The sequence below is a fragment of the Diabrotica undecimpunctata genome, chromosome 1, assembly GCF_040954645.1.
Source record: "Diabrotica undecimpunctata isolate CICGRU chromosome 1, icDiaUnde3, whole genome shotgun sequence".
In the NCBI taxonomy this organism is placed as follows: domain Eukaryota; kingdom Metazoa; phylum Arthropoda; class Insecta; order Coleoptera; family Chrysomelidae; genus Diabrotica; species Diabrotica undecimpunctata.
In genome coordinates, this window is record NC_092803.1 from 77,995,656 (window position 1) to 78,049,261 (window position 53,606).

The 53,606-nt window shown below is 32.9% G+C and overlaps 4 protein-coding genes across 4 annotated transcripts; 3 read left to right on the forward strand and 1 right to left on the reverse strand.

The window, feature by feature from the left end:
- The first annotated feature begins 7,587 nt into the window (after positions 1 to 7,587).
- Positions 7,588 to 7,950, forward strand: LOC140439361 (drosomycin-like). The gene has a single exon (XM_072529216.1). It carries the CDS (start codon positions 7,662 to 7,664, stop codon positions 7,860 to 7,862), a length of 201 nt encoding a protein of 66 aa, XP_072385317.1. The 5' UTR covers positions 7,588 to 7,661; the 3' UTR covers positions 7,863 to 7,950.
- Positions 7,951 to 14,565: 6,615 nt separating this feature from the next.
- On the forward strand, positions 14,566 to 14,950 carry LOC140439370 (drosomycin-like). The gene has a single exon (XM_072529227.1). The coding sequence runs from the start codon at positions 14,666 to 14,668 to the stop codon at positions 14,864 to 14,866; it is 201 nt and encodes a 66-aa protein (XP_072385328.1). The 5' UTR covers positions 14,566 to 14,665; the 3' UTR covers positions 14,867 to 14,950.
- A 10,535-nt stretch (positions 14,951 to 25,485) lies between these two features.
- On the forward strand, positions 25,486 to 25,853 carry LOC140439376 (drosomycin-like). The gene has a single exon (XM_072529238.1). It carries the CDS (start codon positions 25,566 to 25,568, stop codon positions 25,764 to 25,766), a length of 201 nt encoding a protein of 66 aa, XP_072385339.1. The 5' UTR covers positions 25,486 to 25,565; the 3' UTR covers positions 25,767 to 25,853.
- Positions 25,854 to 34,335: 8,482 nt separating this feature from the next.
- On the reverse strand, positions 34,336 to 34,718 carry LOC140439384 (drosomycin-like). Its single transcript, XM_072529250.1, has one exon. It carries the CDS (start codon positions 34,618 to 34,620, stop codon positions 34,420 to 34,422), a length of 201 nt encoding a protein of 66 aa, XP_072385351.1. The 5' UTR covers positions 34,621 to 34,718; the 3' UTR covers positions 34,336 to 34,419.
- Between the last annotated feature and the right edge of the window lie 18,888 nt (positions 34,719 to 53,606).

Below are 53,606 nucleotides of genomic sequence, written 5' to 3' on the forward strand. Positions count from 1 at the left end.
GACAAAAGTTCAAAATGTAAGAAATCGCATAACTACCTAAAAATTGATGTTGCAGAATATTTAATCAGAACAGGGAACGAAATATGGAGCTAAGTGGTGCCTATCTGAAGACTGAGAACAAGCAAAAGGAAAAGAGAAATCCCAAGTATATGACAATTTTTTTGAGTTTAACGGACCTCAAAACTCGAACATTTATGTTTCCTAGAGTGATTTCGGCGGACTTTTAAAATTATTAACAATTTATTGCTAAAAATGCATCACTTTTAAAGAATTTTTATCTATCTGTAAAAAGTACAGCATTTTGAACGGATTTGAAGGTAATTATCAATAAAAAACGTTTAAGCTTTAAAATGGTAATTTATGAATGTTGATTTACTAATTAATTACTTAGAAAACTGTAAAAAATCTAAGAATTGTACATTTTCAATAAATGTTGTAATACTAAGTATTGTAAAAATCAAACTAGTGTAAAAATGAACCTAGAACCTTGATATTGCATAGAAAGAGCAGTTTTATAGTATTAAAAATGTTATTAAAATTTTAAATTTCCAAGTTATTCATTAATAAATTTCAATATATTTAAATTATTAAATTTGTTTATTCCAAACTTCTTTTTTTGCAATAGAGAGAGAGAGAGAGAGAGAGAGAGAGAGAGAGAGAGAGAGAGAGAGAGAGAGAGAGAGATAGAGATAGAGATAGAGATAGAGATAGAGATAGAGATAGAGAGAGAGAGAGAGAGCTTTCAAAGTTTGAAAAAGATTGCCTTTAAACAGAGTCGACTACAAAGCTTCAAAATGTGGAGCTCAAATTCGTTCAGCTTGGAGTAGTGGAGAGGTTATTTTAAAATCCGCGGTAAAAACTGTATCTCTTGTTCTTATTAATGGATTTTGACGTTTCCTTTTTAATTTTTATATATTCTTATTTTTCATTGCCTGTACCTTTTGTTACTAAATTTAATGTTAAATTAACCATGTAAATTGTTTAAATAATGTTCGACAAATTTTTTTTAATAGATCGCTTACATCTAAATATACAATAAATTAGATACTATAAATAATTGTTAAAATTAAAATTGTTTGTAAAAGTTTAATACGATATTATATAATTACAAATATAAACATTTGTAAATTACATGTGTGTCGTATTTAAAAAAAAAGATAATTTTCCTAATTTCGCGTTGTTTAAATAAATAAGTCATTGTAAATTTAACTGTAAATAATCTATTCTTATATTTTGTCAATAAAAATCGTCCCAAAAAAATCGTAATTTTTTCTATTGATTGTTTAAATAGTTTACAAGATTATTTTAACAATAAATTTATTAGAGGAAAGTACCTAAATTCGGACCCCGGCCCAAAAGCGGACTCTTGGCCTTCCTGGTTTTCTAATGTGCTGCACTCTGTTGGAAATGCCACTAAACATTAATTTATGCTTTCGCCACTATCAAACAATTAAGAACGACCTACTTTTTGATTGATACTAACAGGATATTGGAAGGTAAGTAATAATCTATATATACATTCTTTAATGGGAAGGATTGGGGATCATTTTTGTATCTAAGTTATTTTATTTCGATGTTTATCGAAAAGGTTATTTTAACTATAAATCTGATCGTATGGTTGCTCAAATCGGACCCCATGCTTGTTTTTAAATCAGACCCTGCATTTTTAATGTAGAAATGTCAGTTTCTATCGCTTATACGTTTTCTTTTGGTTTCAGGGGTCGTTTTTGGTCTTTAAGGGGTGGAACTCATCAAGAATTAAAAAAGCTGTAGATGCTATTAGAAGTAAAAAAGTGGGTTGGAAAAAAGAAATAAGCAGTATAATGTACAGAAAACTACGCTGCTGAGATTATCTAACATGAAATATGGTGTTTCAGAGGAAGCAGTGAGTGTTAAAAGGGACAGACGTACAGTTTTAAACAATAGCCTTGAGAGTGCGTGTCAATTATTGTCTTGCCAGAAAATAACAGCATCGAACATCCGTTTAAAAATGACATCGCAGGAAGGAAGTGAATTCGACTTTTTTAAAACGTAGTAGTACAATCCAAAATTGCGAAAGTAATTATCATGAAGGGGAAAAACAAATAGGTGATTTGACTTCAGCAGAAAGACAAGCTCTAATAACTATTGTCCGCTATATGGATGCTGCTGGTTCTTTTGTACCTCTTCTAGTAATTCCTCCTAGCAAAAACATGAACGAGCAATTGAAGAACGGTGCATCGCCGGGAACGATATTTGTGGTGCATTCTTTGGATTGGATACAATTTAATTTTTTCACCCAATGGTTTTAACATTTTATAGACTGGTATCGCCCTACCGAGAAAAAGCCAGCATTATTCATTTTGGATGGCCACTTTAGCCATACACAGAATATTGATGTCATTAATCTAGCTAGAGCAGACCATGTTTCCATAGTGTCACTGCCTCCCCATTGTTCACTACCCAATGTGTCCTCTGCGCTTACGATATATTGGACTTATTTGGGAGAGGCTATGTCAAATGCCAAATATCTCAAATTGTTATCAACGGATTTAAGACGATGGAGATATACCCTCTTAACAGGCATTTGTTCTCAGATGCAGAATATATTGAAGAGGTAAACAAAAAACCAATCATTTTCTCTGTATGAAACCGGTGATAGACAACCGTTGACATCAGACTAACTATCGACATCTTCTGCAGCACAGGCACGCGAATTGTCAACATCTTTGAGTCTGGTACCGTCACTGTTTCTACATCACCAGAAATTAGCGACTCGAACGCGATATATGCACTCTCCCGAAAATAAAAAAAGATGTCCTAAACTATGGAGTGGAAAGCTTGTCAGTCTACAGTCTACAGGCACAACTAATTGAAACCCATAAATGTAAAGAAGATAAAGAAGCACCAACTACGGCCACGAGAAGGCATCAAGAAATAGCGGTTTTTAGCAGAATAGCAGAAAAATAATAGATCGACGCTAGAATTCGAACGGTCAAAATTTAAAAGTCACAAATGTTATTCAATTATTAACAATATTGAATCATCTAATTCAATTTCATTATCTGTTCGAATATTGTATTAAAAAGTTATTAGTAAAACATTTTAAGTTAAATTTTCATATTTATATAGTCGCGGCAGACATTTGAAAGAGTCGATTTATGTAACGAGAGAGGAGTGCGTTATTCAAAATGTCGAAACTTACAGCTGTTATATCGTCTATCCATCTCTTTTTATGTCTTCCCATGCTTCTTTTTGTTTCTCGAGGTCTCCAGAATGTCATTTTATGAGACCATATGTTGATGTCTTGTCTTGCTACATGTGCTACCCATTGCCATCTCAATGTCGCTATTACTTTAGTTCTTCGACGTATTTCGGTGTTAGGAATTTTGTCTCTAAGGCTTATATTTAACATGGCCTTCTCCATGGCCCGTTTAGTTACTCTTAATTATTCTGTCATTTTTCTTGTTATTACCATAGTTTCCAATCCATAAGTTTCAACTGGTAGTAATATGAGTGTCATAGGTTTTTCGTTTTAAGTGTATTGGGATTTTTCTGTCTTTTAAAATGAAGCTCAACTTACCAAAAGCAGCCCATGACAATGGTGCCCTTTTAATTTTCTAGGGTTTGATTGTCCTTTTCGTTTTTAATTGCATGTCCTATATATATATATATATATATATATATATATATATATATATATATATATATATATATATATTGTTCTACCTTTTCTATATTGATGTTATCTATCATGGTGTTTTCTAGGCTGTTGCTTAATATCTTTGTTTTGTCGAGATTTATTTTTAATCCAATTTGATTCGATTTGTGATTTAAATCTTGTAGCATTGATTTTAGTTCATGGATATCTGTACTTATTGGTACTATGCCGTCTGTGAAACGCAAATGTTTAAGATATACTCCATCTATTTTTAATCCCTTTTCGACCCAATTTAGTTTTTTTAAGACATTGCTGTCTTCTTCTTCTGTAGCCCATTTCTCGATACTGTCGAATGCTTTGTGATAATCGACAAATGCCAGATGTAGTGGTATGTTGTAGGTACTCTATTGTTTTTTCAATAACTGTCCGGATTTTTTACAACTGATTGATAGTGCTAAAACCCTTACGAAGCCTGCTTGCTCCACTGGTTGGTATGCATCTAGCTTAGCTGTCAATCTATTTGTTATTATTTGGCCTAGTAGTTTGTAAAGGTGTGACAATAAGCTTATTGGTCGGTAGTGTTCTATATTTGCGGTGTCCCCTTTTTTATGGAGTAGAATGACTTCCGGATTTTTCCATGCTTTTGGTATTTGTCCTTCCAATAGGCATTTATTCAGTAATGCTCTCATTGCCTCTTCTAATGCAGTGCCTCCCATTTTTAGCATCTCTGAAGTAATTTTATCTTCTCCTGGTGTTTTCCCATTTTCATTTGTTTTAGGGCGGCTCTAATTTCTGCTGTTATTATTTCAGGGAGATCCTCTGAGCCCACATTTAAGATATGATTTGTTGGTATACCGGGGTTCGGAATAGTAGAAGTATACAGCTTCTAAAGTTCTCTTTCTTATGCGAGCACAATGTTCCACGGTCGTCTTTTATCTTTATGATTTTATTCCTACCAGTGGATTTACATGTTTTTAGTACTTTCATGTTCTTATTGTTCTCTATGGTTTCAAGAATCTGGTTTGTTCTATAAGCTCTGAGGTCTTTTCAAATGTTTTTCTTAACGCTTCTGTTGAGCGCTTTATAGTCCGGGTTATCTCTGTTCGTTCTTTTTCGTTTCTCTATCTGTTCTAGAGTCTCGGGTTTTAGTTTAGCTTCTTTTTGTTTTCTTATTCTGCAACAAAGTTTCTTAGTGACTGTGTGTATGTCTTTAGTTATTTTCTCAGCTAGTTCATCTATATTCTTGTGCTCAAAGGTATTTGCTACTAGTTTCCGTGCTAATTCCTCTTGGTATTTCTCTTTATTACTGGCTAGGATGTCTGCCGTCGGTAAAGGGTTTGTTGTTAATAGTTTTCGTCTTTCTCTCTTTATGTTAATACGTATATCGGCACGAACTAGTCTATGGTCACTACCGGTGTTAAATTTGTTCAGCACCTCGATGTTTTTACATATTGATCTATCACTGGAAAGGATAAAAACTATTTCATTCTCAACCTGGCCGTCAGGGCTATGCCATGTCCACTTTCTTTGTATTTGTTTTTTATAGAACGTGTTCAGGCAAAACATTTTTTCGGTGCTTATGTAATTAGCAATAGACCGAAAGATATATAGATATAGATTAAATAGACCGAAATTTCTTATGTAGTCTGAGTCGCCTGCTATTTGCCGCCCTATTTTTGCATTAAAATCTCCGGTGATGATAACATAGCGTATTTTTTCTAGGTCTTTAGCTCGCGTTATATCTTTGTAGAGTTGTTCTATTGACTCATCCGCAGTGGAAGTTGGAGCATAGCAGTGTATTATCTGTAAGCTATATCGTTTATTGGTGTTCTATTCTTCGGTTGACCATGAAAGCCACTCCTCCTTGGCGGTATGGTTGGTATGGTTCTGTTCTGAATTATGTTGGTATAAAGTGTGCCCAGATTTTAGGGTGGTCTTTTTCTCTCCTTGAAGTCCCGTTTCACATAAGCTTACAATATCCCATTTAATAGCCCCTAGTTCCTGCTCTAATTCTAAAGATTCTTAGTTATAAACTCTACCCACCTGGGGTACTATATTTCTGAATCTCGATTTATGCATGAATATATTGAAGGGAAAATGGCAATTAAAACGCCAGTCTTGCCCAGCGGGTTGGCGAGTTTAGATTTCAGCCGCCCCTAACCTGGAGTCAGACGCTGTTTGCAACCATCCATTCTGGATCAGACGCTACTTGATTCTATACCAGACCTAAAATAACGCATTGCCACTTCCGTCATCCACAAGACTAAACATATTGGTCATTAATTTTCGACAAGCATATGATACAATAAACAGACATAAATTGATCGACACATTAAAATATTTTGACTCTTCGGATACAATTATACGATTAACTAAATCCCTTCTGAATAAAACCAAAAGTAAAGTTATGATAGAAGGTCATGTCTCTAACAGCTTTAATATTACTAGAGGCCTTTGACAAGGTGGCCTCTGTCTACTGTATTTTTTAATCTAATACGGGAAAGAATTCTAAGGGAAAGCCATATACACACTAAAAGCTCAATCTATGGATCTGGAGACCTGGATCTTAAGCAAAACCATAGAAATGAAGCTAGATATATAAGAGCGAAAGAAACTTAGAAGAATATAAACTCACAGACTTTGCCTGTGAGAAGTAAACAACAAATGCTTTGTTGATACGCTAGCAGGTGGCGTCAGGAGAAAACATAATAATTTATTAAATTATTTTAATATAATATAATTTTTTTAAATATAAATAATAAGTGAATAATAAAATTACTTTCTTTAATTTTAAAAATATTTAAATTTTTAAAATACAGAAAACATAAATATGTAATGAAGCTTTGCGATAGTCTACTGTACCGCCTGTTGTACCACCCTTTTTTGAACTTGTCAGGTTTTCGAATATGAAATATAACTTTTCCCTGGGCAATAGCTAAAAATTATTTAAATTGTTTATAAGTAAAAAATTGTAACGTTTTTGCAATCAAATTGTGGAATATTGAAAATGGTCTTTTCTAACTTTTTCTTTTTAATTCTTTTGATAGAATAACTCTTTCCCTTGCTTATGCTACCTGTAGAATCATTGTAAGTTAATTTTTTTCTGACTCATGTTATTGCAAAACAAGTTATTTTGGATAAACAAATTGGATAACTTTTAAATTAAGTTATGAATTATGTACCGAACTTACTGTAAGAAACATGTGGTTTTGGTTATCGAGGTTCATAAAAACGAGGTTCACTATTTTAAAAATAACCTTTTTTGAAAACTATTTCCCGAGTGGAAATCGAAATGCCAAACAACAATTATAAAATGAAATTTTCATTACAATCAATCGTGTCTTAATCCCTTATAAACATAATATTTTCTTTTTTGTGTCGTCGTTTTTGACGATTTTTTATTACAAATTAATAAATATAATTAGGACATATTCCTTACATTTATTTTAAGATTCTGTTTTAGGTTGTTTTTCCTTTGCTTTTGAATTTTTCTGTTGTACAGATTAACAGACAAATGAATTAGTGTATTGGACAGAATATCTTCATCTATATTATAAGTATTACTGAAAGAGAATAATATTCTTTAAAATGTATCATGAAAAAAATCGTAAAGTTGTCATTAGGATTTATTATTTATTCCTTGTTAGCGAGAAAACATTTTTGTTATACATATTAGCAAATTGTTATGTAATACCAAAGATACATTTTTTCATGATCGTCGACATAACTCATCGAACTTAGTAGTTTTTCTCAAGAACGTATATGGAAATTCTATTGGATATTATTCTCAGAAATTTAATATAATTCAAAACAAAGATTGCGAATGCTCCATACATACAAATATATACATACAAATTTTTCTAATTGGAAAAACCGTAATGGTGGTATTTTTATGTAATCAACTAGATTTATTAATATATATAAGAGCTTTTTGAACAGAATCAGCACAGTAGTCAAACCAACGACAAATATAGAACTATATTCAACGTACATCGCTGAACTACAAAAGAAAATTTTCAAAATGAAAGGTTATTTCATCTTCGCCGTTTTGTTGATTCTCACCATCGGTACCGAACTTGCTTTCGGTGACTGTCTTTCCGGAAGATATAAAGGCCCATGTGCAGTATGGGACAACGAAACCTGCCGCAGAGTATGTAAGGAAGAAGGACGAGTAAGTGGGCATTGCAGCGCTAGCCTGAAGTGTTGGTGTGAAGGGTGCTAGCTGTTTGACAAATATTTTTTAATTTCTTAATTTTTATGTTATTACGTGTTAATTTTGTGATGGTTAATATATACGTTCAGATTAAAAATGTTTTTTCTTGATATTCCAATAATTTATATGACCTTAAAAAGGTAAAACCTTAAAGTAAAAAAAACTATAACTATTTTTCAGAATACGTTTTTGATATCCAAATTCATCTGCAAAATAATTTGAAAATCATTATACTTATAATACTCTCTACTTTATAATAATATATTCTACAATATTCTCATCTCATTTTAAAATACAATCGTTAATGCTAAGATAAAAGAAAGAAATAAGGTTAATTACTCAAATTTTGTTTATTCAATTAAGATGACCGCTTTTGATATTTAAAATTTGCACCTCATCATCGGGTCATATTCAATATATTTAACAGCTAAAACAATACAAAATTGGAATAAGCCACAATTAAAGGTTAAAATACGTTTATTGACGTTTCAATTTCCACTTTTATAATTTTAATACCAATATAAAATTGGTATTAAAATCATGCCGAGTTGTAGATTTTATAAGTAAATCTGATGGGTAAATGCAAGTATACTTATATAACTCAATAGGTCTATGTTGTTTAGCATTATCATTTAAATTTAATGCTAAATAACATATACTTGATTAGATATTATTTTAAACTTCTTTTTCTTCTTTTTATGTAAACATGACTTTGTCTATTTTTCAATGTGCCTCCAGTAAGTGATTGTTCCATCGTTTTCGTGGTGTTTGTACTGATCGTCTTCCTATTGGTGACCGTCCTTTGCCGTCTTTACCACCCTATTTGTTGTCATTCGGCTTGTATGATTGTTCTATTCTACTCTTCTATTTATTACCCAGTGCTTGACGGTCTCCACCCTGCATCTACGTCGTACATCTGTACTTCTAGGATTGTCCCATAGTGTTTTACCATTATTTTTTTAAGTGTTTTAATCTTTGCTGTTTTTAAAATCCTTCTTATCCTCTGCCGGGTCGTGTTTCTACCGCGTATGTCATTATTGGTCTTATGACTGTTTTGCAAATTCTGCCTTTCATTTCTTTCCCACTATCTCTAAGGAAGAAGAAGAATTTATTCACAAGAACTTAGATGAACCCTACCAGATGTCACATCCTATAGAAAATATCAAAATTAACGAAATTAAAGAGATGGTTAAATATCTCAATACTAAAAAAGCTCCAGGGTATGATTTAATATCGGGAAAATTCTGCAAAAATTTACCCGAAGAAGGATTTCGGCTGGTTATATACACATTTAACGCTATACTAAAGTTAGGCTATTTTCCGTTTCAATGGAAAATGGCACAAATTATTCTTATACTGAAACCTAATAAAGATCCACACGAACTATCATCCTATCGTCCAATCAGTTTGCTTCCCATTCTCTCTAAGATATTTGAGAGGATACTCCTTCAAAGAATGAATTCTATAATCGACAGACAAAAGTTAATACCTGATTATTAGTTTGGATTTGAGCAGGTACCTAGAGTTGCCAAAGTAGTAAGAGAGGCAATTGAAAAGAAAGAATACTGCACTGCAGCCTTTTTGGATGTCCCACAAGCATTTGATAAAGTATGGCATGAGGGGCTGCTATCTAAAATAAAAACTGACTTTCCTCATTCTCTTTATGTACTTCTGAGATCCTATCTTACCAATCGATATTTTCAGGTAAGATACAATGAAGCAGTATTAAACATATATCCAATTATATCGGGAGTACCTCAGGGGAGTATATTGGGACCAACCTTATACTTACTCTATACGGCAAATATTCCCACAAGAGTAAACAGCACAATTGCTACCTATGCAGATGATACTGTGATAATGGCTTCTAGCTCGGTTCCTATTAGAACCTGTCAAAATTTACAAATTCATTTAAATGAACTAGAGAAATGGTTAAAACTGAGGCGAGATAAAGTAAATAGCAAATCAGCACATATAACATTTACTTTACGAAAAGAGAGTATATCATTTGTGCGCATAAACAATACCATAATACCCAAAAAAAAGTGATGTTAAATACTTGGGAGTACATTTTGACAGCCGACTTAATTGGGGAAAGCACATCTGGACAAAGCGACTGCAACTAGGATTAATATACAGGAAAATGTATTGGTTCATGAACCAAAAATCCAAATTTAGTCTACATAACAAATTATTACTATATAAATGTATTCTAAAGCCAGTTTGGACCTAGCTACAGTATACAGATATGGGATACAGCATCTAATTCTCATATACTGAAACTTCAACGTTTCAAATCTAAAGTTTTGAGACATATTACTAATGTACCATGGTATGTGCCCAATTATGTTATACATCGAGACCTTCAGATCCAAAATATTAAAGACACCGTTGTCTCACTCAGTGGCACTTACAAGAATAGACTACTTAACCATCCAAATGCGCTTGCCCAAGACCTACTTAAGCGACAGAGGAGAGGAAGACTAAAACGCCGTAATCCCTTAGACCTTTCTATACCTTTACATACATAAACGTATACTCTATCATTTTATAGCTACAACTTATACTATATGTACCTATAACTTATAATTGTGTGTGTATTTTAACTATTGCTATTTTTTTAATATGTTAGTAAATGTCTTTGTAAAGTGTTATTTATATTTCTAATATTTATATATATTAGAAATTTATCTTAAAGGATTTTTGTCACTGGACGGATCTCCCCTGTGTTAATTACGTGATAAACTTATTGATTATTGTTTGTATTGTACAAACAGATTACAATAAATAAAGGATGTAAAAAAAATCTTTCCCGATATTTTAATTTCTCCATATTGTTTGATTTAGGCAACGTGCGACTCTGTTTGCGCTATTAAGTCTGCTAGCATAGTTTTTATAGCATAAACTACATCGTCCTCTTGTTTCAGTTTCCTGAAGAATATGTGGTGAATGAGGAATAACTTCTACATTTATTTTCTTTACCAGTGATTGTACCAAATCTTCACGAAACTGTGTGATGCTAATACGATTTCCTGTAATATGTTGATAAATACATTGACTGTTTACTACTACCGTGTTTGTAAGCAGTTCGAGTAAAACTTTTCGGTACCACTTGACACCCTTGCGAATCGTTGAAGCATAAGCGGCCTTTTGGTCGGATACATCTACATATGATTTTATTGAATTATATTCGACAATACTGGAAGGTTTTTTGACTATACCTCTTTTGGTTACAACATCTATCATTTCCGGAACAGATTTCGTGGTCAAAAATAACACCTCTCTCTTATCTCTCCATTTTCCAACAATAACCTTTGAACTACTCTGAAGTACTTTCATTCCACCTTTTTGTAATTTGCTTTTAACAATTTGTTGAGGATTTAACTTTCTCTTTCCTCGCAGTGTCCCAATTACAAATGTTTTGTTTTTATTTAGCTCGTGAGCCAATGTAACACTGGTGTAATAGTTATTTATGGCAAGAGTTCGTCCATGATTTAACAATTTTGCCATCAACTCCATAACCACATCCATAGATACACTCTTGTTGATAGGTACAGTCCCTTTTCCACCGTACACCTTTACATTATAAGTGTAACCATTCGGAATACATACTTTGAATAGTTTTATTCCGTACTTATGTCTTTTGCCAGGTATGTACTGTCGAAATCCTAATCTACCACGGAAAGGCACCATAGTCTCGTCTATGCAAAGTTTCTCACCTGGAATATATACTTTTTGAAATTGTTTGTTTAGAATTTCAAGTGCTGGACTAATTTTATATAGCTTATCATTTTCAGGAGCAGCTTCGTTATTGGCAACATGTAAGAAATGCATCAGACTGTCAAATCTGTTACGACTAATACCACAACTAGCAGAAATTTCTTTTCTATAACACCTATTTGTACTATAATAATCTCGAAACCTTGGTTTTTTATTTAGTCCCATCCATATTATCAGGCCAAAAAATACTTTCATTTCCTCTCGTGTCGTAGGAATCCATTTAGAAATCATACCATTCTTTGATATGATATGATAACAGCAAATAGAAGTCAATAGGTAATTTATCTTTCATATGATCAACATTTCTAAAATTCATAATTTCGTCATCAAATTTAAATTGATTTAACTTATTACTATCAGTATCTCCCCAAATTATTGTATTTTCTGACAAATCTAATGCGGATTCTTCAATTTCAATTTCGGAATTAATGTTTTCATCATTTTGTGACTGATTCCCGTCAGTTTGAGAATTAGTTTTGTTACTTACTTGTTGCACTCTCCCTGTAGATGTAGATGGTATATTTTCAGTTATTTTAATTTTTTTCGAAAACTGGTCATACATGCCGGATGTTTTTCTTTTAAAAGTGTTCTTATTAGCAACATTTGCAGTTCCCAGATAACTATCTTCACTAGTGCCATCACTGGATTGGTCAAAATTGTAATCGTTCAACGAATTTTCCGACTCACTGTCACTTTCAAAAAAATCGCTCTCCTCTAAAATTCGTCTAAGTTCATCTTCACTTAACTTTTGTTTATTTTTCCACGATTTACTCATTTTGCGTACTACAATAACTTTTATTTTGCAAGCTAACAGCGCGTGTAAATGATACAATGATAGGCTAAGTATCATAACCTGTATTTACTCAAAAAATAGCGGGGGTAACAAACCATCGTCCACAGGCATTCTAGAGAATCCGTATGCCACGCCTATAGTCTATATCTGCGGTTATAAGAGGTACACACCGAAATGAACAAGGATAAGTTTTGTGCTCATCTGTGGGACACATGGGTTGAACGGAAATCTTACTGTGCCCACGGGTGGTGCACATGGGAGCTAAAGTGTTACCGTAGCTAGCTAGATAATATATGATATCTAGATATTTAAAACCCCATAACTTGTTTTAGTAAATGACCTTTCAGCTCCAATTTATATCTTAGTAAATTTGCTATTAGAACCATGCATTTTGGCTTTTTTGGGGAAATTACCATGTTAAATTTTCTGGCGGTTTATTGCAGCATACGTTCTAAATCGAGAGGCAACGAAATGATTTGAAATATACTGATGGCCAAAATAAATGCAAACATATTTATTTATGGAAGTATATATTATATAATTTTTATTATTTGACAACATTATAAACAAATTTGCAATGTCATTTTCCTCAAAAAATTAATAATAAGTGGCTCCTCCTTGATTTTTTATACACTCAGTTACTCTGAGGGGCATTCTTCGAATAAATCTATATCATATTGCAGAATAATTATCCAGATTCTTCTTATGGCATCCCACAGGTCATCTAAGTTTGCTGGAGGACGCGGCAATCGATTTAGATTTCGACCTACCATATCCCAGACATGTTCGGTGAGTGACAAATCAGCTGATCTTGATGGCCACTACAAAGTTTCTAAACCAGATTTTTGTATAAACTCCATGGCTACACGGGCAATATGAGGTATTACGTTATCCTGTTAAAAGATCGCATTTGGAATGGATTATATGTAGGGATGTTAAACAGGTTGCACTACTTCATCAATATATCGTTGAGCTATCATAATGCCGTAAATAAGAACTAGAAGTGATTTGCTTAAGAAACATATAGAACTTCATATCATAATGCTTGGTTGTCTTGCTGTATAACGTTTAACAACCAAGTCAATATTTCGTCTCTCACTTCCAAAACGTCTTCCTCGTGGCCCATTAGAATTACCCAAACAAAACCTACATTCTTCACTGAAGCAAACAAAATTCCATTGGCCATTCCAGTTTTTCTCAGCTCTGCACCAATCTATGCGTCGAACCTTATGTTGTGGTGTCTAAGGTAACACCAAAAGCGGACAGTAAGCTCTCAGTCCTATTTCAAGTAATCTTTAATTAACTGTTCTTCTAGAGACTACCCTTCCTGTAGCTGCAAATAAATCATCTCGTACTTTATGTATATAGTCCTGTATATTTCTCAGAGCAAGAAGTCTAAGATGGTTCAATTCACGGCCTTTTAATATTCTAGTACGTCCAAATCCTCCACGATGCCAATCAGTCTCGTCATTACCAGCTTCTCCAAACTCTTAACACCGTTGATGCATTAGATTTAATTATCAATTAAATTTCACGTGAACTAAAATCGAACTTTTTCATTTTTTCGAAGTTGCATAAATGGCAAAATTGCCGACGTACGCAAACTTTTGACATTTTAATTTTTCGGTTAAATAAAAAACAATCAAAAGTAATTAAAAATTACAAATAAACTAAATTTAAATAACCAAAAATAGACTTTCTTGTACACTATGTACAATAAGCCAATTATCTGCAATACGACCGGCTCATAACAGACGGCTTCTAAAAAAAAAGATGCTACAGAAAATAGCTTCAGAACCTACATTTTCAGTTACTTATTATGTCAAGTTTTCCTAAAATGTCTAATTAAAACTCACAAAGAATCACGCTATATAGTTATTCATTTCTAATAATTTGCATTGGAGAAAACGTTTACAATAACATAAACATAATACACGCAACAAGTTTTGACCTTCAACTTTCATCGAACTTTACATAAGTTATAGTGAAAGACCAGGGTAATCCCTTTACCGACCGTTCGCAGAAATAAACCAAAACAACAATTTTGCGAAACCTGCTACTTATAAATTATATTTTATTGGAAAACCCGTAAACACTCCTTCTTTATGTAATTAACTAGATTTATTAATATAAATAAGAGCTTCCAAAACAGAGTCAGCACAAGAGTCCAACCAACGATAAAAAGAACTACATTTATATTCAACGTAGACCACAGATCTGCAAAATAAAAAATTTCAACATGAAAGGTTATTTCATCTTTGCCGTTTTGTTGATCCTTACCATCGGTACCGAACTTGCTTTCGGTGACTGTCTTTCCGGAAGATATGGAGGCCCATGTGCAGTATGGGACAACGAAACCTGCCGCAGAGTATGTAAGGAAGAAGGACGAGTAAGTGGGCATTGCAGCGCTAGTCTGAAGTGTTGGTGTGAGGGGTGTTAGCCTTTCACAGCCATTATACAATTTAGTTAATTTTATTATTATCACTATGTTATATTAGCAAATAGTAAAATATATATATATTTTTTAAAATACTTGAATTTTATTTTTACGATACTAAACTATCATTAGAGTCTTCAAAAAAGTAAACAGATAGGTTGAATTTACCAAAATTTGATTTTATTGATTTATTTATTTCCAATTATATTACACCTATTCATATCATATTGTTTATATATAGTTTTTTATCATCTACTTTAGTGGGTCCTGGAGGTATAAGGTAAAGATGGATATTAAAAGCTAACTAGGAACAAAAATATAAGAAAATTTGAGTTGTTAGCCAAGCGCCCAATTAAATGCCATATGTCCGTAATAACGTCACTATAGCTTTATTTATTAATATCTGTAATTGCAATTTCTTGCCAATAGACCAGTAAAATTGAAGTTGGATTCTCAATTGTTTTCTGTCGAGGTGCAAACTTCTTTTTTCTGACGAATAATTGTCATTTAGTATTATTACTGAACACGTATTTCGCCTTAAGGCGAAGATGACATGGATTGATTTAGTCTCGTTAACTCCAATTTTCCATATTCTTAATCATTTTTGGATTTTATTTAAGATTTAAGATAGTTTATAGGTGAGACAGCCAATGGATTTTTATGGGAGGAAAATAATGCAGTATTATCTGCGAAAGTCTCTATTATTGTGGTTCTTGTGGTTGGTAGATCTGTAAAGATAGTGAAAACATTCTGATTCATCGGTAAGATATCGGTAAGATAGTTTCGAAACAAATTCATTTTATTCTGATTCATATTTAACTGAAGAATATCTATCACATAAGTAGCATTTTAAGAATTCATAGAATGTATAAAAAGTTTTTTAGTTTGTAGAGTAGTCCTTTGGACCAGCCTTTATCGAAGGCCTTCTTAGAGTGCCGTCTCCCTACGGAGGTTGGCAATCATAATGGCTATTTTTATTTTTGAACTTGCTGCTTTAAACAAATCAATCGATCTGCATTGATACCAATCACGTAGATTCTTGAACCATGAGTTCTGCCTTCGGCCAACAGATCTTCTTCCTTGAGTCTTTCCCTGTATTATAAGTCTCAAAATTTCATATTTTGGTCCTCTCATCACGTGGCCTAGGTATTCCAGTTTTTTGGTTTGTATAGCGGTGATTAGTTCTGTTTCTTTATCAACCCTCTCTAGTACTTCTTTATTTGAAATTCTATCATTCCATGATATTTTTAATACTCTGCGGTATAATCAGAGTTCAAAAGCCTCGATTCTTTTTAAATTGCATTTTTTTAATGTCCATGTCTCAGCTCCATATAATAATATTGAAAATATATAAAAATTTAGATTTTTGCACGTTAGGAGTGGCTTCATTCGTATAAATGCTGATCTGGCAATCTCTATTCGCCTGTTTATTTCTGCAGTATGACCATTGGTTTCATTGATCAAAGTTCCCAAGTACTGATATTTTTCTCCTTGTTCTATCACGTTACCATTGATTGTCAATAGGTGATGGTATATTTTGTGGTCTCTTTGTAATTAGCATGTATATTATAGAAATTCCCATCTCAGCACTATTCATACTTAAGCTTTCGATAAAATGTTGTAGATCTTCTATACTCGTGGCTATGATCACAGTGTCGTCTGCATATCGTAAGTAGTTAAATAATTTTCCGTTAACGGTAACTCCCGCTTTGATATTATTGAGCGTGTTTTGGAAAATTTCTTCAGAATATAAGTTAAACAAAAGTAGCGATAAAACTTTGCGTGGACAATAAAACAGTCTGAAATCAAAAAATTAAACTACTTTGAGATGTGGTGCTACAGAAGAATCCACAGAATATCGTGGACTGAAAAAGTAACTAATATAGAGGTGTTAAAAAGAATGAAGAAAGAATGTAAAGTCATAAAAACTGTTAAAATTAGAAAGATTCAATATCTGGGTCATATAATGAGGGGCGAGAAGTACGTATTACTTAGGTTAATTATGCAAGGGAAGATACAAGGGAAGAGAAACCCAGGACGACGCAAAATATCCTGGCTAAGAAATTTGAGAGAGTGGTTCGGTTGCAGCTCATTAGAATTATTCAGAAGCGCGGCCAATCAAATTAAAATAGCGATGATGATTTCCAACCTCCGATAGGAGAAGGAACCTGAAGAAGAAGCGATAAAACATATTCCTATCTAACTTCTCTACAGATTTTCATTTCTTCTGAGTGTTTCCCGATAATTTGAACTATGGCACTTTGGTTCCAATATAATTTTTGCACTATATTTATGATTTTACTACCAATGCGCTAGTTCATAAGTATTGATATTAGTTTTTCATGCCTTACTTTATAGAAAGCTTTTTCGTAATTAACAATCGAAGGCCTGGCTTGTATAAAAAAAGGCTGCTTGAGCAATATCGTTTATTTTGAAGGTCATTACTGATTTAATTGACTAACCATGGGCTTGTTTTACGGTTTCACGTTCTTGTCTAAACCCAAAATGGAATCATGGAATACGGTTTTTGCTGTATATCTATAACTAGCTTAATAAGTTTTAATATTATTTTTTTCCTGTTGTAGGTACGGTGTTGTTATTGTGTTGAAAATTTGTAATATTGCCGTTATTAATTTTTTGCCAATTTTTGCCTCCTGTTCTTTACAACAAAAATTACAATTGAAAAATTACTTTAATTGATGGAGGACAAAACCAAGCAATATACTTAAAAATACCATTAAAACATATTTAGAGGTTGAATCGGAGATAATTTGACCTACAAAAACTAACGTCTTATGAAGAGCAAATTCAAATTGATAACATCCACAAGTAACAAGAACACTGTTGTTTACAGAAGAAAAAACTGCATAGAAAGAAAAGCTTGGCAACAAAACAAAACAGTGAGAAATAAAAATAAATTTTATTAAACAGCATATGAACTAAAAAAATTTTTGGAATAAAAAATCAGTCTATACAAATGTAATAAGAAGAATTTACGTGAACAGAAGTAACCGACAACCCATTACAAAAAGCAACGAGAAAACTAAAAAGTTCAAGTTACAATACCACTACTAAGGAAAATTTAACGAGGAATATTAAGGTATATTAAATTATTAATTAGTATCTCAGAAAGGAATGATGCCTTCGGTCACTATCTCTCACAAATCTATCAACTAAAATTTGTAATCAACACCTGAAGAATTGAAGAGTACATGGTGTACTATGTGTGTGTGTGTGCGTGTGTGTGTGTGTGTGTGCGTGTGTGTGTGCGTGTGTGTGTGTGTGTGTGTGTGTGTGTGTGTGTGTGTGGAGAGAAAGAGAGAGAGAGAGAGAGAGAGAGATGGCGTTAGACAAATAATCTTTTTTCCACAGAAAATTGTTATAAGGATGTTTAAATTTTTATCTTAGAATATAACGTTGATTAGAATATTATATATAAATTTGTCAGAATTTTCTTCTTCTTCTTTGGGTTTTTGCCTGTCAAATTTCTTTCGCCGCTTTCGTATTCTCCATTATCTGAAGATGACCCCATCAACTGAGTTGCCTTCTTTCTAGATATTCTAATGTGGACTTTATTTGTAAATCTTCTCTTATTTGAGTGTTCCGTAGTCTATCTCTTTTGGTAACTCTTCGAAATCGTCTCGGATATTTCATTTCATCATCATCATCATTTTGGCTTTACAACCCTGTGTGGGTCCTAGCCTCCCCAAGAATTTTTCTCCAGTCGTCCCTATCCATCGCCTTCCTCCGCCAAGCACGTATTTCCATATTTCTCATATCTTGGTCTATGTTATCTAGGAATCTTGTTTTGGGTCTTCCTCTTCTTCTTTGACCAATAGGTCTATCAAGGAGCGTTTTTCTAGCTGGGTCGGTTTGCTCCATCCGCATTACATGGCCTACCCTCCTCAGACGTCCTATCTTTATGTGTTTTACGATATCTGGTTCCTGGTATATCCTATAGAGTTCGAAGTTGTATCGTCTTCTCCAGACACCATTTTCATTTACCGCTCCATAGATGCGCCTTAGTATTTTTCTTTCGAAACATCCTAACATGTTTTCATTGCTTTTTGTTAAAGTCCAGGTTTCTGAACCATATGTTAGGACTGGGCGTATTATTGTTTTGTAGAGTTTTACTTTTGTACTTCTTGATATAACTGTAGATTTAAAAAGGAGATTAAGCCCAAAATAGCATCTATTAGCCGTGCAAATTCTGCGGTTTATCTCTGAGGTAGTGTCATTTTCAGTATTGACGAGCGTTCCCAGGTATACAAATTCGTTAACTGCTTCGATGACGTCATTTTCTATAACAAGTGGCCGTAGTGTTTGTGGTTGCTTACCTATTTTCATGTATTTTGTTTTGTTGGTGTTTATTATTAAACCCATTTTTGTAGCCGCTTCCTTTAATGCTACGTACGCCTCTCGTGCTGCGTTTTCCGTTCTCCCAACAATATTGATATCATCAGCATATGCTAAGATTTGCACAGATTTGTTATATATTGAACCGGTAGTTGTGATTTGTGACGTACGTATTACTTTTTCCAGAGCTAGATTGAATAGTATACAGGAGAGTGGGTCTCCCTGACGTAGCCCGTTATTTGTTTTAAAAGGTTCAGAGAGTTCCCCCTGGATTCGTACTTTGCATTCAACTTTTTCAAGGGTTAGTTTGGTTAAACTTACCAACTGATTTGGTACTCCTAGGTCTATCATTGCTCTAAACAATTCTCTTCTATTTACAGAGTCGTAGGCTGCCTTGTAGTCTATAAATATGTGGTGCGTGTCTACACCGTATTCCAGTGTTTTCTCTAGAATTTGTCTTAGGGTTGAAATCTGATGAATTGTTGATTTACCACCTCTGAAACCAGCCTGGTATTGTCCTAATATTCGCTCTGCATATGGTGCCATACGATGGCATAGTATATTGGAGAATATTTTATACGCTGCATTTAGGAGTGTAATTCCTCGATAGTTAGAGCATTCAAAGATATCACCCTTTTTGTGTATGGTGCAAAGTATTCCAATATTCCAATCATTGGGAAGGGACTTCTGTATCCATATTTCTTTTATAAGCTGCTGTAGGGCTATTATGATATCGTGGCCACCTTCTTTATATAATTCCGCTGGGAGATTATCTATTCCGGGTGATTTGTTTCTGGCTAGTTTGTTTACAGCGTCTTTAACTTCCAGGATCGTTGGTGGATCCTCCTCCCTCTCGTCTGCTCCGCTTACCTCGCAGCTTTCGTCTTCCGGGTTTTCTTCTTCCTCTATATTAAGTATCTGGTTAAAATATTCCGTCCATCGGTTTAGTACGTCTGTTCTTGTTGTTAAGAGATCGCCATTTAAACTTCTACATTGATTTGTGTTTGCCTTAAATTCTTTTCTGTTGATGTTAACTTTCTTATAGAATGTTCTGAATTCTTTCTCTCTGTTGAGGTTTTCTATATATTGAAGTTCCTTTTTTAAGTGGTTTCGTTTCTTCATTCTGTGTATTTTCTTTTCTTCTCTTCTCTTTGTCTGGTAATTCTCTATACTTGTTCTAGTTCGGCGGGTAAGCATTTTTGCATAGGCTTCATTTTTTTTCTGTGTTGCGTCTTTGCATTCATCGTCAAACCAGTGATTTTTTCGGGTACAAGTTTCTGTTCCTATTTCATCTTGTGCTGCTGACTCAATATCTTCCCTTATCCTGTTCCAGAATGAGTCTATACCTCTCTGGTCTTCTTCGCCTAGACTTTGATTCCTTAACCTATTGGTAACATTTTCCCAGTACTGTTTTGCAACAGTTGCATCTCTCAGCTTCTGTACATTCCATTTATTTCTATTTATTTCTTTTTCTTTGTTGGAGTTTGAAATTCTAGCCCTTAGTGTTGAGATCACTAAACAATGGTGTGAGTCTATGTTTGCGCCTCTATAACTTCTGCAGTTTATTATGTCCGTTCCGTGTCTTGAATCTATTAAGATGTGATCAATCTGACTAGTTGTTCTTAAATCAGGGGAGGTCCAGGTTACCTTGTGTATATTCTTGTGTTCAAAATAGGTGCTAGCGACGGTCATGTTCAGTGCTGCTGCTAAGTTTATCAGTCGTAATCCATTATCGCTACTGATGTTGTGTAGGCTATGCCTTCCTATAGTCGGCATAAAAACATGCTCTCGTCCTATTCTTGCATTCATGTCACCAAGCACTATTTTAATGTCATTTTTGGGGCATCTTCTGTAGGCTTGTTCTAGGTCTTCGAAAAACTGTTCTTTAATGTCTTCTAGTTTGTCGTCGGTCGGGGCATGTGCATTAATTAAGCTGTAATTAGAGAATTTACCTTTTAAGCGTAAATAGCACATTCTTTGACTGTAGGCTTTAAAATCAATAACTAGGCCTTTTGTTCTTTGGTTTACTATAAATCCCACTCCATCTATGTGTTGATTTTCATTGCAGCTGTAATATATGGAGTGGGTTCTCTTGTCAAGAATGCCTGTTCCCGTCCATCGCATTTCCTGCAGTGCCAAAACATCTACTCTGTACATGTTCACTATGTCTAGTAGAGATGCGAGTGCTCCAGCTCGGTACAGGGTTCGGGTGTCCCATGTTTCATTTCTACTGCCTGTATTTTACTCTTTTGTCGTTCTATTAGTACCTCCCGACACCCATCCAAAAGTTCTTACTGGCATATATATTGACGTTAACATATTAATTTTTGTTTTTCTTGTAATTTCAATCTTTTTTATGAATTTATTGTTCATTGAATAGTATAGGTTCATCGTTTTTTGAATTCTATTATTAATATCTGTTTCCTGTCTTCCGTTGTCTTCTAATTCTACTCCTAAGTATTGGAAGGTTCAGGCTTGTTCTATATTTACTTCTTCTATATGTATATTTTATTTTTTCTTTATTTTCTCCTATCACGATAAATTTTGCTTTATTTTTAATAATTGTCATCCATATTTTTTTAGCACTTCATTCCATATTTCTATATTTCTTTGTAGTTGTTTCTCATTTTCGGCCAATATGACGACATCGTCGGCAAATACTTCTGAAATGTCTATAACCCACATCCACTTTATTCACTTTCACGTTACAGTTCTTAATTATCTCATACATTTATATTATAAATAGTGTTGGACTTAATCCTCCTCCTTGTCTCAGACCCTTGTTTGTAGTAAATGGTTTTGATGTTCTATTTTGACTGATGACGTAGTTGATATTTTTGTTTTGTTTATGTTCTTGATTACCCTTATCATTTTGTTACTAATATCTCTCTTTTCTAATATTTCCCATAGTTTTTGTCTTGGTACCGTGTTTCAAAGCCTTTGTAAGGTCTATATACACCAGATACATCTTTTTTCTTGTTACTGATTTTTTTTTATATTATTTGTTTGATGGTAAATATATCATCATGGGTGCTTCTGCCTTTTCTGAATCGGCTTTGTGATTCTTCAAGTGTGCTCTCAATGTTTTCGGTTTTTTTTTTTAATAATTTTTCGTATATTTTCATGGCAGTACTTAAGAGTGTTCCTTTATAGTTGTTGCAATTCATTCTATCACCCTTTTTATAAATCAGTACTATCTGAGCCTTCTGTCAGTCAATTGGTATCTGTTCCTCTCTTTGTGTGGCTTTAAATATCTTTAGTAATAACTGCTACGTTTTGTCCCATTTTTTTTATCATTTTACTTATTATTCTGTCATACCTCAGTGCCTTCCCGTTTTTTATTTCTGCAATAGCTTCTTGCAGCTCATTTATGGTTATTAGATCTACATTATCATCTTGTATTCTTTGGTTCAACAAGTTGTTTTCTTCTTATAGCAGTGTGTTTGTAGCCTCTCTTGGAAATATTCTCTCCATCTGTTCATTATTTAATTTTCTTCTGTGAGAAGTTCGTCAGTTTAATTCTTTAGGTTTTTATGCATTTTTCATGGTGTATCAAATAAACATTAATAAACGGAGCAGCTGTTCAGTGAAGTTAGCTATATTATAATAAGGCAAATTAATCCTAAAAAAAGTCCCTCGTTGCGATCTGATAACTAACTGGATACTTCAAAAATTGGCAAAAAATTAATAACGGCAATATTACAAATTTTCAACACAATAACAACACCGTACCTACAACAGGAAAAAAATAATATTAAAACTTATTAAGCTAGTTATAGATATACAGCAAAAACCGTATTCCATGATTCCATTTTGGGTTTAGACAAGAACGTGAAACCGTAAAACAAGCCCATGGTTAGTCAATTAAATCAGTAATGACCTTCAAAATAAACGATATTGCTCAAGCAGCCTTTTTTTATACAAGCCAGGCCTTCGATTGTTAATTACGAAAAAGCTTTCTATAAAGTAAGGCATGAAAAACTAATATCAATACTTATGAACTAGCGCATTGGCAGTAAAATCATAAATATAGTGCAAAAATTATATTGGAACCAAAGTGCCATAGTTCAAATTATCGGGAAACACTCAGAAGAAATGAAGATCTGTAGAGAAGTTAGATAGGAATATGTTTTATCGCTTCTTCTTCAGGTTCCTTCTCCTATCGGAGGTTGGAAATCATCATCGCTATTTTAATTTGATTGGCCGCGCTTCTGAATAATTCTAATGAGCTGCAACCGAACCACTCTCTCAAATTTCTTAGCCAGGATATTTTGCGTCGTCCTGGGTTTCTCTTCCCTTGTATCTTCCCTTTCATAATTAACCTAAGTAATACGTACTTCTCGCCCCTCATTATATGACCCAGATATTGAATCTTTCTAATTTTAACAGTTTTTATGACTTTACATTCTTTCTTCATTCTTTTTAACACCTCTATATTAGTTACTTTTTCAGTCCACGATATTTTGTGGATTCTCCTGTAGCACCACATCTCAAAGTAGTTTAATTTTTTGATTTCAGACTGTTTTATTGTCCACGCAAAGTTTTATCGCTACTTTTGTTTAACTTATATTCTGAAAAATTTTTCCAAAACACGCTCAATAATATCAAAGCGGGAGTTACCGTTAACGGAAAATTATTTAACTACTTACGATATGCAGACGACACTGTGATCATAGCCACGAGTATAGAAGATCTACAACATTTTATCGAAAGCTTAAGTATGAATAGTGCTGAGATGGGAATTACTATAATATACATGCTAATTACGAAGAGACCACAAAATATACCATCACCTATTGACAATCAATGGTAACGTGATAGAACAAGCAGAAAAATATCAGTACTTGGGAACTTTGATCAATGAAACCAATGGTCATACTGCAGAAATAAACAGGCGAATAGAGATTGCCAGATCAGCATTTATACGAATGAAGCCACTCCTAACGTGCAAAAATCTAAATTTTTATATATTTTCAATATTATTATATGGAGCTGAGACTTGGACATTAAAAAAATGCAATTTAAAAAGAATCGAGGCTTTTGAACTCTGATTATACCGCAGAGTATTAAAAATATCATGGAATGATAGAATTTCAAATAAAGAAGTACTGGAGAGGGTTAGTAAAGAAACAGAACTAATCACCGCTATACAAACCAAAAACTGGAATACCTAGGCCACGTGATGAGGGGACCAAAATATGAAATTTTGAGACTTATAATACAGGGAAAGACTCAAGGAAGAAGATCTGTTGGCCGAAGGCAGAACTCATGGTTCAAGAATCTACGTGATTGGTATCAATGCAGATCGATTGATTTGTTTAAAGCAGCAAGTTCAAAAATAAAAATAGCCATTATGATTGCCAACCTCCGTAGGGAGACGGCACTCTAAGAAGGCCTTCGATAAAAGCTGGCCCAAATGACTACTCTACAAACTAAAAAAACTTTTTATACATTCTATGAATTCTTAAAATGCTTTTTATGTGATAGATATTCTTCAGTTAAATATAAATCAGAATGTTTTCTGTCATCAAATCATCAATTTTACTGACTACTGACAGTTAGCTTCTTGGTCTGTAGTTCTATGGAAAAATGCTTTTTTTTCTGGTTTATGCATTGTGATCACATGGGCTTCCTTCTGTCGATTAGTCAGATAAACGACTGCTTTCACTCAGACATTTTTAAAGCCCAGTTGGCGCTTTGCATGCAGTGATTTACTAATATTAAAATTTTAAAAAACCTTTAATATTTTTTAAGTCAATTAAGGATCTCTTTTTGACGAAAAATGATTAGGCTTGCTTTAATAAATATGCACGTCGTAAATTATTGATTAAACAAAAACTTATCGTTGATTTCTTCTGTTTATTATAGCGTATTTGGTGCTATATACAAGTTAACTCTAATATATTGTTATTTACCATCAACCTCAATAATCTGGCAAAGTATAAAAATGGCTAATTTATGAATAAAAAAACATTAATTTTACAAATGTAACAGTGTGCATAAAATTATTAATTTCTAATTATTATTGCAGACGAAAATATTTATAATTACCAATTTTTTTGATAAAATTTGCACGCAACAAATTTTGACCTTCAACTTTCTCTAGAGTGAATAACCACGAGAATCCCTTCGGAGAAATCAACCAAAACAAAAAATTGCATTAGTTATTTCACATAAATTGTATTTTTATTGGAAAATCCGCAAATACTCGTATTATTATATAATAAACCTTATTTATTAGTATAAATAAGAGTTTCCAATATAGCGTCAGCACAATTGTCCAACCAACGACAAAACAAAAACTATTCAACGTAGACCGCAGATTTGCAAAATAAAAAAATTCAAAATGAAAGGTTACTTCATCTTCGCCATTTTGTTGATCCTCACAATCGGTACCGAATTGACTTTGGGTGATTGCCTTTCCGGAAGATATGGAGGGCCTTGTGCAGTATGGGACAACGAAACCTGCCGCAGAGTGTGCAAGGAAGAAGGACGAGTAAGTGGGCATTGCAGTGCTAGTCTGAAATGTTGGTGTGAGGGATGTTAGCCTTTCACAGCCATTATACAATTTTATTTTATAATATTACCATGTTAGGTTAGTAACTGTTAAAATATATTTTTTTTTGTTTTAAAATACTTGACTTTTACTTTTACTCCACGAATCTGCCATAAGAATCTTAGGCAAAAAAAGCGTGTATGGGACGAGTAGGTAGCAAAGAGCATAAACAATAGAACGGTTACTATTTTTTAACGTAGTGGTAATTATAATTACAGCTATTCGCATTGCTTTGTTTTGATGTAAGTATGTTTTATGGTTATATTGAGTATGGTGGATATTAAAATCAGAGTAAGTGCAAAAATAGAAGAAATAATAAGTTGGATTACGAAAGCTACTCCTAATATAATTTGAACAAATATGGACGGTGTTTTTGGGGATTTAAAAATTGAAATACTTAAACAATGCTGGGAAATAATTTTTAAAGTAAAAAGAACTGGTGGTTTTCAAACGAAGCCTAACAAAAATAAAACTTGCAAAGGAAAAATCATCAGTGGTTGGCTGTATACAGTAGTTTAAAAAAACAACACAACAATTATGAAACTTCTAATGTAATTGATATAATAATTTATAAAATCATGGGAATATTCTATAGGATTACAAAATTGTTCCAAACGTTTTCGGTCCTTTGAGATATTAGTGATTCGCAAGAAGCCATTTACAAAACGATATAAAAATCTTTGATTTACATTTAAAATGTTAAAGAAATCTAAAATTAAACGACATAATGTCGATGATAAAGGATTTTTGACTAAAAGTAATCATACCCTTGATCAAAAATGGCTACCACGTCTGGGTCAACTCAAAGTTACCAACTAACTTCAGTTTGACCCAGATGTAGTAAAAAATTTTCTTATTTTAATTTCATCTGCAGTCTGTAAATTAATATTTTATCTTTAAAAAAGTATATCTGGTTTTTCATGTCCAATATTTACTTCTGTCTCAAATTTACACTATGGATTATCCTTTATCCGACAGATCACACATGTTTAAATTTTTTCTTTGGTTTTTTCCATACTTATAATCAATCAATATTGCCTTTTTATTTCTCATTAAAAAAAATACAATACAATATTCTCTTTTACCGACATTTAATCTCCTTGGCACATGCCACCAAGAGGGTTGGCAAGCAAATCTTATTCTCTAATATTCAAAAAGTTATACTAAGGTTGATTCTATCTAACAAGGTTATTAAAATTAATAAATAATTAATGAAATTAATATTCATATAATTATTATACTTAGTAATAACTTAAATGTCCATATTCTGCTGAGTAAGACTTCGCACTAGACTAAACAATAATAACAATGTATAACAGTAAGGTATCACATGCATTTGAAATGAGTGAATTTATTCCTTAGAGAGAGTGAAAGCTATTTCGCTTAAATCTGGATAATAATATTAACAATAATAATAAAAAGGTACAAGCACAAGATAGATAAAAAGATATATAGCTATACGCAAACAGATTATTAATGCTAATTTATAATATTTTCTCCTATTGAACTAACACTATGTCAATCGATTTAGTAATTAAATAGGCTCACTAACCCATACCCATAACAACTAAGTTCATTTCTACCAAACCACTTAGACCTAATCTGTCTCAATACCGAACATTTTTCCAAAAATTGTATCGCATCTTCCCTTTCCTTCGTGTTACACATTGAGCAAAACCTTCTTTCCCAAAAATTTTCCATTTCGATGCGATTCGAGCGCCCTATTCTCAGCTTGACACTGTATCTCCTTTTTCTTTTTTTTTTTTTTCATACTCTCAATCGCCCTAGGCCAGCTATCTCTGCATTCCCATTCATACCTAACCTCAATACCAAATTTTTCTCCCATGCTTATCCAGTCTTTAAACCAGGCATACCTTGCTCTCATCATTTCTTTCAAAAGAAATTTTAGCAACCTAACTTTTGAATATCCTTGAATTTTTTCAATATATTTTTTTATGTAAGTGCATTGTATATAGGCTGACTCTAGCAATACCTGTCTCCAAATCTAACATAAAGTTAGGACAATACCTTGGGTAAAAAAACATTTTTTTTTGTCTCAATATTTACTTCTGTCTCAAACTTACACTATCGTTCATCCGACAGATCAAACGTGTTTTTGTTTGACTATTGTTTGCTGTTTAAAATTATCTTGCTACTATTGAGTAATTGATGGATTTGGCGATTACTTGATGAAAATTCGTATTCAATAACATAACGTAAAAGAAAAGATTGGTTTAAATTTTTTGTGCATTTGGGATCTGTGCCGATTTTGCCAGCCACATTTCTAAAAATGAACGCCTAGCTAAACCTACCCTACCATACACCAATACTAATTTAATATATTTAATCAATAATCAAGGATACCAACCGAACAAGGATAACCTAATCGAACAATCAATGATAGGGAAGCGAAAAAAAAGTCGTTCAGGGTGACTAACCTCAGAAAAGGGGTATTATTACCTGCGAAAAAAACAGAGATAACTTAAAGCTAGACCTAAGCTAAAGTTGCAATTTACAAGACATATCAAAACTTAGAAGAATCCTAAAAATTGACGGTTTTTTCCGAGCTAAACTCTAATTTCACTATTTGGGAGAGTGAGTCATCGTTTGAAGGCGTAGAAGTGGGGAAAGACGTATGAAAATCCAGTGGCGTTCACTCACTTTTATTTCAACGTTAATTATATTATATTGTTTAAATATTATTGTTCAAAATAGGCCACAATATATTTATCTGGTTTTTACTGAAGTTTCAATCTCTATATCCAAAGACCGTTTTCAAAGATATAAATTATAGTTATATTTATTTTATTTGTTTATTATTATATATTTATATATTCTTATATTATTTTCTTTTTTTTTTCTTAACTTTAAAAACGGTCTCTGTAATAGAGATCGAAACGTCAGTAAAATAAACATGTAAATAGATGTATTGTGGCTTATTTCCAACATTCTCCCTAAAAATACAAAATGCCACAAGCAAAAAGCCACAAAAAAATATAAATATTGCTATCATTTGTATATTTGAAAACGATCTCTTTATATAGAGATCGAAACGTCAGTAAATTAAACCTATGAATAAATATTTTGTGACTTATTCCCTACTGTCTCCTAAAAATACAAATTTTGCAGAAAGCTTACTGATGCCACCCGGTTGCCGCGGAAGTTACGCTAAAACGTCTTTTGACGTGACCCGCTCTTAAAGAGTTACACAATGAAATGTTTTTAAAACAAATTTTAAGACAGTTTCCACACCACCCAAGAGGTATGTCTTGTGGCGCGTTACTTTTTTTTAAATGGGTGTTCGCCAAGAGCCATATTTTCCCGTTAAATAAAATAAACAAAACACTTAAACAGTATAAAACAAAACAAAATAAAATCCTATAAAACAAAATAAAGTTCTATAAAAACAAAATAAAAATAATTTTGAATGTAACAAAACATTGTTCTATTCTAACACAAACACTATACACACTTACTATGTTCTTCTCGTTTTTTTTTGTTTTTGGTTTTTTTATGCTGATGTTCCTAATAAACTATTAGAAAATATTATTCGCTGTCTAAATCTGAAGATGCAGTGCTGCTATCGCTGTCATTATCTTCACCTGGTGTAATTATAATTGGCTCTAGTAAAACTTCGACATGAGTGTCAAGTTTCCCACATACGATATTCTTCTTTAATTATGTGGCCTATACATTTAGCCCATTTCTCTGGAGTTACATGGAGGATTGCTTGAATCAAAAGTTCCTTAACTTCGTTTAATTTGAACGTTTTGTTATTGCGTGCTACTTCTCCTTTCACTTGCGCCCAGATAAGTTCAATGGGATTAAGTTCGCAATGATAAGGTGGTAGACGCAGAACTTTAACACCATAATCTTTTGCAGTTTCATCCACAACATATTTAAGATATTCACTTTTCCTTAACCGTGCAATGTCAAGTAGTTGAATTTTGAGCATTGATTCTTCGTATGCAATCCCCTTTTCTGTAAGCCATTCTTGAATTCTCCCTTTCCGCCATGCCGTCGTCGGTAATTGTTCTAGTCTGCGGCTATGATATGGCGCATTGTCCATAACAACCACAGACCCAGATTCTAATTTTATTAAGATTCTCTTAAACCAGCGCTCAAATACTTCAGAAGTCATTTCTTCATGATAATCACCTGTTTTTTTCGACTCAAATTGAAGCAAATAGAAAAAAATGAAATTATTCTGTGGAGAAGAAAATATTTAAAAGAAATACGAAAAATTCGCAGCACTGGATGCAAAATATTTTATTTGGATGAAACCTGGATTAACGAAGGTCATACAGTTGGAAAAGTTTGGCAAGATTTAAATGTAAAAAGTAAACGCGAAGCATTTATAGAAGGCTGGTCTACAGGATTAAAGGTTCCATCAGGAAAGCGACGGCGTTTAATCATCACCCATATAGGAAGTAATACAGGGTTCCTTGATGATGGTTTGCTTCAATTTGAGTCGAAAAAAACAGGTGATTATCATGAAGAAATGACTTCTAAAGTATTTGAGCGCTGGTGTAAGAGAATCTTACCAAAATTGGAATCTGGATCTGTGGTTGTTATGGACAATGCGCCATATCATAGCCGCAGACTAGAACAATTACCGACGACAGCATGGCGGAAAGGGAGAATTTAAGAATGGCTTACAGAAAAGGGGATTGCATACGAAGAATCAATGCTCAAAATTCAACTACTTGACATTGCACGGTTAAGGAAAAGTGAATATCTTAAATATGTTGTGGATGAAACTGCAAAAGATTATGGTGTTAAAGTTCTGCGTCTACCACCTTATCATTGCGAACTTAATCCCATTGAACTTATCTGGGCGCAAGTGAAAGGAGAAGTAGCACGCAATAACAAAACGTTCAAATTAAACGAAGTTAAGGAACTTTTGATTCAAGCAATCCTCCATGTAACTCCAGAGAAATGGGCTAAATGTATAGGCCACATAATTAAAGAAGAATATCGTATGTGGGAACTTGACACTCATGTCGAAGTTTTACTAGAGCCAATTATAATTACACCAGGTGAAGATAATGACAGCGATAGCAGCACTGCATCTTCAGATTTAGACAGCGAATGATATTTTCTAATAGTTTATTAGGAACATCAGCATAAAAAAACCAAAAACAAAAAAAAACGAGAAGAACATAGTAAGTGTGTATAGTGTTTGTGTTAGAATAGAACAATGTTTTGTTACATCCAAAATTATTTTTATTTTGTTTTTATAGAATTTTATTTTGTTTTATAGGATTTTATTTTGTTTTGTTTTATACTGTTTAAGTGTTTTGTGTATTTTATTTAATGGGAAAATATGGCTCTTGGCGAACACCCATTTAAAAAAAAGTAACGCGTCACAATACATACCTCTTGGGTGGTGTGGAAACTATCTTAAAATTTGTTTTAAAAACATTTCATTGTGTAACTCTTTAAGGGCGGGTCACGTCAAAAGACGTTTTAGCGTAACTTCCGCGGCAACCGGGTGGCATCAGTAAGCTTTCTGCAAAATTTGTATTTTTAGGAGACAGTAGGGAATAAGTCACAAAATATTTATTCATAGGTTTAATTTACTGACGTTTCGATCTCTATATAAAGAGATCGTTTTCAAATATACAAATGATAGCAATATTTATTTTTTTTTTGTGGCTTTTTGCTTGTGGCATTTTGTATTTTTAGGGAGAATGTTGGAAATAAGCCACAATACATCTATTTACATGTTTATTTTACTGACGTTTCGATCTCTATTACAGAGACCGTTTTTAAAGTTAAAAAAAAAGAAAATAATATAAGAATATATAAATATATAATAATAAACAAATAAAATAAATATAACTATAATTTATATCTTTGAAAACGGTCTTTGGATATAGAGATTGAAACTTCAGTAAAAACCAGATAAATATATTGTGGCCTATTTTGAACAATAATATTTAAACAATATAATATAATTAACGTTGAAATAAAAGTGAGTGAACGCCACTGGATTTTCATACGTCTTTCCCCACTTCTACGCCTTCAAACGATGACTCACTCTCCCAAATAGTGAAATTAGAGTTTAGCTCGGAAAAAACCGACAATTTTTAGGATTCTTCCAAGTTTTGATATGTCTTGTAAATTGCAACTTTAGCTTAGGTCTAGCTTTAAGTTATCTCTGTTTTTTTCGCAGGTAATAATACCCCTTTTCTGAGGTTAGTCACCCTGAACGACTTTTTTTTTCGCTTCCCTATCATTGATTGTTCGATTAGGTTATCCTTGTTCGGTTGGTATCCTTGATTATTGATTAAATATATTAAATTAGTATTGGTGTATGGTAGGGTAGGTTTAGCTAGGCGTTCATTTTTAGAAATGTGGCTGGCAAAATCGACACAGATCCCAAATGCACAAAAAATTTAAACCAATCTTTTCTTTTACGTTATGTTATTGAATACTAATTTTCATCAAGTAATCGCCAAATCCATCAATTACTCAATAGTAGCAAGATAATTTTAAACAGCAAACAATAGTCAAACAAAAACACGTTTGATCTGTCGGATGAACGATAGTGTAAGTTTGAGACAGAAGTAAATATTGAGACAAAAAAAAATGTTTTTTTACCCAAGGTATTGTCCTAACTTTATGTTAGATTTGGAGACAGGTATTGCTAGAGTCAGCCTATATACAATGCACTTACATAAAAAAATATATTGAAAAAATTCAAGGATATTCAAAAGTTAGGTTGCTAAAATTTCTTTTGAAAGAAATGATGAGAGTAAGGTATGCCTGGTTTAAAGACTGGATAAGCATGGGAGAAAAATTTGGTATTGAGGTTAGGTATGAATGGGAATGCAGAGATAGCTGGCCTAGGGCGATTGAGAGTATGAAAAAAAAAAAAAAGAAAAAGGAGATACAGTGTCAAGCTGAGAATAGGGCGCTCGAATCGCATCGAAATGGAAAATTTTTGGGAAAGAAGGTTTTGCTCAATGTGTAACACGAAGGAAAGGGAAGATGCGATACAATTTTTGGAAAAATGTTCGGTATTGAGACAGATTAGGTCTAAGTGGTTTGGTAGAAATGAACTTAGTTGTTATGGGTATGGGTTAGTGAGCCTATTTAATTACTAAATCGATTGACATAGTGTTAGTTCAATAGGAGAAAATATTATAAATTAGCATTAATAATCTGTTTGCGTATAGCTATATATCTTTTTATCTATCTTGTGCTTGTACCTTTTTATTATTATTGTTAATATTATTATCCAGATTTAAGCGAAATAGCTTTCACTCTCTCTAAGGAATAAATTCACTCATTTCAAATGCATGTGATACCTTACTGTTATACATTGTTATTATTGTTTAGTCTAGTGCGAAGTCTTACTCAGCAGAATATGGACATTTAAGTTATTACTAAGTATAATAATTATATGAATATTAATTTCATTAATTATTTATTAATTTTAATAACCTTGTTAGATAGAATCAACCTTAGTATAACTTTTTGAATATTAGAGAATAAGATTTGCTTGCCAACCCTCTTGGTGGCATGTGCCAAGGAGATTAAATGTCGGTAAAAGAGAATATTGTATTGTATTTTTTTTAATGAGAAATAAAAAGGCAATATTGATTGATTATAAGTATGGAAAAAACCAAAGAAAAAATTTAAACATGTGTGATCTATCGGATAAAGGATAATCCATAGTGTAAATTTGAGACAGAAGTAAATATTGGACATGAAAAACCAGATATACTTTTTTAAAGATAAAATATTAATTTACAGACTGCAGATGAAATTAAAATAAGAAAATTTTTTACTACATCTGGGTCAAACTGAAGTTAGTTGGTAACTTTGAGTTGACCCAGACGTGGTAGCCATTTTTGATCAAGGGTATGATCACTTTTAGTCAAAAATCCTTAATCATCGACATTATGTCGTTTAATTTTAGATTTCTTTAACATTTTAAATGTAAATCAAAGATTTTTATATCGTTTTGTAAATGGCTTCTTGCGAATCACTAATATCTCAAAGGACCGAAAACGTTTGGAACAATTTTGTAATCCTATAGAATATTCCCATGATTTTATAAATTATTATATCAATTACATTAGAAGTTTCATAATTGTTGTGTTGTTTTTTTAAACTACTGTATACAGCCAACCACTGATAATTTTTCCTTTGCAAGTTTTATTTTTGTTAGGCTTCGTTTGAAAACCACCAGTTCTTTTTACTTTAAAAATTATTTCCCAGCATTTGTTTAAGTATTTCAATTTTTAAATCCCCAAAAACACCGTCCATATTTGTTTAAACTATATTAGGAGTAGCTTTCGTGATCCAACTTAATATTTCTTCTATTTTTGCATTTACTCTGATTTTAATATCCACCATACTCAATATAACCATAAAACATACTTACATCAAAACAAAGCAATGCGAATAGCTGTAATTATAATTACCACTACGTTAAAAATTAGTATAATTCTATTGTTTATGCTCTTTCTTACCTATTCGTCCCATACACGCTTTTTTGCCTAAGATTCTTATGGCAGATTCGTGACGTAAAAGTAAAATTCAAGTATTTTAAAACAAAAAATATATTTTAACAGTTACTAACCTAACATGGTAATATTATAAAATTAAATTGTATAATGGCTGTGAAAGGCTAACACCCCTCACACCAACATTTCAGACTAGCACTGCAATGCCCACTTACTCGTCCTTCTTCCTTGCACACTCTGCGGCAGGTTTCGTTGTCCCATACTGCACAAGGCCCTCCATATCTTCCGGAAAGGCAATCACCCAAAGTCAATTCGGTACCGATTGTGAGGATCAACAAAATGGCGAAGATGAAGTAACCTTTCATTTTGAATTTTTTTATTTTGCAAATCTGCGGTCTACGTTGAATAGTTTTTGTTTTGTCGTTGGTTGGACAATTGTGCTGACTCTATTTTGGAAACTCTTATTTATACTAATAAATAAGGTTTATTATATAATAATACGAGTATTTGCGGATTTTCCAATAAAAATATAATTTATATGAAATAGCTAACGCAATTTTTTGTTTTGGTTGATTTCTCCGAAGGGATTCCCGTGGTTATTCACTATAGAAGTTGTATCAAGTTGAGAAAGTTGAAGGTCAAAATTTGTTGCGTGCAAATTTTATCAAAAAAATTGGTAATTATAAATATTTTCGTCTGCAATAATAATTAGAAATTAATAATTTTATGCACACTGTTACATTTGTAAAACTAAAATGTTTTTTTATTCAGAAATTAGCCATTTTTATAATTTGCCAGATTATTGAGGTTGATGGTAAATAACAATATATTATTAGAGTTAACTTGTAGATAGCACCAAATACGCTATAATGAACAGAAGAAATCAACGATAAGTTTTTGGTTAATCAATAATTAACGACGTACATATTTATTAAAGCAACCCTAATCATTTTTCGTAAAAAAGAGATCCTTAATTGACTTAAAAAATATTAAAAGTTTTTAAAAATTTTAATATCAGTAAATCATTGCATGCAAAGCGCCAACTGGCCTCTAAAAATCTCTGAGTAAAAGCAGTCGTTTATCTGACTAATCTGACAGAAGAAAGCCCATGTGATCACAATCCATAAACCAGGAAAAAACAGCATTTTTCCATAGAACTACAGACCAATAAGCTAACTGTCAGCAGTCAGTAAAATTGATGAAAGACTCACACTCTTTAGACACGAAGAAGAAACAGAAATAATACAGGTGCTACCAAAAGCAAAATTTGGATTTAGAGCCAGATACTCAAGCAAACACTAAGTACAGTCGGAAAAATGAGAGATTACCCATAAACGATCATATCAATCACTTATTTTGTATTTGCTGTCTTTTTCTATAACAAACATTTGGCTCACAAAATGCATCGCAGTAAGCTTCGCCGATAGACAGTACACCGCAGCAACCTATTTAGATGTAAGCGAAACATTCGACAGAGTCTGGTACAAAGGACTAATCTACAAAATTATGAACTATGAATACAGCAATGCCAAGGCAGAGCTGCTCTCGCCGTTCCACGCCAACCGAAATTTCAGGGTTTGTATAAGAACAAGTCATATCCCTATTTGAAGTTCGGGAGGTAGGAATACTACAGGAAAACGTTCTGTTTCCGTTGCTGTATAACATATAAATAGATAATGCCTCCAGAACACTAGGCATCATGACCAGTCTTTATGAAGATGACACGTCAATACTAACAGACAGCAATAAACGCACTATAAGAATGGTGCATGCAGTAGAAAATTACAATAAATCCTGAGAAGACCCCAGCAGTGAAGTTAAAGATAACGTAGCCTACCAGTGAAATAAATAGAGATGTGAATAGTTAAAGTAAAAGTAGCTTCCTCCGTGGTTATTGTTAGTTGTTGCCCTCGAACCATCACGGTCTTCTAACTCTGTTGAGATCCTTTTTCAAGTTTTTAACTGGCTGCAACGTACTAAAGACGACCAGTAGTCAGAAATACGTATATACCGTTGCCTTCCATTGATATACCTATTTTGTTTTATTTTCCTCTTTTGCGAGACATGCCATTACATTTTACTTTTATTATTCACTCGCATTACTCACCATTTGTTTTAAACGTTTGATCGTTTGGCATGCCTTTCCTCTGGTAGCTGTAGCTATCTCCGTGGTTATTGTTAGTAGTTGCCCTGAAAACCATCAGGGTCTTCTAACTCTAACGCCACAAATTGATCGCATTGCTCCTCTAGTGGTCCTTTTCCAAGTTAACTGGCTGCAACGTACTGAAGACGACCAAAAGTCGTTAAAAGTTGACGGTTCTTGTATTTGTACAGAACACGATACGATAAGTGTTAAGCCTGAAACGACAAAAAAAAGAAGACCACGGGGTTACAGCGCCTCACGCTGTCCTGTAATTAACGAAAATATGCCAAATGGGAGTTTCATTTCCCAAGACTCTCACGTGACAAGTATTAGTATGATAGTAGCTTCCTATGAGCACATCATCGTGCTGTGACGGGGGTTATGGAGGAGTAGCTGGAGAACATTCGGTCTTGGATGATTCGTTCTTGATCTACTTGAACAATCCTCCTCACCTCAATTAGAATTATATGCCCAAATGTTCCTACAGATATGCAAGTCTCATTCAGTCAAAGCTACCTGCTTTTTATTGTGATTTTATGAGATGTTGCTCGCGTGTAAAGTTCATTTTATAGTTAGATGGATTGTATTTCTTTGATATAATACTACAACTAATTAAAAATCATTTGTAATCTATTCATTCATAGTTCATTCAAGCATATTTGTTTATTATAACGTAACGAAGGTACTTATAGTACTTATAAACTTTATACTTATACTTATAAGTACCTTATATGTACTTATAGTATATTTATACAATAAAAAAGTATTTGAATCAAAAATAAAGATCACAACATACAGAACATTCAGTACTTAATTTTCATATTCAGATTACAAGAGATCTAAAGTTTTTTTCCAATACTCCATCACATGTATCGCTCATCGTTCAGGGTGAGGTCTTTAAGTGGGTAGCCTTCTGGCCAGGTACTGGTTATCCGATACCTTCCAGCAGGCACATCTCTTTTTATATTTAAAACTTCCTATGTATGAAATATCTCTTTATTGAGTGCTGCCAAATCTTCGACGATCATCGATATTGTTTTTAATTTGCTCTGTATAGTTCTTGAACCTTTTACGGGACTGGAGTCTTGATGGCTGCTTTGATTGACCGAACAATAGACGTTGTCTGCTTCTTCCTTTATGCCTCCGATATGAATTGTCTCCTAATAGGAGATATTGAAATAAATTCTCCTATTAGTCGACTTGTGATATGATAAAGAATTACTATTTAAATGGGAATAAGTCACAATTAAAGGTTAAAGTTAAATTGTGGCTTATTCCCATTTAAATAGTAATTACTTTAACATGCCACAAGAAAATAGCTTCAGAACAATATTATAAAGACTGGGCAAAATCATCGACCGGTAGTGACGGTTTCTTTATACACAAAAGAATAGCCAATAACATCTTTTCGGTAAATTAAATCTCAACGAGACTTATTAAATATAAGATTATTGTATTATTAAATATAAAATTAAGCTCCAGGTACACTAAAATGTAACAAGGTTTACACCCTACACTTCTTAATCAATGTGGAGATTTCAACGCTAAATTAGGAATCAGGAAAAACTCATTCGAAACAACACTCAGAAACTTTGGCAGTAATGGAAGAACGAATAATGGCAAATAGCTATTAAACTTTCTTTTAGAAAATAATCTTTACTTATTAAATAGATAAAAAAAGCACAGGAGATGGATATGGGGAAACTCAGACGGAAGAACAAAACTTTAGTCGATTTTTTTATTATGAACAACCTAAGAAACAGAAATGAACAGAAATGTTTAAAGACGTAAATGTAATAGATCAATTTGATACCAGCGGTACAGCAGGTTAGTAAGGGCTAATCTAAAAATATCGATTAACAAAGAATACTCCAAATAATAAATATTACAAAGAAATATTTTACAAAATAAATCAATATTGTTCTAAATGTATAGGCTTTCTCGGTCGTCGGGATTTACAGACCTTGCTTCGGAATTGTTAGTTTTTGACGTTTTATCAGGAGCTGAGCATTATAAAAAGTTATGCTTGAGAGGATGTAGGTAGATTTGACCTTAACTAGTTGCTGCCGAAACGTCAGGAACAAAGAGTTCAGAACACGGACCATAAACCTCGATAATAATGTACGTTTTATCATTTTGTCGCCAATTTATTGCAAAAAATTGGCATAATTCGGGATTCATAAACCGTGTTTGGCAATTATTGGTTTTTGTCGTTTCATCTACAACTGAGCATTATACAAAGTGGGGCGTGAGGGCATGTAGACTTGACCTTAACCAGTTATAGACGAAACTGCAAGAACACATAATTCCGACCACTGATCACAAACACCACTAACAATGTACGTTTTATTATTTTGCCGCTAATTGATTGCAAAATATTGGCATAATACATTTATTGTTTTCTCCTTTTTTTTACAGGCCACCAGTATAGTTTTATAACAATTCCAAAAGAGAGTTGCCTGCTGATAAAACTGTTTTAACCTTATTTTACTTTTACTCTCTTTTACTTCTTCCATCAACTTCATACTCAGCGATCTTCAGATTGGGTGATTATCATTTCGGAGTTAAACATACCGTAACTATCGTATACCCTGCTCTCTCATTTTAATATCAATTGCTGCCACTCCTAGACTTTACCTTATTTATTCACCTTTTAATGTTATTCTCTTTTGTCACCCACTTTCTTTCCTGCAACTTGCATTCGTTGTTTCACTTTTTTTTTAATTTTCCAATATTCAGTGCCCTAAATTCTGGGTCTGTTGATTTTTTGTTTCCGATATTACCATAGCTATTACTTTTTACAATCATTTCACTATTCTAAAATAAAATCTTATTGGTACAAGAAATTGCATCTTCAATTTCACTTTCTGCACTGTTTATTTTACTTCCGTTGTATTTCCCTTTCACATTTCATTTTTAAACCAGCGTACATTAAACATTGAGGAATGTCTTCTTGGAATTTCTCTTGCATCTGATCCAATACGAATTAGAATAGATAATAGATAATAGGACCATCTAAATGTGTTGCCAAAACGTTCCACATACTATAAAAGTAATTAAATAAAAGAAAGGATTCGAATCATGTTAATGGCTCTAAATTACAACCAATTCCTGAAAACTACGAGATTATTGAATTTACCCCGCATGAGACAAAAATAGCAAAATTTACATTTACATTTCATTCAAAAGGTATCAAAATACTTTGTGGTATGTCTTTTAGAAATACTAAACTCTTTATTATTAAAAATGTTTGGAAATATCAGCTGGTTAACAATTTGCATAAATGTTAACCAAAATACACGAACCTATTTTGGTAAAATATATCATTTTGTTTTGGCACCTTCAAGATGCTAGTGGCCTCTGACCACACACCCATGTGTTATTGTGGAAAAACGTAATTAGTTTGACATTATGATAATACAATATTTTTATTTCAGAAACAAACATTATATTTCCTTAACTTTACTTGGTTTTACATAAGACCTTGGTAATTCCTTACTTGAGTATTCGCAAAAATTTAGAACAAAAAATTTTTTGCCTTGGTTTATATTTTATCCTTGATAGGAAAAACCATACGTATACACATTTATATAATAATAACTAATTACAAAGAGATGACTAATTATAATAGTAGTAAATAATTATATACAATGTGGAACAGTGAAAATTTTACGAAAATAAATAAATTAGGTATATACATTGTTGTAGTTCAAAATTAATTTAAAAATAAAATATTTTTTCTCATGCAAAAGATCACGGGATTATAAATTTTCAATGCCCTGTATATGAAATTTTTGTAAATGTAATAATTTAGTTTTAAGAAGTGCGTTCATAGAAAATTGGATTTTTATGGTGATTTACATTCTAAGAATAAATATTGATAATCGGTAGAAAGTTAGGTAAAGATTGTTTAGAAAAGTATAACTCATTAGACCTGAAAATTTAACAATGGGTCATGGAACTGTGCGGTATTGAATAGACAATGCATCGGGTTTATCAGAGATAATGGTTTTTTTTTCAGATAACAATAGTTAGAGAGTTTGAATGTTTATTTAGAGATAAGAATCACTGCTTAAGTGAAAGGTAAATTTTCTAATTTGACTGTCTCCTAGAAATTTGCAAAACCCAAGCTGTGTACGATAACGTGGATTTTTAATAGTAAATATAATATACACCGGTATATAGACGCCACGCTCTTCCGGTAGGGATCTATGGAGAAGTATCACCGAGCCGCAAGCCCTTATCTCTTGCCGTACTGCTCCACCATAGGCCGATCAGACACCAGTATATTCTAGTCTAAGCCGCAGATTCGTTTTAGAATTTTAAACTGCTGCGTTAGCCTTTTTTATTTTTCTGTACACCGAGCCGGGGCTTGTACCCACATTCACTGAACCATTCGACAGTGAAGCGAATGAGAATCGGCCGCCTTGCCCGTTTGGCTATCTGACCAACTTTTTAATAGTAAATAAAGTAGAGAATTTTGGAAAATGAGAGGAAGGATGAATGGTGTTTTTGATTGGCGGTAAAAAACGTGGGAGGAGAATAGGAGTCGATGTGGACTTTGAACGAGAAGGTTTGGAGCATTGTGTTTTTACAATCGAGATCAAGACGTCCAGTTAAAAGTTATGTTACAAAGTGTGTTTGGTGGTGTAGTTATTTTTGGTGATAGCAGACTCGAGGAAGTTGAAAAGAACCAAGTAGAGAATTCCAAACTCCTTGTGTTTGAAATGTTTCCAGTTTCTGTAAAGAACAGAATTATTATATAAAATTAGCACAAGGCACCAAGTTGAGGAAACAAATCCTTGGGCCTAAAGATTGCTGTTTTTAATTTTGAAAGAGTTGGAGATTTGATTGGTGGAGAGAATCTGAAATTTTTAAACATAGCTGTTGTTGAAGAGTTGCACCTGGAACGTAAGAAGCCTTTATCAGCCTGGAGCCACTGCTCTGCTCATACAAGAAATGAATAATGCCAAAGCAGATATCATTGCTTTACAGGAAATGAGGTGGATTAGTTCAGGCATCCTGGAAAAAAATAACTGCAATATTTACTACAGTGGACATCCTACCCGACACGAATTTGGTACCGGATTTATTGTAAGCAGCAAGGTCAAACATAGTGTAATCGATTTCAAAGCTATTGATCATAGGATATGTCGAATATGACTTAAAGGGAAGTTCGCTAATATAAGCATTATTAGCATCCATGCTCCAACGGAAGAAAAAGAGGATAATGAAAAAGACATGTTCTATGAGGCACTAGACCGAGAGTACGATCAGTGCCCAAAAAATGACATCAAAATAATAGCAGGAGACTTTAATGCCAAAGTCGGAAGAGAGAATATATTTTCGCCCACCATCGGAAAAGAGAGCCTACACGTAGAATCTAATGATAACGGTCTCAGAATCATAAACTTTGCGATGTCTAAGAACATGGTTATAGCTGGGACAAGATTTCCCCATAAAGATATACATAAGGGAACTTGGAAATCTCCTGATAATGAAACGATTAACCAAATAGATCATATAATCATCGATGCAAGACACTGCTCTAACTTATTAGATGTTAGGTCTTTTAGAGGAGCAAACATAGATAGTGATCATTATCTAGTTAAAACACGATTTAAGGAGAGAATATCCAATTTAAAAAAGGAGATGGGAAGAAGGAGAGAAAAAATCGACATTAATAAACTAAAAGATCCCGACATTGCAAATGTATACAAACAGCAAATAGAAGACCAAATAAGGACAAAAAACTTAGAAGAAGAAGAAGATATTAACCAACTATGGGCAAATATACGAGATATTGTGTTACAGAAATCCGTTGAAATATTGGGCAAAACCAAATCAGAAAAAAGAAATCATTGGTTTGATCATGAGTGCGAAATGACCACAAATAGAAAGAACGCAGCATATCAAAAAACCATTGACGCAGGTTGTACACGGAGAAAAAAAGAAGAGTATAGACGTCTTAGAAGAGAGGAAAAACGTATCCATCGACGTAAGAAGAGGGAATACGAACAGAACACTCTCAGTGAGATACAAAGTTTATTCGATAAAAATGAAACGAGGAAATACTACAAATCCTTAAATATTAGCCGTCGAGAATTTAAACCACGATTAAAAATTTGTAAAGACACTAACGGTGAAATTCTACATGATAAAAACTCAGTTCTTAACAGATGGGCACAACATTTCAACGAACATCTAAATATAAACGATATTGAAGGAGAGTACAATATAGAAAATGAACAAGATATACAACGTCAACTACACAGTGAAGACCCAACAAGAAGAGAAGTGTCAGATGCGATCCTAAAACTCAAAGACAATAAAGCCCCAGGAATCGATGACATCTGTTCGGAAATGTATAAAAAAGGTGGTGATCAACTTTTTGCAGCAATCCATAAACTAATAGTACTTATATGGCAGAATGAACGGGTACCAGAAGAGTGGCTGAAGGGAATAATATGTCCATTGCATAAAAAGGGGGATCAACTGGAGTGTAAGAACTATAGAGGCATTACTCTGTTAGCATCTGCGTATAAGATCTTCGGCAATGTATTATCTGAAAGACTTAAACATTTTACAAAGGATATTGTTGGTCAATATCAATGCGGATTTACTGCTGGAAAGTCAACTACACATCAAATTCAAGCACATAGGCAGATTCTAGAAAAGTCACTAGAATATAACATAGAAACACACCATCTCTTCGTTGACTTCAAAGCAGCCTATGACAGTGTGAAAAGAACTGCATTATATAATGCAATGATAGACTTTGGGATCCCACCTAAGTTAGTTAAGTTGACCCACCTAACAATGCAAAACGTAAGCTCATGCGTTAGAATTGAAGGAGAAAACTCTACGTTCTTTGACATTAATAATGGTCTAAGACAGGGGGACGCGTTGGCGTGTCTGCTCTTTAATATTGCCTTGGAAAAGGCAATCAGACAATTAAATATTAAATGAATGGAACTATTTTTAATAGATCGACGCAAATTCTCGCATTCGCTGACGATATAGTTATAGTGGGCAGAAGTATGAGAGACATGGTGCAGTGTTTTACAAGGCTTGCGGACGCAGCAAGTGAATTAGGACTTGTGGTAAACGAGGAAAAAACCAAATATATGTTGGTTTCTAAAAACCCTCGAAATATCCAAGAAATAATTCAAATTAACAACCATACCTTTGAGCAAGTCAAAGAATTTACATATCTTGGATCGCTAGTAAACGCAACAAACACGACAAGCGACGAAATAAAAAGACGCATAGCAATAGCAAACAGAACTGTTCACGGCCTCCGGAGACATTTAAAAAATAAAAATATAAAACGTGCACTAAAGCTTAATATATACAGGACCTTAATAAGACCAGTTTTGATATATGGGGCTGAAACGTGGATCTTATCTCAAAATGATAAAAGACTTCTTGGTATTTTTGAGAGAAAAATTCTTAGAAAGATTTTTGGGGCCGTAAATGAAAATGGGCTATGGCGTCGAAGATACAACTTTGAACTGTATCAGTTATACACCGATCCAGATATTGTGAAGTTTGTTAAAGTGCAGAGACTTAGATGGGCTGGACACATTGCTAGGATGTCAGATCACGAATACACGAAGAGATTAACATTTTCACAACCAGAGGGCACAAGAAGCAGAGGACGACCACGAATGAGATGGATTGATGATGTGGAAGAAGACCTACAGATTCTAGGGGTTAGAAGATGGAGGGAAGTTGCCAGGAATCGACAGGAGTGGCGACTTCTTTGTGAGCAGGCCAAGATCCACAACGGATTGTCGAGCCACTTATGATGATGATGATGTTGAAGAGTTGGGACCGGTGGTTGATAACACAGTCAAGGAGAATTATTGCCGTTTGTTGGAAAACGTAGCAGAGCACTAAAGGTTGGTCAACTTATTTGTGACATGAGAATGTTTGTTATAGTGCATACCATATTTATTTTGCCATGAATGTCATATTAATTTGTTAGTATTGGATCATAAATAATTACCCACAAATTTCTAGAATTATAAATTAATCGGTTTAAAAATAAATTTCATCCATCAGAATAAGATCATTTTAAAAGTAAAGTAAATAGATTTGGTTCAAAAGAAGATAAAAAATTGAAAATTTCTTTTTATTGGAGATTGGATAAGAAAGCTATACACGATAAAAGATTTTTTTTTTTTGGTATAATAAATATATGGTACTTATTTTATGTTTTATAATATTTGTGTTTTCTTATATTTATTTCCTTTGTTTATCCTGGATAAAGCACGCAACTAGGAAATGCTGGAAGCCACGAAATAAAGGTAATTAATATGACAAATTAGCCCTGAGAAATTAATTGCATAATTTTATTTAATTTTGATAAAAAATTAATTACAAAAAAAAACATTAAAATCATTTTATTATTTTAATTTTTTGTTTAAAACATTAAAATAATAAAACAAAATTTTATTAGTTTAATTTTATGTGCTCTAATTTCGGCCTAACACAAATTTAGCATAACATGGTATCTACAAAAAAGGCCCACAAAATTCACATTTGATTTTTTTTCTAGAATCATGGTCGGAACTAAAAAGCCTAAGCCAATGCAAAGAAAAAAATATTCACAACGGCTACTGGATCGGACCCTAAATGACATGAAAACTGTCATGTCTGCCTATAAAGCATCCAAGATGTACGGTTTACCAAAAAGTACATTGAAAGATAAAAGAATGCAAAAGTGCGCGTACGAAAATATTGGAAGACAACCAGCTATAACTAGCGACGAGGAAAAACTAATCGTAAAATAGATATTGTTTTTGGCACCGTAGCAGTGCTCATTAAAAATCTAAAGTGAGCCAATCCATTTAAGAATTGAATTTCTGGAAACACAAGGTACTAAAATTTTCTAACCCGGCATCCGGAAGTAAGACCTCGTGTATCGCAAAATCTGACAGCTAGCCGTTCCTTCGTTACAGAGGAAACGATAAGAACTTGGTTCAAGAAAGTATATGATTATATCAGTGAAAATAACATCACAATGTGTTCAAAGATCCAAGCCGAATATTCAACTGCGACGAGACAGCCTTTTTAATGGCTCCACAGGACAAACAACTGTTAGTTAAAAGAGGGTTTAAAACTGTATAATAACAGAACTGCTAATGACAAAGAAGAATGTCTGACCGTATTAGCAACAATATCCGCTATTGGAGATATCCCACCACCAATGGTTTTGTTTCTTATAATATATCAAAACATTTAGTTCCAACTATGCCAATAGGTTGGGGCATCGGATAAAATGAAAGTGGATGGATGAATACAGAAACGTTTTATGAGTATGTCGCAAACTATTTTAATGACTGGTTAAACGAAAAAAAAAAAAATTAAGTGACCTGTCGTGTTATTTTTGGATGAACATGTGTTAGCTATATACCTCTGGCACTGAGCGAGTTTGTCATGAAAATGGAATTGTTTTGGTAGCACTGATTCCAAATTCCATACATACCATGCAGCCGCTTGATGTTGCTATATTCCGACCTGTCAAAGCTACATGGTGCAAAATAGTTCATGATATCTGAACCTATTTTCAAAATCAATCTCTCATAAACTCTGCTGAATCCTATTTTGTCACACCTCCAAAATTCCCAACATCATTTAAAAAGGCAATTGATTTTCCCAGAAAAATATCGCAAACGTCCAAAATAAAGGCTACAAAAAAATTGACACCTGTAGTAACGATTGCTGATGACTTCGTGGTGTACCAGAGAAGAGTAGAAGCTAAAAAAATTAAAAGGAAGCAAGGAAAAAACAAAAGCTTGAAGAAAAGAAAGCACCTAACATCACGAAGAAAAATTCAGAATCTAATAGCAAGAAAACAGAAACAATTAAAATTTTGATAGCTGTCAAATTAAACCTAAACATTAAGAATGAAGAAAGACACAGAGGAGAGATAGATGAAGCAAATAAAAAAAAATGAAATTTTAAACAAAAATATTGGTTCTGGTAGAAAAACAGGTGAAAGAACTTAGAAAGTTGAAAGCTAACAATTCTATGTAGTAGAAGAAATAATAGAAGATAAAATCAAAATCAAAGCTATGGAAAAAATAGCATATCATTGAAGATGGCCAGAGACATATTTTTATTTTATTTAGTTTTTCTATGCCTATTCGATATAAAAATTATGTTTTTATGCTTTTTTATACCTACTTCGAAAATATTAAAATACATATTTACAAAAATTGTGTGTATAGTTTAAAACAAAAAAAAAAGATAATTTTTTTGATATACAGGTCGAAATTAAATCACCATTAGGCCGGAATTACCACTAACTTTTTAACATAGGTCGAAATTAAAGTTTTTTGCATTTTAGTGAAAACAATTTTTTTTGTCGAATAAAAAACACATTTTTCATTTTTTTTATTTATTATTTTGATTAAGAAAACATCAAGCTATCAAATATACTTTAAATCCATTTTCTCTATTATTTCGTTTCCTAAATATTTACGTCTAAAAGTCGAATATTTTTTAACTGCGCCGTTATTAGATCGGTTTACCGTACCGTGAAAAATGTACGGCATATCCAAAAATGTTATTATTTCATGCAACTAAATTCAACTCAGTGAATTTCATATTGGCTAGAGAGGCATGGTGCAGTGTTTTACAAGGCTTTCGGACGCAGCAAGTGAATTAGGACTTGTGGTAAACGAGGAAAAAACCAAATATATGTTGGTTTCTAAAAACCCTCGAAATATCCAACAGATAATTCAAATTAACAACCATACCTTTGAGCAAGTCAAAGAATTTACATATCTTGGATCGCTAGTAAACGCAACAAACACGACAAGCGACGAAATAAAAAGACGCATAGCAATAGCAAACAGAACTGTTCACGGTCTCCAGAAACATTTAAAAAACAAAAATATAAAACGTGCAGTAAAGCTTAATATATACAAGACCTTAATAAGACCGGTTTTAATATATGGGGCTGAAACGTGGACCTTATCTCAAAGTGATGAAAGACTTCTTGGTATTTTTGAGAGAAAAATTCTTAGAAAGATTTTGGGCGCCTTAAATCAAAATGGGCTATGGCGTCGAAGATGCAACTTTGACCTACACCGTGTATCAATTATACACCGATCCAGATATTCTGAAATTCGTGAAAGTGCAGAGACTTAGATGGGCTGGACACATTGCTAGGATGTCAGATCACGAATACACGAAGAAATTAACATTTTCAAAACCAGAGGGCACAAGAAGCAGAGGACGACCACGAATGAGATGGATGGATGATGTGGAAGAAGACTTACAGATTCTAAGGGTTAGAAAATGGAATGAAATTGCCAGGTATCGACAGGAGCGGCGACTTCTTTGTGATCAGGCCAAGATCCACAACGGATTGTCGAGCCACTTATGATGATGAAATATTTTCGTCTAATGTCGAATATTCCTTAGCTGGACCGTTATTAGATCGGTTTACCGTACCGTGAAAAATGTACGGCATATCCAAAAATGTTATTATTTCATGCAACTAAATTTAACTCAGTGAATTTCGTATTGGCTCAAATAACCTCATTTGTACTAAAAAAAGTTAAAAGTGAAGGGTTGAACCCTAGATACCATAAAGCAATCTAAAAAACGATTCGAAACTAGGTATATGAATGCGATACTGTATGAAATTACCGAAAATGGGGTCATAATTTTCCCAAAAATCAAAGATTTCTCCTGCTACTGGTACCAATATTTTTGTACGGCATTAGGTCGCAGGTCATTATTATTGTATTACCAACCTAAGTTATAAATGCCGTATAAAAATGTTTGACCAAATTATCTCCCCCTCTTTGAATCGTATGTTTACCTTACCTATGTAGCTACCTGTAGAGATAAAAATTAACGGCATAATTTCTAAAATTGTTATTACATATTGTAGTATTGATTTCATTAGATATGATTTATGTTGGGTCAAATAACCCGTTAAAAATGTACCATAGTCTGTAACGAAAATGTTGATATTTCTTATTTTTTAGATTAAAAAATGTTACTTCTTTAATATTTACTCTTTGTTGAAAATTGTTTAAAATAAAAAAAAACTTCTTTCTATAACATTTGCTTTTTTTCTCATATAACAAGTGTGTTTATGGTATCCGTATCCAAGGTAAAAGAAACAAATAATATGCAAGTGAAAAATAAATAACTATTACGGTTCTGCTGTCATATCGTTGAAGTTAAACAGATAATTTCTCATCTTGAGGGAGCATCAGCTGAAAATAATGAAACTGCAAGGGATTTGGTTTAGTTTTTATATAGCTTTTGTTTTATTTATAAATAAAATAAATTTTCTTTTATATAAATTCCAACATTTATAAATACCTATATAGGAATAATACCTCATCAGTCCCATCATTATTTTTTATCTTTTATTTTATTGCTTTGATTTCGTTTTGCATGAAGTTTTAAAGTTGAAACTAGTTCTGTCACTTGTTCTCCTTCGCCACTCATAAGATCCCTTTTTTATCTCTAAACTTTTGCTTTCTCTATTTTACTATTTAATTTCCCTCTATGGATTTTCATGTATTTTAATTTTATCTCCTTTTATTTGATGTTTTAATTCTTTGTGTTCGTTCGCTCTCTGAATATTTTCTTTCCAGTTTCCAGTTGTTTTGAATCAAACTAATTTGGTTCCTCTAGTAATCAAATTTGATGTTTAAATAATGAATTTGCAACTAACTAAAATACGTGACCAGAATAATGTACTTATATTTATTATATGACCGTAGAAAACAACAAGTTGAATTACCCATTTTAATTTTTTTGTAATAAAATATGATATACATAATGCGTCACATGTTGTGTTGGTCAAAAGTGGTATTAGCATGAATATGGATAAGGTGTTCGCAATAAATTTGAGGTTTTATCTATGTGTTAATAATGATCATAACAATATTGCGAAAACAAATAAAATTAGGATACCTACTATTTTTCTCGGTATTTATAAAAAGAAACTGGTTTATTGATTACAGTTGTCGTTTTTTTATATTAAGAAATGCGAATATTATGTTTTTATTTATGGAAAAATATACTATTATTAAATACTTCATGTATGGCATCTTAGTGTTTATCAATTATTTTTTTGGAAATAAACTACTATAAAATAAACACTTCATTTGACATTTCGGTGCTCAGATCTACATACCCTGTATCGTAATAAAACTGACACGACACAATTTTAAATATAGCGCAAACAAAATACTTAATATCTATATATGTATATAAGTAGAAATAGAGAAAAACGTAAGAGATTTTAAAAATAATAATTTTTATGTGCTTTGAAATATACCTCATGCCTCATTTGAAATAAAGGCTTCAATTGTAGACAAATAATGGAGCAATCATAGTGTCAGAATCGATCACGTATATCTCTTCGAATTGTTATTATAAAGCTGTCAACGTTTAGAGTAAATATAATAAAAAATTTTAAAATATGTAAACATTTTTCACTTCGATACCTAATTTCTGTCCAATATCAGAACGAACAATAACTGATTATTTTTTCGCCTAATTGTTAAAAAAAAATTATATATTATATTTATATTTTTTTTCCATAGCTAATGTTAAAGTGTTGCTATAACAACTGTTTTGAGTAAATAAAGTATCACTTTAACCGCAAGGGTAGATAAAGTTACACATTAACAGCAAGAGTAGATAAAATGTTTTAACTTTTTTTATTCGATAAAATTTACAAATTCAAACACATTAAGGATTGAAAACAACTGAAATTTTACAATTAACATTATTAGAAATATCTATTTTTGGAGCATCACAACTTGTACTCGTTTGCTTAAACACTTAATTCGAGGTACTGGATTGATTTTCCAAGTATACACTTGGATACAGCAATCTTATTGCTTATTGACTCTTCAATGTAAGATTCTGCAACAGAGGACGATTTCCATCCACCTAAACGTTTAACTTTTACTAGATCAGCTCCAGAATTTGCGAACATAGTAGCTAGAGAACGACGGAAACAAGCCCCGTGTACATTTCTGAATTTGCAAGTTTCAAAAAATCTGCAATCTTCTTGGGGATATTATACTTATATAGTGTTAATCCCCACCGGTTGAGTAGTGCACTTTTGTTGTCGGTAATTTACAAAAAACTTACTGTGAGGTACGTTTTTGGGGCGCAAGGCAATATACTTTCTCACAATTTCCAAGAAACTCAGTCCACTTTTCTTGTCAGTAATACAAAACGACCTTTCCTGCTTGGTTTAAGTATCAGATAATGAAACGATTATCACCGATTTTCTGTCGTCCACTTTAAACACTTCTAACTTGTACAATTCATCGGACTTAGTCGCTCCATGCACACCAAAAATAGCAATAACCTTCATCAACAAATAGATGTCATCAGGAGCTTCTGTCAGAAATCTGACTCCAGGATTTTGGACTTTTTAGCTTTGTATCCTCCACTCAGGTTTTTTAGTAAGGTGGTTAACTTGCTAAATTTAGAAATGTCACAATTTTCATTCACCAACAACGTACGCTTCAGCATCGAATAATACGACCATAATGACGATGGCATCGCTTTCTTCGATTTTTCAGAAAAATACGCCAGAAATATTTTTTCACTCACGCCATTGATAAAATCGCATTATCTTCTCGAGCATAATTAGCGTCTCGACTGACGTCTCGACGCTAAAAAACGCTCTCGAAGATAAAGTACAATTTTATCGTCTTGTACAATAAATAGCTATTATATAATTATTATAAGTAGGTATACTAAAAATTAAAAAATTAAATTACCCTTACAATATAATATATTTTTTAATATGAAAGATGCATGCCTCTGTTTTTATGACATTGTAACGTAACTTGTCTGGATGGGAAGTCAGGGATGGAAAGAGAAAAAAAAATCCAGCGTCACCTTGCAAACCGGCGCGCCGCGCTCAGGTGTTTTAAAGGACAATACAGTGAGCTTTGGGACGTGGGTCTCTAGATTTGGGATGGGTGTATATTTAAAAAATTTGGGGAATTGAAATGTACCTATGAAAATGACAGAATTTGATATTAAACGAAAAGGGAAAATAAAGGTAGCCATCTCTAGTCCTTTGTCGAGGATCTAGAGACGAGGAAAACTCTACACTTGATCTACGACTCAAAAAACGTTTTAAGGGTAAAGAGTGCAGCTTTCGTACAGAATTATTGTATTTTGCCCCAAATGAGTTCAGTTTTTATGAAAGTGTTAAATAAATAAACGTTGCGTGATTTTTGCCATTTTTTATGATTCTCATAAAATCAATAAAATGTATTACTTTCGTCGACCGCTCACTATAAAATTTCCATTGTTAGACCCTAATCTTTACAACCTAGTCTAAAATGTCTGTTTTGAAATTTGAAATATGCCTAAAAACACTGAATTTAAACTTTACATTACAAACGATCTAAAACGTTTAAAACTGCTTCTTTTTAATTACACAAGTACCTTTTTCAAAATTAAACTACTTCAACTACAAATTCCATCCAATATTGCTTTCGTGGAGGCCTCTTCTTTGACGTGTGATCTTTTGTACTTTAAAAGTGTAAATTCTATGTTTTTTTAGGCATATTTCTAATGCCTCATATTTATTGTCAAAACTCAAAATCGAAATTTCATGTTATAGGTTTTAAAGATTAGGCAATAGCAATGGAGATTCAACTACGACTGGTCAATGAAAGTGATACGTTTTATTGGACACATGAGAATCGTAAAAAAATTACAAAAATCGCGCTTTGTTTATTTATTTAACACATTTTAAAAAACTGACTATATTTGCAACAAAATACAAAAATTGTATACGAAAGCTGCACTTTTCACCTTTAAAAGGATTTGTGGTTTTTGTCGATAGGACACTTTGATCAAAAGATATCGAATTTTAGCCATCGAGTAAATACAAATTTTATTTAAAATTGATTTCGGTCGCCTAACTGAGACTCAAAATCGCCTGTGGCTTTAAGTGTTGTTTCTGAAAAAACGGTTCATTATACACAAAAAGTGCTAATAAACATTTTGCGTAGAATTATCTCAGCTACACTTTTTATTTGAAATATTTTTGTCTGCGCCGCGGCGGCGCACAGATTCTTGGTAAATCGATTTTTTCCTTCCCCCCCTCATCGATTGGGCGTTTTAAGGGAAGCCGGTGGTCAAAGTGGTAAACTTTTTTGCAAATTTTTTGGTGTTCCAAATTGACGTTCTCAGCAAAATTCAGCTTGTTCGTATCATTTTTAGAGGTATAATCTTTGACGACTGGACCATAATATACATAAATATTTTTGAATTAGTTGGAAAAGTGTATTCTTCTAAGATTTTATTGCTAATAAAGAAGGTTAATATTTTATAAATGAAAAGAGCGATTTTATTTTTGAATCAACGTTACACGGGTCATAATATAAAAGTGTGGTGGTGGTAGGATTATATTGAGATAATAGCCAATAGCATTAGTTGGTAATATAAAAATGTAAAATCAAAAATTTATTGGTTGAAAAAGGTAGAATCAAAAAATCAGTAATGAAAAAAGAACTTATGATTCCTAAACTGGCAATGTGTCAGTTCAATATGGCTGTGATTGGTATTAATGCAGAGAATTCCAATGATGAAGTTACCCAATACCAAATGGGTCGCTATGTTAGTAGTAATGAAGCAGTTTGGCGAATATTTTCTTTTCCTATTCATGAGAGACACCCCACTGTTGTTCATTTAGCTGTACATTTGGAAAATGGACAAAGAGTATATCTTACAGCACAGAACGCTACAGTACAAAGAGCTGCTCAGCCACCATCTACTACATTAACCAATTTTTTTGAGATATGCCAAAACGATGCTTTTGCTTAAACATTGTTATATTCTGAAATGCCAAAATATTATACTTGGAATCAATCCTCAAGGAGATTTATACGACGGAAACAAGGAAAACCAGTTCCTGGATACCCAGATACATATTTTACCGATGCGATTGGTCGAATTTATTCAGTACATCCAAGCAATGATGAATGTTTTTATTTACGACTGCTATTAGTCAATGTACGTAGTCCAACATCATTCCAACATTTACGAACTGTTGATGGTGATTTGTGTGGATCATACAGAGAAGCCTGCCAACGTTTGCAACTACTAGAAAATGACGCTTATTGGGATCAAAGTCACAATGATGCAGGAATATCATCACAAGCTCATCAAATATGAACATTG

What these genes read in the sequence shown, in the direction of transcription:
- LOC140439361 (XM_072529216.1), top strand. Translation starts at nt 7,662, where the DNA reads ATGAAAGGTTATTTCATCTTCGCCGTTTTGTTGATTCTCACCATCGGT.
- LOC140439384 (XM_072529250.1), bottom strand. Translation starts at nt 34,620, where the DNA reads ATGAAAGGTTACTTCATCTTCGCCATTTTGTTGATCCTCACAATCGGT.
- LOC140439376 (XM_072529238.1), top strand. Translation starts at nt 25,566, where the DNA reads ATGAAAGGTTACTTCATCTTCGCCATTTTGTTGATCCTCACAATCGGT.
- LOC140439370 (XM_072529227.1), top strand. Translation starts at nt 14,666, where the DNA reads ATGAAAGGTTATTTCATCTTTGCCGTTTTGTTGATCCTTACCATCGGT.